The sequence below is a fragment of the Nesoenas mayeri genome (assembly GCF_963082525.1).
Source record: "Nesoenas mayeri genome assembly, chromosome: 35".
Lineage (NCBI taxonomy): Eukaryota > Metazoa > Chordata > Aves > Columbiformes > Columbidae > Nesoenas > Nesoenas mayeri.
The window spans coordinates 169,006-232,306 of NC_137576.1; the positions used below are offsets into that span (position 1 = coordinate 169,006).

Here is a 63,301-nt window from a genome sequence, read left to right on the forward strand (position 1 = left end):
ACGCATCAGGGACACTCTGGGGACACAGTGGGGACAAATGGGACACATAGGGGACCCATGGGGACACATTGGGGACACATCAGGGACTCACTGGGACACATGGGGACACATGGAGGACACATCGGGGACACACTGGGGACACATGGGGACACACTGGGGACACACTGGGACACATGGAGGACACATCGGGGACACATGGGGACACACTGGGGACACACTGGGGACACATTGGGGACACATTGGGGACACATTGGGGGCACATTGGGGACACACTGGGGACACATTGGGGACACATTGGGACACATGGGGACACACTGGGGACACATTGGGACACATGGAGGACACATCGGGGACACATGGGGACACATTGGGGACACATTATTGGGGACACACTGGGGGCACATTGGGGACACATTGGGGACACACTGGGGGCACATTGGGACACATGGAGGACACATCGGGGACACATGGAGGACACACTGGGGACACATTGGGGACACATTGGGACACACTGGGGACACACTGGGGACACATTGGGGACACATGGGGACACACTGGGGACACACTGGGGACACATTGGGACACATGGAGGACACATCGGGGACACATGGGGACACATGGGGACACACTGGGGACACACTGGGGACACACTGGGGGCACATTGGGGACACATTGGGGACACACTGGGGCCAGCGGGGGACGCACCAGTACGGGCGGCGCTGGTCGGGCCGGAGGCTGCGCCAAAGCTGCGCCAGCTCCCGCGTGGCCGCCGTGGACGCCAGGCCCGGGTGTGCGCTGCTCACGGTGACGGTGACATTGACAGTGACGGTGACATTGACAGTGACGGTGACATTGACAGTGATAGTGACGGTGACATTGACAGTGATGGTGACAGTGACAGTGATGGTGACATTGACAGTGACAGCGATAGTGACATTGACAGTGATGGTGACATTGACAGTGATGGTGACATTGATGGTGACAGTGACAGCAATGGTGACAGTGACATTGACAGTTACGGTGACAGTGACGGTGACATTAACAGTGACATTGACAGTGACGGTGACAGTGACATTGATGGTGACATTGACAGTGATAGTGATAGTGACATTGACAGTGATGGTGACAGTGACGGTGACGATGACATTGATGGTGACAGTGACAGCAATGGTGACAGTGACATTGACAGTGATGGTGACATTGACAGTGATAGTGACATTGACAGTGATGGTGACATTGACAGTGACGGTGATGGTGACATTAACAGTGACATTGACAGTGACGGTGACAGTGACATTGACAGTGATGGTGACATTGACAGTGATAGTGATGGTGACAGTAACATTGACAGTGATGGTGACAGTGACATTGACAGTGACAGTGACATTGACAGTAACAGTGATGGTGACAGCGACAGTGACATTGACAATGACATTGGCATTGGTGTTGACATTGTCACCACCATGTCCCCGTGTCCCCCATATCCCCCCCATGTCCCCACGTCCCCATGTCCCCATGTCCCCCCATATCCTCCCATGTCCCCCCATATCCCCCCATGTCCCCCATGTCCCCATGTCCCCATGTCCCCATGTCCCCCCATGTCCCCCCATGTCCCCCCATATCCCCTCATGTCCTCACGTCCCCACGTCCCCCATGTCCCCCATGTCCCCCATGTCCCCCCATATCCCCCCATATCCCCCCATGTCCCCCATGTCCCCACGTCCCCATGTCCCCATGTCCCCCCATATCCCCCCATGTCCCCCCATATCCCCCCATGTCCCCCATGTCCCTCATGTCCCCATGTCCCCATGTCCCCCATGTCCCCCCATGTCCCCCCATGTCCCCCCATGTCCCCCCATATCCCCCCATATCCCCCCATGTCCCCCCATGTCCCCATGTCCCCATGTCCCCCATATCCCCCCATGTCCCCCCATGTCCCCCATGTCCCCCCATGTCCCCATGTCCCCCATGTCCCCCCATGTCCCCATGTCCCCATGTCCCCCCATGTCCCCACGGTGTCCCCGGTGTCACCTGATGTAGGGTTTGCGGTTGATGCGGCAGAACATGATGAAGCCATTGACACATTTCTTCTTGGCGCGGGGGGGGTGGCCCCGCGGCCCCTCCCCCCCCGGCCCCCCCCGGCCCTTCTGGCCCCGCGGGGTCCCCAATGGTGGCCCCAATGGTGGCCCCAATGGTGGCCCCAGTGGGGGCCCCGGGACGCCCCCCCCGCGCTCGGGCGGCGCCACCGCGGGGGCCTGAGGGGACAACGGGGACAATGGGGGACACTGGGGGGACAATGGGGTGGGGGGACAATGGGGACACTGGGGGGGAGGTTGGGGTGGGGGGGACAATGGGGACACTGGGGGGACAATGGGGTGGGGGGGACAATGGGGACAATGGGGGGACGTTGGGGTGGGGGGGACAATGGGGGCACTAGGGGGGACAATGGGGACAGTGGGGGGACAATGGAGACACTGGGGGGACGTTGGGGTGGGGGGACAATAGGGACACTTGGGGGTACAATGGGGACACTGGGGGGACAATGGGGTTGGGGGACAATGGGGGCACAATGGGGACACTGGGGGGACAATGGGGTGGAGGGGACAATGGGGACACTGGAGGGGACAATGGGGACACTGGGGGAACAGTGGGGGTGACACTGGGGGGGACAATGGGGTGGGGGGGACAATAGGGACACTGGGGGGACAATGGGGACACTGGGGGGAGGTTTGGGTGGGGGGGACAATGGGGACACTGGGGGGACAATGGGGTGAGTGGGATAATGGGGTGGGGGGGACAATGGGGGGGACAATGGGGGGGACATTGGGGGGACAATGGGGGGACAATGGAGTGGGGGGACAATGGGGGGTGACAATAGGGGGGTCACATTGGGGTGGGGAGACAATGGGGGGGACAGTGGGGGGGACAGTGGGGTGAGGGGGACAATGGGGGTGACACTGGGGGGACAATGGGGGTGACATTGTGGGGGACAATGGGGGATGACAATGGGGGTGACAATGGGGGGGTGACAATAGGGGGGTGACATTGGGGTGGGGGGACAATGAGGACACTGGGGGTGACAATGGGGGGGTGACAACAGGGGGGTGACATTGGGGTGAGGGGACAATGGGGACACTGAGGTGACATTGGGGGACACTGGGGGGACACGGGGGGGCCATTCCCACCTTCAGGCTGCCGTAGATGTCAGAGAACAGATCTGGGGGGGGACACACTGGGGGTGACACCAAGTTGGGGGGGGGGGGGGCGGGGACACCCCCATTGTCACCCCCCCCATTGTCCCCAAACCCACCTCGAATGACGTCATCGGGGGGGCCCGGGGGGGGCGGCGAAGCCACCAGGGAGGGGCTGAGCCCCAGGGGCCCCACCCGCCGCGGGGGGGGCGACACCGGGACCCCCCCGGCCCGGCCCAGTTCATCCCAGTATGGACCGGGGGGGCCCAGCCAGGGGCTGGTGGCTTTGGGGGGGTCCTCGTCCTCATAGGGGACCAGCCTGGGGGGTGTGGGGGGGGGTCAGCACCCATGGGTGCCCCCCCCGTGACCCCCCCCCCCGTGTCACCTACCTCTGGGTCACCACGGGGTCACCCCCCGAGGGGTCACCGGGGTCAGCGGGGGGGCCTGTGGGGATGGGGGGGTCACTGGGGGGGGGCTAATTGAGGGGGGGGTCACTGGGGTGTCCCCAATTGGGGGGTGTCACTGGGGGGGGCCCTATTGGGGGGGGTCAGTGGGGGGCCCCCAATTGTGGGAGGGAGTAACTGGAGGGGTCTGTAATTGAGGGGGGGGTCACTGGGGTGTCCCCAATGGGGGGGGTGTCACTGGGGGGGGCCCTAATGGGGGAGGGGTCAGTGGGGGGGTCCCCAATTATGGGAGGGAGTAACTGGAGGGGTCCCTAATTGAGGGGGGGGGGTCACTGGGGTGTCCCCAATAGGGGGGGCCCTAATTGGGGAGGGTATCACTGGTTGGGGTCCCTAACGAGGGGGGGTGTCACTGGGGGGGGCCCTAATGGGGGGGGGGGGTCAGTGGGGGGGTCCCCAATTGTGGGAGGGAGTAACTGGAGGGGTCCCTAATTGAGGGGGGGGGGGGGGTCACTGGGGTGTCCCCAATGTGGGGGGTGTCAGTGGGGGGGGCCCCTAATTCGAGGGGGTATCACTGGTTGGGGTCCCTAATGAGGGGGGTGTCACTGGGGGGGTCCTAATGGGGGCGGGTGTCAGTGAGGGGTCCCCAATTTTGGGAGGGAGTAACTGGAGGGGTCCCTAATTGAGGGGGGGGGGGGTCACTGGGGTGTCCCCAATAGAGGGGAGGGGGTCAGTGGGGGGGTCTCCAATAGTTGATGATGTCACTGGGGGGGGGTCCTCAATTTTGGGTGGTGGGGGGTGTCAGTGGGTGGGTCCCCAAATATGTGTGTGTGTGTGGGGGTCACTTGGGGGTTTCACAAATTTGGGGGGGAGGGGTCACTGGGGGTGTCCCCAAGTGAGGGGGGACGTGTCGCTGAATTGGGGGGGGTCCCCATTACCTGCCCCCCCCCGCACGCTGCTCAGGGTCCTCTGCAGGAACCGGATGTAGCTCAGGACGTTTTCCAGCACCTGTCGCTGGGGGGGGGACATGGGGGGGCACACGTGGGTGGGGGTGCAGACCATGGGTGCCCCCCCCACCCCCCCAGCACCCATGGGTGTCCCCCCATACCTGGGTGCGGGGCCCCCCCGTCCCGCGGGGCCAGGGCACCATCCGGGCCAGTTCGGGCAGCAGAGAGCGCCAGTCCCGGCGGGGGGGCCTGGGGGGGGACACGGGGGGGGACATTAGGGGACACCCCGGGTTGGGGGGGGGGATATTTGGGGGGGGGGACAGTGGGGCACATGGGGGGACATTATGGAGGTGATATGGGGGGGGGACACTGGGGGGGGGGGGTGACAATGGGGGGGGTGACAATGGGGGTGACACTGGAGGTGGGGGGTGACACTGGGGGGACAATAGGGGGGGTCACTGGGGGTGACAATGGGGGTGACAATGGGGGGTGAAACTGGGGATGGGGGGTGGCGCCGGAGGGGGGACATGGGGGGGGGGGTGGAACATTGGGGAGGTGATATGGGGGGGACACACTGAAGGGGGGGGACATGGGGGACCCGCCCCCCCCTTCTCCCCCCATCTCACCGGCGGCTTCGGGGCTTTGGGCCCCGGGTGCTGCCCCCCGGCTGCCGCATCTGGGGGGGGGAACACAGGCCGGGAGGGGGGTCACAGGGGCCCCCAGGACCCGGGGGAGGGTCCCCAAACCCCGGGGTGGGGGGGGGACACGGGGGGGCGGGGCCTCGTCCCGCGTTTCCCGCGCTCACACCTCTCCTGGGCGGCGCCGCCGCGAAACGCCTCGGGGCGCGGCCTCCGGGGGTGGGCGTGGCTTGGGAGAAGGGGCGGAGCCCTACGCTGTCGCCTGCACCGGTTGGACAGCGGCTCAGCGCGGGGGCGTGGTCTCCGCTGGGGAGGCGCGGCCTTCGTCGGGCGGGCGTGGCTTGAGGAAGGGGCGGAGCCCCGCGGTGTCTCGTCCTCCGGTTGGACGACGCCTCAGGGAAGGGGCGTGGCCTACACGAAGCCACCGGGGCGGTGCTCCCTGGGGGCGTGTCCAACATAAGCCCCGCCCCCTCCGCGCTTATAAACCGTTTTCCCGCGCCCGGGCCGGTCGTAATTCGGCCCCTGGGGGGACAATTTGATTCCTGGGGGGGCAATTTATCCTCTGGGGGGGAATTCGGCCCCTGGGGGGGCAATTCAGCCCTTGGGGGGGGAAATTCAGCCCTTGCCGGGGAAACAGCCCCTGGGGGGGAGAAATTCGACCCCTGGGCGGGGCAGATTATTGGGCTGGGGGGGGCACAGATTAACACCAGGTCTTAACAAACCATCTTTATTACTCCAGGCGGGGGGGGCGAGCACACCCCACCCCAGTTCCACCCCCCCAGGTGATATTTTGGGTGGATTCCAGGTGGAAAAACCCCACCAAAACATCCCCTTTGTACCACAACCCCCGCCATGGGCAGGTAAAGGGGGAACACAGCGCATTGGGGGGGGTGTAGGGCGCATTTTGGGGTCCCCCCCTCACTTCCCGGCGATGAGGGGGTTGCGCAGCACCACGATGACGGAGTCGCCGCGCAGGAACATTTTGGAGATGTACCGGTCCTTGTTCACCGGCTTCGACTTCTTCTTCCCCTTCCCGCTCTTGGGCACCTCGGTCCACATCTCCTTGACGTTCTCCAGCACCATGTTGCAGTGCCTACAAGTGGGGGGACATGGGGGGGTCATTTGGGGTGACCCCCCCCCTCACCACCCCAAATCACCCAGGTAATGGGGGGAGGGTTGTGGGGATAAAGGGGGGGAGGGTTGTGGGGATAAAGGGGGTTTGGGGGGACGCTGAGGGAGAGTGGGGGATATCTGGGGGGTCCTGGGGGGATTTGGGGTCCCAGTGGCACTGGAGGGATATGGGGTGGGGGAATTTGGGGACCCCTCCCAGGGACTCAAAGGGAGTTTGTGGGGGGATGTGGGGGGATAAGGGGGCACTGGGGTGATACTTGGGGACTGTGGGGTCACCCTGGGGTGACATTGGGGACTGTGGGGGGACTCTGGGGACCCTGGGGACACTGGGGGACACTGGAGACTGTGGGGGGACTCTGGGGACACTGGGGGACACTGGAGATTGTGGGGGGACTCTGGGAAGACGCTGGTAGCCTTGGGGTGGCACTGGGGGACACTGGGGACTGTGGGGGGACACTGGGGTGGCACTGGTAGCCTTGGGGTGACACTGGGGGACACTGGGGACTGTGGGGGACACTGGGGACTGTGGGGGACACTAGGGTGACACTGGAGCCTTGGGGTGACACTAGGGGACAATGGAGACTGTGGGGGACCCTGGGGTGACAATGGGGACCCTGGGGTGACAATGGGGACCCTGGGGTGACACTTGGGGACCCTTGGGGACAACACCATGACCTTTTGAAGGCCTTGATATGGCCCAGCAGCTTCTTGTTGTTGCGGCAGTTGATGAGTTGGGGATGGTGGGGGACCCTGAGGTGACACTGGGGGACCATGAGGTGACCCTGGGGACACTTCGGGACCCTTGGGGACAATGGGGGACAATGCCATGACCTGTCGATGGCCTTGACGTGGCCCAGCAGCTTCTTGTTGTTGTGGCAGTTGATGAGTTGGGGATGGTGGGAGACCCTGAGGTGACACTGGGGGGACCCTGGGGACCATGAGGTGACAGTGGGGACACTGGGGACCCTTGGGGACAATGGGGGACAACACCCCGACCTGTCGAAGGCCTTGACGCGGCCCAGCAGCTTCTTGTTGTTGCGGCAGTTGATGAGGACCTGGGTGTTGTTCTTGACCGACTGGGTGAGCACGGAGAGCGGCCCCGTGGTGAACTCCTCCTCCTCGCGCCGCTGCAGCTCCTCGGGCGTCATCTCGCTCTTGGGCTTGTTCAGGAGGCTCCTGGGGACATTGGGGACATGAGGGGGACATCGTGGGGACAGCACGGCCAGGGAGTTGGGGGGACATGGGGACAATGGGGGGAGAATGGGGGGAGAACATGGGGACATCTTGTTCTTGGGCTTGTCCAGGAGGCTCCTGGGGACATGCGGACACCAGGGGGACAGCATGGGGACAGCACGGCCAGGGGGGGGGGGGACATGGGGACAATGTGGGGAGAATGGGGGGAGAACATGGGGAGAATGTGGGGACATCTCACTCTTGGGCTTGTTGAGGAGGCTCCTGGGGACATTGGGGACATGAGGGGGACATCGTGGGGACAGCACGGCCAGGGAGGGGGGGGACATGGGGACAATGGGGGGAGAACATGGGGACATCTTGTTCTTGGGCTTGTCCAGGAGGCTCTTGGGGACATCGTGGGGACACCATGGGGACAGCACGGCCAGGGAGGGGGGGGGACATGGGGACAATGGGGGGAGAATGTGGGGAGAACATGGGGACATCTCGCTCTTGGGCTTGTTCAGGAGGCTTCTGGGGACATTGGGGACATCGTGGGGACACCATGGGGACAGTACGGCCAGGGAGGGGGGGGACATGGGGACAATGTGGGGAGAATGTGGGGAGAACATGGGGACAATGAGGGGAGAATGTGGGGACAGTGTGGGGACATCTCGCTCTTGGGCTTGTTCAGGAGGCTCCTGGGGACATGGGGACATCGTGGGGACACCGGGGGGACAGCACGGCCAGGGAGGGGGGGGGGACAATGTGGGGAGAATGGGGGGAGAACATGGGGAGAATGTGGGGACATCTCGCTCTTGGGCTTGTTCAGGAGGCTCCTGGGGACATTGGGGACATGAGGGGGACATCGTGGGGACAGCACGGCCAGGGAGGGGGGGCACATGGGGACAATGGGGGGAGAACATGGGGACATCTTGTTCTTGGGCTTGTCCAGGAGGCTCCTGGGGACATTGGGGACACCAGGGGGACAGCATGGGGACAGCACGGCCAGGGAGGGGGGGGGACATGGGGACAATGGGGGGAGAATGTGGGGAGAACATGGGGACATCTCGCTCTTGGGCTTGTCCAGGAGGCTTCTGGGGACATTGGGGACATCGTGGGGACACCATGGGGACAGTACGGCCAGGGAGGGGGGGGGACATGGGGACAATGGGGGGAGAATGTGGGGAGAACATGGGGACATCTCGCTCTTCGGCTTGTTCAGGAGGCTCCTGGGGACATTGGGGACACCAGGGGGACAGTGGGGGGATATCAGAGGGACACGATGGGGACACAGATATTGGGGGGACATGGGGGGGGCACACGATAGGGACACAGGGACATTGGGGGGACATCAGGGGGGCCCAATGGGGACACAGGGACATCATGGGGATACTGGGGGGACACCATGTGGACATCGGGGGGGCACGATGAGGACACAGGGACATTGGGGGGACATCAGAGGGGCACGATGGGGACACAGGGACATCATGGGGATACTGGGGGGACACCATGGGGACATCGGGGGGCACGATGGGGACACAGGGACATTGGGGGGACATCGGGGGGCACGATGGGGACACAGGGACATTGGGGGGACATCGGGGGGGACATCACGGCGACATTGGGGACACATCCTGGGGACAGTGGGGGGAACGGGAGGAGAAGATGGGGACAGTGCGGGGACGGGGGGGGTGACGGCGGACAGCGAGTGGGGCGGGGGGGGCGCTGTGGCGGGAACGGGGCCGGCGGGGACACCCCCGGAGCCTCCGTGCGGCGACCGGGGCCACGGGACAACGCGGGGGCGGCGGGATCGGGCCCCCCCGGCCTCGCCCCGCCCCCCCCGGTGTTTCCGGCCCCCTCCCGGTCCTTTCCCCCCCCCCCCCGGTCCGGTTTCCCCCTCACATGGTGCTGCCGCTCCCGCGTCTCCGCTCTGCTTCCGGTCAACGGAGCCACTTCCGGCAGGCGGGTAGCGGCCAACGCGCATGCGCGGGAGACGCGGGGGCGGGTGGAAAGGGGCGGGGCAACAAAAGGGGCGTGGTAACTAAAGAGGCGTGGCGATGAAAAGGGGCGGGGTCAAAGCGCAGCCACGGCGGCAGGAGGGGGGGGGCCTGGAAACAGCTGGAGGGGGTGGGAATGGGGGGCCTGGAAACGGGCGTGGGGAGAAGGGTTAAAATGGTCGGGGGGGGGGGGGTCCGGGGGCGGTGGGAGGAGCCTGAGGGGCCCTGGGGGGGCTGATTGGTTGGGGTGGGGGTTCGGGGACCCCGCGGTTGTGGTGAGGAGGGGGGCGGGGGAGGGGGTGGGGGGGGTGCAGCGGTGCCCCCCCCAACCCGCTGAGAAAGGGGAGGGGCCCAATGTGTTGGAGGCGTGGTCTGGCCCGGAGCCCAAGGAGGCGTGGCTTAGTGTGGAGGCGGAGCCTCCTGGCGAGAGGGCGGGGCTGAGTGGTGGGCGGGTCTCCGAGCTGGACGGAGGGGAGGCGATTGGCCGCGGGCCAGGAGGGGGGTGGGGCCAAAGGGGTGGAGAGGGGGCGGGGTCAGGCCGGCGGCCAATGGGTGTGTTCGAGGGGGCGGGGTCAGGCCGGGGGGCTCTTGGCCGGCGGCCAATGGGTGTGTGCGGGGGGCGTGGCTCGGGCGGGGGGGCGTGCCCGGGGAAGGGGCTCGGCGCGGTGGGTGCGGTGGCGGCGGCGGCGGCGGCGGCGCCATGGACGGGAGAACCGGGGCGAGGTACGGGCGGGGGGCCCGGGGGGGACACCGGGGGGGACACCGGGGACCGGGGGTGGGGCAGGAGCCGCCCCCCGGGCTGGGGGTCCCAGGACCCCGGGGGGGGACACACGGGATTGGGCCCCCTGGGGCCGGTGGGGGGGCAGGAGCCGCCCCCCCCGGGTGGGTGGGGGTCGGTTAGGACCCTTTGCGGGGGTCCCGGGACCTTCGAGGTGTTGAGGGGGGGGGACAGGGGAACAAGGGTCCTGGGACAAGGAGCCTGGGGGTGCCAGGATCGGGCCCCGGGCGGGGGGGGGGTGTGTCCCGGGACAGGGACCCCGTTTTGGGGATGGGGGGAGGTCCCGGGGCTAAAGTTGGCTCTGGGTCCTGGGGGGGTGGGGGGGGGGTTTGAGGGGGTGTGGCAGGATCAGGCCCCCACAGGGGTGTCCCAGGGACTGGGCGGGGGGGGGGCACAGGAGTTGGTCACTGGGGGGGTCCCTGATTGAGGGGAGGGGGCGACATGAGGGGTCCCTGTGGAGCCTCGTGCAAGCACCTCGTGCACCCTCGTGTGTCCTTGTGCATCCTCGTGCACCCTCGTGCAAGCGCCTCGTGTGTCCTCGTGCGAGTGTCGCGTGCACCCTCATACCCCCTCCTGTGTCCTTGTGCATTCTCATGTGAGTTCTGTGCACCCTCGTGCACCCTCGTGCAAGAGTCTCGTGCATTCTCGTGCGACCTCTGTGCCTCCTCGTGCACCCTCGTGCAAGCGTCTTGTGCCCCCCTCGTGCATTCTCGTGCAAGCTATGTGCCTCCTCGTGCACCCTCGTGCAAGCACCTCGTGCACCCTTGTGCATTCTCATGCGAGTTCTGTGCACCCTCGTGCGTTCTTGTGCAAGCTCTGTGTGTCCTCGTGCACCCTCGTGCACCCTCGTGCAAGCTCCGTGTGTCCTCGTGCACCCTCGTGCGTTCTTGTGCCTCCTCGTGCACCCTCGTGCGAGCGTCGCGTCGCGTGCGCCACGTGCGGGGGGGGCGTGTTTGTCACGTGTGGCCTTGGCGTGACGTGGCCGGGGCGTCACGCGTGTGTGTGTATGTGTGTGTGTGTATGTGTGTCTGTTCCCCCCCTCCCACCACCAGCGCCCGGACGCCTGGGTCCCCTGCCCAGCACCCCTTGTGGGGGGGCACCCGGATGCCTGGGTCCTCAATGGGTCCCCAAAGCCCCCAAGGGGACTGGGGAAGGGACCCAGGAGTCCGAGACCTCCCACCCCCCCATTAGTGTTTGTTACTGGTCCCAGTTGGTGGTTGTTACTGGTCCTGGTTAGTGCTCATTACTGGTCCCAGTTGGTGGTTGTTACTGGTCCCAGTTGGTGCTGGTTCTGGTCCCAGTCGGTGGTTGTTACTGGTCCCAGTGGGTGGTTGTTACTGGTCCCAGTTGGTGCTGGTTCTGGTCCCAGTTGGTGTTTGTTACTGGTCCCAGTTGGTGCTGGTTCTGGTCCCAGTCGGTGGTTGTTACTGGTCCCAGTTGGTGCTGGTTCTGGTCCCAGTGGGTGGTCGTTACTGGTCCCAGTTGGTGCTCGTTACTGGTCCCAGTCGGTGTTTGTTACTGGTCCCAGTTGATGCTCGTTACTGGTCCCAGTTGGTGGTCGTTACTGGTCCCAGTTGGTGCTCGTTACTGGTCCCAGTCGGTGTTTGTTACTGGTCCCAGTTGATGCTCGTTACTGGTCCCAGTTGGTGGTCGTTACTGGTCCCAGTCGGTGCTCGTTACTGGTCCCAGTCGGTGTTTGTTACTGGTCCCAGTCGGTGCTCGTTACTGGTCCCAGTCGGTGTTTGTTACTGGTCCCAGTCGGTGCTCGTTACTGGTCCCAGTCGGTGTTTGTTACTGGTCCCAGTTGGTGCTGGTTCTGGTCCCAGTGGGTGGTCGTTACTGGTCCCAGTTGGTGCTCGTTACTGGTCCCAGTCGGTGTTTGTTACTGGTCCCAGTTGGTGCTCGTTACTGGTCCCAGTTCAGGCTGTTTCTGGTCCCGTTTTCCCGCGGGCGGGGGGGCAGCGGTGGCTCATTTACATACATTTGCATGGCCCCGCCCCCGCCCCCTGTTCCCCCCCCCCCTCGTTCCCGAGCGGGCCCCCCGGGCCGGGAGCCAAGAACAGGAACAGGAACAGCCCGTCCCGACAGACAGACACACGGAGCACGTACACACGGACACACGGACACACAGACACAGGGACGGGCACACGGACACAGGGACGGACACACGGACGGGACGGGCACACGGACACAGGGACAGACACACGGACACACGGACGGACACACGGACGGGACAGGCACACGGACACAGGGACGGACACACGGACACACGGACGGGACAGGCACACGGACACAGGGACAGACACACGGACACAGGGACAGGACAGGCACACGGACACAGGGACGGGACAGACACATGGACACAGGGACAGACACACGGACACACGGACACAGGGACGGGACAGACACACAGACACAGGGACAGGACAGACACACGGACACAGGGACGGACACAGGGATGGGACAGACAGACAGACAGACGGGCACATGGACACAGGGACGGGACAGACACACAGACACTGGGATAGGCACACGGCCACAGGGAAGGACACACGGACACACAGACACAGCCCATCCTGGGGACAGAGAGCACGGACACACGGACACACACACGGACAGGGATGGACACACGGACACACACACGGACAGACTGACACACTGACACACTGACACAGACACAGCCCGTCCTGGGAACGGAGACACGGACACATGGACACACCCCCGGACACATGGACAGACACACGGACACACCCCCGGACACACCTGTGGTGCTGTGGGTGCTGTATGGATCCCGTGGGTGCTCTGTGTCCCCCATGGGTGCTGTGGGTGCTGTATGGATCCCGTGGGTACTGTGTGTCCCCCATGGGTGCTGTGGGTGCTGTATGGATCCCATGGGTACTGTGTGTCCCCCATGGGTGCTATGGGTGCAGGTGCCCGCCGGACGTGCGCAAGGAGCGCTCCCGGGACGCGGCGCGGTGCAGGGGTGCAGTATGGGTGCTGTGGGTGCTATATGGGTGCTGTGTCTCCCATGGGTGCTGTGGGTGCTGTGGGTGCAGTATGGATGCTGTATGTCTCTCACGGTGCAAGTGCCCGCCAAACATGCGCAAGGAGCACTCCCGCGATGCAGCACAGTGCAGGGTGCAGTGTGGGTGTTGTGGGTGCTGTATGGGTGCTGTGGGTGCTGTATGGGTGCTGTGGGTGCAGTATGGATGCTGTATGTCTCCCATGGTGCAGGTGCCCGCCGGACGTGCGCAAGGAGCGCTCCCAGGACGCCGCGCGGTGCAGGGGTGCAGTGTGGGTGCTATGGGTGCAGTGTGGGTGCTATGGGTGCAGTGTGGGTGCTGTGGGTGCTATGGGTGCTGTGTCCATGGTGCAGGTGCCCGCCGGATGTGCGCAAGGAGCGCTCCCGGGACACGGTGCGGTGCAGGGGTGCAGTGTGGGTGCTGTGGGTGCTATGGGTGCAGTATGGGTGCTATGGGTGCTGTGGGTGCTATAGGTGCTGTGTCCATGGTGCAGGTGCCCGCCGGATGTGCGCAAGGAGCGCTCCCGGGACGCGGCGCGGTGCAGGGGTGCAGTATGGGTGCTATGGGTGCAGTATGGGTGCTATGGGTGCTGTATGGGTGCTATGGGTACTGTATGTCTCCCGTGGTGCAGGTGCCCGCCGAACGTGCGCAAGGAGCGCTCCCGGGACGCCGCGCGGTGCAGGGGTGCAGTATGGATGCTGTGGGTGCTGTATGGATGCTGTGGGTGCTGTATGGGTGCTGTGGGTGCTGTATGGGTGCTGTATCTATCTCTCACGGTGCAGGTGCCCGCCGGACGTGCGCAAGGAGCGCTCCCGGGACGCGGCGCGGTGCAGGGGTGCAGTGTGGGTGCTGTGGGTGCTATGGGTGCTGTATGTCTCCCATGGGTGCAGGTGCCCGCCGGACGTGCGCAAGGAGCGCTCCCGGGACGCGGCGCGGTGCAGGGGTGCAGTGTGGGTGCTGTGGGTGCAGTGTGGGTGCTGTGTCCATGGTGCAGGTGCCCGCCGGACGTGCGCAAGGAGCGCTCCCGGGACGCGGCGCGGTGCCGGCGCAGCCGCGAGGCCGAGGTGTTCGCGCAGCTGGCGCGCACGCTGCCCTTCGCCCGCGGGGTCTGCGCCCACCTGGACAAGGCCACGGTCATGCGGCTCACGCTGAGCTACCTGCGCCTGCACCGCCTGCTGCACCACGGTGAGAGCACCCCAAACTGCACCCCAAACTGCACCCCAAAACTGCACCCCAAACTGCACCCCAAACCTGCACCCCCATCCTCACGGTCATGCGGCTCACGCTGAGCTACCTGCGCCTGCACCGCCTGCTGCACCACGGTGAGAGCACCCCAAAAACCTGCACCCCAAACTGCACCCTGCACCCCCAAACTGCACCCCAAACCCTGCACCCTGCACCCCAAACCTGCACCCCCATCCTCACGGTCATGCAGCTCACGCTGAGCTACCTGCGCCTGCACCGCCTGCTGCACCACGGTGAGAGCACCCCAAAAACCTGCACCCCAAACTGCACCCCAAAACTGCACCCCAAACTGCACCCCAAACCTGCACCCCCATCCCCACGGTCATGCGGCTCACGCTGAGCTACCTGCGCCTGCACCACCTGCTGCACCACGGTGAGAGCACCCCAAAAACCTGCACCCCAAAAACCTGCACCCCAAAACTGCACCCCAAACTGCACCCCAAACCTGCACCCCCATCCTCACGGTCATGCGGCTCACGCTGAGCTACCTGCGCCTGCACCGCCTGCTGCACCACGGTGAGAGCACCCCAAAACTGCACCCCAAACTGCACCCCAAAACTGCACCCTGCACCCCCAAACTGCACCCTGAACCTGCACCCTGCACCCCAAACCTGCACCCCCATCCCCACGGTCATGCAGCTCACGCTGAGCTACCTGCGCCTGCACCGCCTGCTGCACCACGGTGAGAGCACCCCAAAACTGCACCCCAAACTGCACCCCAAAACTGCACCCTGCACCCCAAACCTGCACCCCAAACCTGCACCCCCACCCCCACGGTCATGAGTTACCTGTGGCTGCACCACCTGCTGCACGATGGTGAATGACCCCCATTGATACCCACCCATTGACACCCCCCGTTGACACCCTCCATTGACACCCCCTCCCATTGACACGCCCACCCATTGACACCCCCTCCCATTGACACCCCCTCCCATTGACACGCCCACCCATTGACACCCCCTCCCATTGACACCTCCCATTGATCCTCCCTCTCATTGACACCCCCACCCATTGACACCCACCCATTGACACCCACCCATTGACACCCCCACCCATTGACACCTCCACCCATTGACACCTCCACCCATTGACACCCCCACCCATTGACACCCCCTCCCATTGACCCCCTCCCATTGATACCCCCTCCCATTGACACCTTCCCATTGATCCTCCCTCTCATTGATCTTCCCCCATTGACCCCCCCTCCCATTGACACCCCCACCCATTGACACCCCCACCCATTGACACCCCCACCCATTGACACCCCACCCATTGACACCCCCACCCGTTGACACCCCCTCCCATTGACACCCCCTCCCATTGACATCCCCACCCATTGACACCCCACCCATTGACACCCCCACCCATTGACACCCCCATCCATTGACACCCCCTCCCATTGACACCCACCCATTGACACCTCCACCCATTGACACCTCCACCCATTGACACCCCCACCCATTGACACCCCACCCATTGACACCCCCACCCATTGACACCCCATCCCATTGACACCCCCAATTGATCCTCCCTCTCATTGACACGCCCACCCATTGACACCCCCCCCCATTGACACCCTCCCATTGATCCTCCCTCTCATTGATCTTCCCCCATTGACACCCCCTCCCATTGACACCTTCCCATTGACACCCCCCCCATTGACACCCTCCCATTGATCCTCCCTCTCATTGATCTTCCCCCATTGACACCCCCTCCCATTGACACCTTCCCATTGACACCCCCCCCATTGACACCCTCCCATTGATCCTCCCTCTCATTGATCTTCCCCCATTGACACCCCCACCCATTGACACCCCGTCTCATAGACACCCCTCCCATTGACACCCTTCCATTGACACTCTCCCATTGACACTCTCCCATTGACACCCCCCCATTGACACCTTCCCATTGATCCTTCCTCTTATTGATCTTCTCCCATTGACACCCCCCCCCCATTGACCCTCCCATTGACCCCCCCACTGACCCCCCCCCTTGACGCCCCGTTTCTGCGGGCAGGCCCGCTGCCCCCCCCGGCCGAGGGGGTGGACGGGTGTTACCTGCAGGCGCTGGGCGGCTTCGTGATGGTGCTGAGCGAGGCGGGGGACATGATCTTCCTGTCCGAGAACGTGCAGCGCCTGCTGGGGCTCAGCCAGGTGGGGACCCCAAAACAGGGGAGGGACACCCCGAAAATGGGGGGGACACCCCGAAAATGGGGGGGGACACCCCGAAAATGGGGGGGACCCCGAATCCATGGGACATGATCTTCCTGTCCGAGAACGTGCAGCGGCCTGCTGGGGCTCAGCCAGGTGGGGACCCCAAAACAGGGGGGGGACACCCCGAAAATGGGGGGGACACCCCGAAAATGGGGGGGACCCCGAATCCATGGGACATGATCTTCCTGTCCGAGAACGTGCAGCGCCTGCTGGGGCTCAGCCAGGTGGGGACCCCAAAACAGGGGGGGGACACCCCGAAAATGGGGGGGACACCCCCGAAAATGGGGGGGACCCCGAATCCATGGGACATGATCTTCCTGTCCGAGAACGTGCAGCGCCTGCTGGGGCTCAGCCAGGTGGGGACCCCAAAATGGGAGGGGGACCCCAAAGTGGGGAGGGGACCCCCGAAAATGGGGGGGGACACCCCAAAAATGGGGGGGACCCCGAATCCATGGGACGTGATCTTCCTGTCCGAGAACGTGCAGCGCCTGCTGGGGCTCAGCCAGGTGGGGGGACCCCGAAGTGGGGGGGGGACCCCGAAGTGGGGGGGGGGACCCCGAAGTGGGGGGGACCCCAAGGCTGACGGGCCCCCCGCCCCCCAGCTGGAGCTGATCGGTCACAGCGTCTTCGACTTCGTGCACCCCTGTGACCACGAGGAGCTGCAGGACGTGCTGAGCCCCCGGCACGGTGGGACCCCAAAACCCCCGAGACCCCCAAACCCCCTGGGACCCCCCCGAGCCCCCCAGACCCCCCTGACACCCCTAAACCCCCTTTCCCAGGGACCCCCTGACCCCTCTGATCCCCTCGGACCCCCTGACCCCATTGATCCCCTTTCCCAGGGCCCCTGGGACCCCCCCTGACCCCCCCAGCCCCTGTGACCCCCATGACCCCCAGAGCCCCCCAGGTCCTGTGACCCCCATGACCCCCCCAGCCCCTATGACCCCCCTTGCCCCCCAGCCCCCCATGACCCCCAGACCCCCCCAGGGCCCTGTGACCCCCCCTGCCCCCCAGGCCCCCCATGACCCCACTGACTCCCCAACCCATGTGACCCCCCTGGCCCCCCTGCCCCCCATGACCCCACTGACCCCCCAGCCCCTCATGACCCCCAGACCCCCCCGGCCCTGTGACCCCCATGACCCCCCCAGCCCCTGTGACCCTCATGACCCCCCTTGCCCCCCATGACCCCCTGACTCCCCAGCCCCCCATGACCCCCCTGACCCCCCCCAGCCCCCTGTGACCCACCAGCCCCTGTGACCCCCCAGTCCCCCATGACCCCCTGACCCCCCCAGTCCCTGTGACCCCCCCTGACCCCCCCAGTCTCTGTGACCCCCCCCAGTCCCCCATGACCCCCTGACCCCCCCAGTCCCTGTGACCCCCCATGACCCCCCTGACCCCCCCCAGCCCCTGTGACCCCCCCAGCCCCCCATGACCCCCCTGACCCCCCAGTCCCTGTGACCCCCCCTGACCCCCCCAGTCTCTGTGACGCCCCCAGCCCCCCATGACCTCCCTGACCTCCCCAGCCCCCCATGACCCCCCTGACCCCCCAGTCCCTGTGACCCCCCCCATGACCCCCGGCCCCCCGTGACCCCGTGACCGCTGCCCCCAGGGCCCCCCCGGCGGCGGGGGGAGCGCTCGGGCCGCAGCTTCTCGCTGCGCATGAAGAGCACCCTGAGCGGCAGGGGGCGCTGCCTCAACCTCAAGGCGGCCTCGTGGAAGGTGCGACACGGGGGACATGGGGGGGACACGGCGGGGACATGGGGACATGGAGGGATATGGGGGACATGGGGACATGGGGACATGGGGGGGACATGGGGACGGGGTGGGACAGGGGGACATGGGGGGGACATGGGGACAGGGGGACATGGCGGGACATGGGGGGGACATGGGGGGACATGGGGACATTGCGGGGACAGGGGGATGGGGGGGACATGGGGGGATATGGAGGACATGGGGACATGGGGGATATGGGGGACATGGGGACATTGGGGGGACAAGGGGATGGGGGGGACATGGGGGGATATGGGGACATGGGGGGAATATGGGGGACATGGGGGGATATGGAGGACATGGGGACATGGCGGGGACATGGGGGGACATGGGGACATTAGGGGGACAGGGGGATGAGGGGGACATGGGGGGATATGGGGGGAATATGGGGGATATGGGGACATCGGGGGATATGGGGGACATGGGGACATGGGGGGGACATGGGGACATGGGGGGGATATGGGGACAGGGGGACATGGGGACGGGGTGGACAGGGGGATGGGGAGTACAGGGGGACATGGGGGGACACAGGGACATGGGGACACATGGGGACATGGGGGGGACAGGGGGATGGGGGGGACATCGGGACATGGGGGATATGGGGGACATGGGGACAGGGGAACATGGGGGGACATGGTGGGACATGGGGATATAGGGGGATATGGGGAACATGGGGGGACATGAGGGCATATAGGGGACATGGGGGGAAGTTGAGGGGGACATGGGGGGATATAGGGGACATGGGGGGGACATGTGCAGGGACATGGGGACATTGGGGGACATAGGGATGGGGGGGACAGGGGGGTCACAGGGAGTCTGGGTGGGGAGGTTGGGGTCACAACAGTCATTTTTGGGGGGACCCAGGTCCTGCACTGCGGGTCTGGGGGTCACAGGGTTCCTGGGGGGGTTCCTGGGGGGGTTCCTGGGGGGGTTCCTGGGGTGACGTTTCGGGGCCCCCCCAGGTCCTGCACTGCGCGGGTCACATGCGCTCGTACGCGGGGGCCGGGGGGGGCGCCCCCCCCCTGCGCTGCCTCGTGCTGATCTGCGAGCCCATCCCCCACCCGGGGGCCATCGACGCCCCCCTGGGCTCGGGCACCGTCCTGACGCGCCACAGCATGGACATGCGCTTCACCTACTGCGACGAGAGGTGGCACCCCAAAACCTGACCCCCCCGAACCCCCCCGAGACCCCCCCGAACCCCCAAACCACCCACCGACCCCACAGCATGGACATGCGCTTCACCTACTGCGACGAGAGGTGGCACCCCAAAACCTGACCCCCCCGAACCGCCCTGACCCCCCCACACCATCCCTGAGACCCCCCAAACCACCCCCCGACCCCACAGCATGGACATGCGCTTCACCTACTGCGACGAGAGGTGGCACCCCAAAACCCCCCCTGAGCCCCCCAAATCACCCATCCCCCCCCGAGACCCCCCTGAACCCCCCACACCACCCACCGACCCCCCAAACCACCCACCAACCCCACAGCATGGACATGCGCTTCACATACTGCAACGAGAGGTGGCACCCCAAAACCTGACCCCCCCGAACCCCCCCGAGACCCCCCCGAACCCCTAAACCACCCACCGACCCCCCCAACCCCACAGCATGGACATGCGCTTCACCTACTGCGACGAGAGGTGGCACCCCAAAACCCCCCCTGACCCCCCCACTCCACCCACCGACCCCCCTGAACCTGGGGTGCTGGATTTTGGGGTGCCCTGTATTGGGGTGCAGGATCGGGGAGGTTTTGGGGTGCCCTGTTTGGGGGTTCAGCGGTTCTGGGGTACCCTGTTTGGGGTGCAGGATTGGGGAGGTTTTGGGGTTCAGCAGTTTTGGGGTTCAGCGGATCTGGGGTGCCCGTTTGGGGTGCAGGATCGGGGAGGTTTTGGGGTGCCCTGTGTTGGGGTTCAGCGGATCTGGGTGCTCTGTTTGGGGTACAGGATCGGGGAGGTTTTGGGGTGCCCTGTTTTGGGGTTCAGCGGTTCTGGGGCACTCGTTTCGGGTGCAGGATCGGGGAGGTTTTGGGGTGCCCTGTTTGGGGTTCAGCGGTTCCGGGGTACCCTGTTTGGGGTGCAGGATTGGGGAGGTTTTGGGGTTCAGCAGTTTTGGGGTTCAGCGGATCTGGGGTGCCCGTTTGGGGTGCAGGATCGGGGAGGTTCTGGGGTTCAGCAGTTTTGGGGTTCAGGGGATCTGGGGTGCCCGTTTGGGGTGCAGGATCGGGGAGGTTTTGGGGTTCAGCAGTTTTGGGGTTCAGGGGATCTGGGGTGCCCGTTTGGGGTGCAGGATCGGGGAGGTTTTGGGGTGCCCTGTTTTGGGGTTCAGTGGTTCTGGGGTGCTCGTTTCGGGTGCAGGATCGGGGAGGTTCTGGGGTTCAGTGGTTCTGGGGTGCTCGTTTCGGGGTGCAGGATCGGGGAGGTTCTGGGGTGCCCTGTTTTGGGGTTCAGGGGATCTGGGGTGCCCGTTTGGGGTGCAGGATCGGGGAGTTTTTGGGGTGCCCTGTTTTGGGGTTCAGGGGATCTGGGGTGCTCGTTTCGGGTGCAGGATCGGGGAGGTTCTGGGGTTCAGTGGTTCTGGGGTGCTCGTTTCGGGGTGCAGGATCGGGGAGGTTCTGGGGTTCAGCAGTTTTGGGGTTCAGTGGATCTGGGGTGCTCGTTTCGGGGTGCAGGATCGGGGAGGTTCTGGGATTCAGCAGTTTTGGGGTTCAGTGGTTCTGGGGTGCCCGTTTGGGGTGCAGGATCGGGGAGGTTCTGGGGTTCAGTGGATCTGGGGTGCTCGTTTCGGGGTGCAGGATCGGGGAGGTTCTGGGGTTCAGCAGTTTTGGGGTTCAGTGGATCTGGGGTGCTCGTTTCGGGGTGCAGGATCGGGGAGGTTTTGGGGTGCCCTGTTTTGGGGTTCAGTGGTTCTGGGGTGCCCGTTTGGGGTGCAGGATCGGGGAGGTTCTGGGGTTCAGCAGTTTTGGGGTTCAGTGGATCTGGGGTGCTCATTTCGGGTGCAGGATCGGGGAGGTTTTGGGGTTCAATGGATCTGGGGTGCTCGTTTGGGGTGCAGGATCGGGGAGGTTCTGGGGTTCAGTGGTTCTGGGGTGCTCGTTTCGGGGTGCAGGATCGGGGAGGTTCTGGGGTTCAGCAGTTTTGGGGTTCAGTGGATCTGGGGTGCTCGTTTCGGGGTGCAGGATCGGGGAGGTTTTGGGGTTCGCCCCCGACGAGCTGCTCGGCTGCTCCCTGTTCGAGTACGTGCACGCGCTCGACTCCGACACCCTCAGCAGGAGCGTCCACACGCGTGAGTCACCCCAACCTGCACCCCAAAACCTGCACCCCGAACCTGCACCCCAAACCTGCACCCCCACACCCTGCACCCCAAAACCTGCACCCCAAACCTGCACCCCAACACCCCGCACCCCAACCCCCAACACCCTGCACCCCAACACCCCCTGCACCCCGCAACCCTGCACCCCAAAATTGTCCTGGGAACCCCAAAATCCTCCTGAGTCCCCCTGGACTCCTGTCCCCGTTGTCCCCATTGGCCCCAATGTCCCCATTGCCCCCAACACCCCAATTACCCCCATTGCCCCCAATGCCCCCAATGTCCCCATTGTCCCTGTTGTCCCCATTGTCCCCATTGTCCCCATTGCCCCCAGCACCCCCATTGTCCCCATTGCCCCCAGCACCCCCATTGTCCCCAGCACCCCCATTGCCCCCATTGCCCCCATTGCCCCCATTGCCCCCAGCACCCCCATTGTCCCCAGCACCCCCATTGCCCCCATTGCCCCCATTGCCCCCATTGTCCCCATTGCCCCCATTGCCCTCATTGCCCCATTGTCCCCATTGTCCCCATTGCCCCCATTGTCCCCAATGTCCCCATTGTCCCCATTGTCCCCATTGCCCCCATTGCCCCCAACGCCCTCGTTGCCCCCATTGCCCCCATTGCCCCCATTGCCCCCAGCACCCCCGTTGCCCCCAGCACCCCCGTTGCCCTGGTGTCCCCAGCGCCCCCGTTGCCCCCATTGCCCCCATTGTCCCCATTGTCCCCATTGCCCCCAGTGCCCCCAACGCCCTCGTTGCCCCCATTGCCCCCAACGTCTCCATTGCCCCCATTGTCCCCATTGCCCCCATTGTCCCCATTGCCCCCATTGCCCCCAGCACCCCCAATGCCCCCATTGCCCCCATTGCCCCCAGCACCCCCAATGCCCCCATTGCCCCCAACACCCCATTGCCCCCATTGCCCCCATTGCCCCCAGCACCCCCAACACCCCATTGCCCCCAGCACCCCCGTTGCCCCCAGCACCCCCGTTGCCCCCAGCACCCCCGGTGTCCCCAGCGCCCCGTGTGCCCGCAGTGCTGAGCAAGGGCCAGGCGGTGACGCGGCCGTACCGGCTGCTGGCGCGGCCCGGGGGGTTCCTGTGGGCGCAGACCCAGGCCACGGTGATGGGCAGCGGGCGCGGGGCCCCCCCCGAGGGCGTCGTCTGCGTCACCTTCGTGCTCAGGTGGGACACATGGGGACATGGGGGGACATGGGGGGCATGGGGGACATGGGGATATGGGGGACATGGGGACACAGGGGCACGGGGGCATGGGGGGATATGGGGACATGGGGGGCATGGGGACATGGGGATATGGGGACACAGGGGACATGGGGGATATGGGGGCATGGGGATTTGGGGACATGGGGGGACATGGGGATATGGGGGGACATGGGGACGTGGGGGGCATGGGGACATGGGGACACGAGGACACATGGGGGGACATGGGGGGACATGGGGGGATATGAGGGCATGGGGACAGGGGGATATGGGGGCATGGGGATTTGGGGACATGGGGGGACATGGGGATATGGGGGACATTGGGACTGGGGGGACATGGGGGGACATGGGGACATGGGACGTGGGGGATATGGGGGCATGGGGACATGGGGACATGGGGATATGGGGGATGTGGGGGATATGGGGGACATGGGGGGACATGGGGACATGGGAGACATGGGGGGCGTGGGGGCATGGGGGGCATGGGGACGTGGGGAACACAGGGACATGGGGACATGGGGGACATGGGGACACTGTGTGTTTGTGAGGGCACTGGGGGTGACATGGGGAGTCTGGGGACACCAGATTGTCCCCCAATGTCCCCATGTGCCCCCAGCCATGTGGAGCAGGGGGGGGTTCATGGGGACCCTGGGGTGACCCAGAGGGGTCATGGGGACCCCCCATTGTCCCCAATGTCCCCGTGTCCCCGTGTCCCCATGTCCCCAATGTCCCCCTGTCCCCCAGCCGTGTGGAGCAGGGGGGGGTTCATGGGGACCCTGGGGGTTCATGGGGACATTGGGGTGACTCAGGGGGGTCATGGGGACCCCACATTGTCCCCATTGTCCCCAATGTCCCCCAGCCGTGTGGAGCAGGGGGGGGTTCATGGGGACCCTGGGGGTTCATGGGGACCCTGGGGTGACCCAGGGGGGTCACGGGGACCCCACACTGTCCCCAATGTCCCCGTGTCCCCAATGTCCCCGTGTCCCCAATGTCCCCAATGTCCCCGTGTCCCCCAGCCGCGTGGAGCAGGGGGGGGTGGTGCTGTCGCTGGAGCAGACCCCCCGGCGGGGGGAGGGGCGGCGGCTGCCCCGCCCCGGGCCCGATCCCCAGGAGCCCGTGCTGAGCCTCGGCCTGGGTGAGGGGGACGGGGGAGATTTGGGGGTCCCTGGGGGTGTTGGGGGGTGTGGGGTGGGGTTGGGGGGGGGTCTATGGGGTCTGGGGGGTTTTGGGGGGTCTGGGGAGTTTTTGGGGTCTCCCCCGGCCGCTCCGCAGGGGTGGGGGTGCTGGGGGGGGTTTGGGGGTGCTGGGGGGTTCTGGGGGGGTCTATGGGTACTGGGGGTGGGATTGGGGATGTTGGGGGTCTGGGGGGGTTTTGGGAGGGATTTTGGGTGTCTGGAGAGTGTTGGGGGTTCTGGGGGCGTTTGGGGTCCCTGGCCCCCCCCCCCCCTCCCCGCAGGGTTGAGGGTGATGGGTGTCCCTGGGGGGGTTTAGGGGGGTCCCTGGCCCCCCAACAGGGGTGGGGGTGCTGGGGGGGGTGTTGGGGTGCCAGGGGGGTTTTGGGGGTGCTGGGGGGGGTTTGGGGGGTCCCTGAGCCCCCCACAGGGGTGGGGGTGCTAGGGGGGGTTTGGGGGTGCTGAGGGGGGTTTGGGGGTCCCTGCCTCCCCCGCAGGGGTGTGGGTGCTGGGGAGGGTGTTGGGGGTGCCGGGGGGGGTCTGGGGGGTCCCTGACCCCCCCGCAGGGGTGGGGGTGCTGGGGGAGGAGTTGGGGGTGCCGGGGGGGTTTGGGGGGTCCCTGACCCCCCCGCAGGGGTGGGGGTGCTGGGGGGGGTTTGGGGGGTCCCTGACCCCCCCGCAGGGGTGGGGATGCTGGGGGAGGGGTTGGGGGTGCCGGGGGGTTTTGGGGGGTCCCTGACCCCCCCGCAGGGGTGGGGGTGCTGGGGGGGGTTTGGGGGGTCCCTGACCCCCCCGCAGGGGTGGGGGTGCTGGGGGGGGTTTAGGGGGGTCCCTGACCCCCCCGCAGGGGTGAGGATGCTGGGGGAGGGGTTGGGGGTGCCAGGGGGGTTTAGGGGGGTCCCTGACCCCCCCGCAGGGGTGGGGGTGCTGGCGTTCGTGCGCCCCCCGCAGGTGCCCGAGGCCGCTCTGCAGCGCGACCCCCGCCGCTTCTGCTCCCCCCCCCTGGCGCGGCTGCTCAGCCCCATCTTCGACCCCCCCCCGGGCGGCGGGACCCCCCCCCGGCGGCGCCGCAGCCCCTCCCCGGTCAGCGGGGGAGCCCAGGGGGGCTGCGGGAGCTTGGGGGGGGCTGGGGGGTCTTTGGGGCATTGGAGGGGGCTGGGGTCTCTGGGGGTCCCATGGGAATATGGGGGGGCTGGGGGGTCCCAAGGGGGGACCCGGGGAATTGAGGGAGCCCTGGGGGTCCCATTGGAATATAGGGGGTCCCAGGGGAATATGGAGGGTCTAGGGGATCCTGGGGGGGGGCTGGGGAATTGGGGGGGGGGGCACAGACTCTGAGGGTCCCTTGGGAATATGGGGGGGGGTCCCTGGGGGGTCCCATGGGAATATGGGGGGGAACTGGGGAGTCTCTGGGGAATATGGGGGGGCTCGGGGGTCCCAGAGGAATATGTGGGGGTTGGGGGGCTCTGGGGGTCCCAGGGGGCTTGGGGGGGTGTGGGGGTGTCAGGTGGGCGGTCAGGTTGTTTTTGGGGGGGGTCCATGGTCGTGTCCCCCCCCCAGCCCCCCGGGGACGAGCTGCTGTTCGAGGTGCAGAAGCTGTTTGGGGGGAGCCCCGGGGGCGGCACCGCCCTGCAGGTACGGGGGGTCCTGCGGCCCCATGTCCCCATGTCACCCCCGAGTCCCCATGTCACCCCAGTGTCCACATGTCACCCCCAGTGTCCCCATTGTCCCCATGTCACCCCGGTGTCCCCTCGAGTCCCCATGTCACCCCCAGTGTCCACATGTCACCCCCAGTGTCCCTATTGTCCCCATGTCACCCCAGTGTCCCCCCGAGTCCCATGTCACCCCCAATGTCCCCATGTCACCCCAGTGTCCCCCCAAGTCCCCATGTCACCTCCATTGTCCCCATGTCACCCCAGTGTCCCCCTGAGTCCCATGTCACCCCCAATGTCCCCATGTCACCCCCAGTGTCCCCCTGAGTCCCAAGTCACCCCAGTGTCCACATGTCACCCCCCGAGTCCCCATGTCACCCCCAGTGTCCACATGTCACCCCCAGTGTCCCCATTGTCCCCATGTCACCCCAGTGTCCCCCCAAGTCCCCATGTCACCCCAGTGTCCACATGTCACCCCCCGAGTCCCCATGTCACCCCCAGTGTCCCCACTGTCCCCATGTCACCCCAGTGTCCCCCCGAGTCCCCATGTCACCCCCATTGTCCCCGCTGTCCCCAGGTGTCCCCCCTGGACCTGGCCATGCTGGCCCCCTACATCCCCATGGACGGCGACTTCCAGCTGGGCGGGGCCGAGGCGCCCAGGGGGCGTGTCCCGCGGGGCCCTCCAGGCTCCGCCCCCTCGGCCGCGGCCCCGCCCCCCCGGCCGCGCGCCCGCAGCTTCCCCGGCCGAGGCTCCGCCCCCTCCCGCCCTGGCCCCGCCCTCCCGCGCTGGGGCAGCGACCCCGCCCTCGGCCCCGCCCCCAAGCCCCGCCCCGCCAGGAAAAGGTGGGCGGGGCTACGCGGGGGTGGGGGGGGGCCTGGGGAGGGGTGTGGTTATGGTGGGCGTGGATTGGGAGGGGCTTGGGGATGGGGCGTGGTGGAGGGCGGGGCTATCGCGTGGGTGGGGCTTCTGCGTGGGCGGGACTTGGACAGCGGGCGTGGTCGTGGAGGCGGTGGGCGGGGCTACCGCGGGGGCGTGAGGATGGGCGGGGCTGGGAGGAGGAGCGGTGGGCAGGGCTACAGAGGGGGCGGGGCTGGGAGGAGGGGCGGTGGGAGGGGCTACAGAGGGGGCGGGGCTACAGAGGGGGCGGAGCGGGGGGGCGTGGCTCGGTGGGCGTGTCCTGACGCTGCCGCAGGGCGCGGGAACCGGGCGGGGAGGACGCGGGGGCCCCGCTGAAGAGACCGGAGCTGGAGAGACCCCCCCCGGGACCCCGCGGGCTGGTGCGGGACGGGGGGGGACATCCGGGGATGGGGGGGGTCGGGGGGACACGGGGGGGGGACATCCGGGGATGGAGGGGGCTCGGGCGGACATGGGGGGGGGACATCCGGGGATGTGGGGGGCTCGGGGGGACATGAGGGGGATATGGGGGCACATTTGGGGATAAAGGGGACACGGGGGGACATCTGCGGATATGGGGGAGTACGGGGGGGACATTTGTGGACATGGGGAGAACACGGGGGAGACATTTGGGGACAGGGGACATGGGGGGGGACATTTGGGGGGACATTTGGGGACATGGGGGGACTCATGGGGGACATGTGGGGGCACAGGGGAGACAAGGGGGGACACATTTGGGGGGACACATTTGGGGATGTGGGGGGAACACGGGGGGGCATGGGGAGGATACAGGGGGGACATGGGAGGGGACACGGGGGGAACATTTGGGGTCACAGGGGAGACATGGGGGGCACATTTGGAGGGACATTTGGGGACACAGGGGGGTGTGTGTCCCCCCCTCGTGTCCCCATGTCCCCCCCTGTCCCCCCCCACCAGGGGCTGCTGCTGAGCGGGGAGGAGCCCCCCGGGCTGAGCCCCCCCCTGGGGGGGGCACCCTGAGATCAGGGGGGTCCCCAAAACCTGGGGGGCGACCCCCCCACCTCCCTCCCCGGGACCCACCCGTGGAAGCCCCCCCCGGCTCACCCCACCCCCCGATTTGTGACCCTCCCTCATAGGGGACCCCCCCACTTTTGGGACCCCCCCCTCCCTCAATTCCTCCTACCTCACCCCGCCCCCCCCCGGGGGGGGCCCATCCCCCCACTTGGTGCTGGGCTGAAAACGCCCCTTTGGGGGGGACCCCGGGGACCCCCCCACCCCCCCCCCCTAAAATCCGGGACCACCGGAGCCGCTGGGACCCACACGCACACCCCTCCCCCCCCGCCCCGCAAATGTCGCTTTGGGGGGGCCCTGTACCGCCCCCCCCCCCCCGCTGTGTCACCCACCCCCCAATAAACTGGCTCTGAACCCCCAAAGGATCTGGAGACGTGGGGGACATTGGGGGGGTGATGGGGACATGGGGGGGACATGTGGGATATGGAGGGACATGGGGACATGGGGGGGACATGTGGGACTGGGGGACATGGGGGACATTGGGAGGTTGATGGGGACATGGGGGACATGGGGATATGGGGGGACATGGGGATATGGGGGGACATGGGGATATGGGGGGACATGGGACATATGAGGACATGGGGATATGGGGGGACATGCGGGACATATGAGGACATGGGGATATGGGGGGACAGGGGGGACACTGCGGGACATGGGGGGTTATGGGGACTTGGGGGGACACGGGGCGATGGGGACACGGGGGGTGATGTGACAGCGACGGGGACACGAGGCACCGCGGGAGGACTCAGAGGGAACCGACTCGGCCTAGCGCGGCCCCCGTGCTAACCCTTCGGCCCCTCCTCTCTATGGTTCCGCCCTCCCCCGCCGCGCGGCGCGCTTTACGACACCCCCCCTCCCCTTTCCCCCCGCCTCTTCCCCCGGTCCCGCCGCCTTTTGCGACAGCGGCGGCGGTGCTTGGCGGCGCGGCGGGGCCGCGCTGCCGGCGGTTGCCAGGGGCGCTTTACGGCCCGGCGATGGCGGAGGGAGAGCGGGCGGACAGCGGCGCCCCCGGCGGGCCCGGAGCGCCCGGAGCGCCCGGAGACCCCGCGGCCCCCGCGGCCCCCAGCGCGGCCGACGCGGAGCGCGCCGAGGCGCTCAAGGCGCGGGCCAACGAGCTCTTCAAAGGTACCGGGCACGGGGGAACCGGGGGACGGGGGGGACGGGAACCGGGGAGACGGGGGGACCAGGGGGGACGGGGAACCGGAGGGGACGGGAACCGGGGGGACGGGGAACCGGGGGGACGGGGGGGACGGGGAACGGGGGAACCGGGGGGACAGGGAACCGGGGGGACGGAGGGACGGGGAATGGGGGGACGGGGGAATAGGGGAACCGGGGGGACGGGGGAATGGGGGAACTGGGGGGACGGGGAACCGGGGGGGACGGGGAACGGGGGAACAGGGGGGACCAGGGGGGACGGGGGAACCGGGGGGACAGGGAACCGGGGGGGACGGGAACCGGGGGGGACGGGGGAACCGGGGGGACAGGGAACCGGGGGGGACGGGGGGACGGGGAACTGGGGGACGGGGGGGACGGGGGAACCGGGGGGACCAGGGGGGACGGGGAACCGGGGGGGGCGAGGTACCGGGGGGGACGGGGGGACCAGGGGGGACAGGGAACCGAGAGGGACGGGGAACCGGGGGGACGGGGAACCGGGGGAGTGGGGGCTGACAGACAGGAAGCCATGGGGGGCAATGGGGCTGCTGGATAGGGAGCTATGGGGGGTGAGTGGGGGGCTGCCAGATGGGGGGCAGTGGAGGGCAATGGGGCTGCCAGATGGGGAGCCATGGGGGGCAATGGGGCTGCCAGATGGGGGGCAATGGGGCTGCTGGATGGGGAGCCGTGGGGGGCAATGGGGCTGCTGGATGGGGAGCCATGGGGCTGCTGGATAGGGAGCTGTGGAGGGGGCCAGTGTGGGTCTGAGGCCCCTGTCCCCCCATAGCCAAGGACTACGAGCAGGCGGTGAAGCTCTATAGATGGGGGGGTGTCATATAGTGACCCATGGGGTGCACTGTGGGTCCCATCCCTGTGTCCCCCGTAGCCAAGGACTACAAGCAGGCGGTGAAGCTCTATAGATGGGGGTGCCAGATAGGGATCTATGGGGTGCACTGTGGGTCTGAGGCCCCTGTCCCCCCCCATAGCCAAGGACTACGAGCAGGCGGTGAAGTTCTATATATGGGGGTGTCAGGGATCTATGGGGGTCACTGTGGGTCCCATCTCTGTCCCCCCGTAGCCAAGGACTACGAGCAGGCGGTGAAGCTCTATAGATGGGGGTGCCAGATAGGGATCTATGGGGTGCAATGTGGGTCCCATCCCTGTGTCCCGCCCCCATAGCCAAGGACTACGAGCAGGCGGTGAAGCTCTACAGATGGGGGTGCCACATAGGGATCTATGGGGTCACTGTGGGTCCCATCCCTGTGTCCCCCCCCGTAGCCAAGGACTACGAGCAGGCGGTGAAGCTCTATAGATGGGGGTGCCAGGTAGGGATCTATAGGGTGCACTGTGGGTCTGAGGCCCCTGTCCCCCCCCATAGCCAAGGACTACGAGCAGGCGGTGAAGTTCTACAGCGCGGCCATCGAGCTGAACCCTGGCAACGCCATCTACTTTGGGAACCGCAGCCTGGCGCACCTGCGCACCGAGGCGTACGGCTACGCGCTGGCGGACGCCACGCGCGCGCTGCAGCTCGACCGCGCCTACCTCAAGGGCTACTACCGCCGCGCCGCCAGCTACATGGCCCTGGGCAAGTTCAAGGCCGCCCTGCGCGACTACGAGACGGTGAGGGGGGGCTTGGGGACACCCCCAGGGCTTGGGGACAATGTGTCACTTCCTGGGGCTTGGGGACACCCCTGGGCTTGGGGACACCCCCCAAAGCTTGGGGACGCCCCTGGACTTGGGGACACTCCTGGGCATGGGGGACACTCCTGGGCATGGGGGACACTCCTGGGCATGGGGGACACTCCTGGGCATGGGGGACACCCCCCAGGGCCTGGGGACACCCTCGGGGCTTGGGGACAGTGTGTCGCTTCCTGGGGCTTGGGGACACCCCCTGAGGCTTGGGGACACCTCTGGGGCCTGGGGACAATGTGACATCCCCTGGGGCCTGGGGACACCCCCTGGAGCTTGGGGACACCCCCCGGGGCTTGGGGACACCCCCCGGGGCTTGGGGACACCCCCGGGGCTTGGGGATGCACTTGGGGACAATGTGTCACCCTCTGGGGCCTGGGGATACCCCTGGGGCTTGGGGACAGTGTGTCACCCCCAAAGGCTTGGGGACACCCCCCAGAAGGCTTGGGGACACCCCTGGGGCTTGGGAACTATGTGTCACCCCCTGGGACTTGGAGACACCCCAAGACCCCAAGGGACAGCATGTTATTTCCCCGGAGCTTGGGGACATCTTTGTCACCCTCGCGGTGCCATTATGTCCCCGTCCCCTGAGGGGTGTCCCTGTCCCCTAATAGTTCCCGTCCCTGGGTGTCCCCTGGTTGTCCCCATCCCTGGTTGTCCCCGTTCCCCCGGGTGTCCCCTGCGTGTCCCCCGGGTGTCCCCTGGGTGTCCCTTGAGTGTCCCCCGGGTGTCCCCTGGGTGTCCCTTGAGTGTCCCCCGGTTGTCCCCGGTTGTCCCCGGTGTCCCCGTGTGTGGCGCCGCAGCGTCCGTCTGTCCCAGGTGGTGAAGGTCCGTCCCAACGACAAGGACGCGAAGCTCAAGTACCAGGAGTGTCACAAGATCGTCAAGCAGAAGGCGTTCGAGCGCGCCATCGCCAGCGACCCGCGCCGGCGCTCCGTGGTGGACACGCTGGACATCGAGAGCATGAGTGAGCCAAAATCCCTCGATTTCACCCCAAAACCGGCCCCAAGTCACCCGAACCAACACACCCCGAGATCACCCCGAAATCACCCCAAAATCACCCCAAAACCCCCGGCGCTCCGTGGTGGACACGCTGGACATCGAGAGCATGAGTGAGCCAAAATCCCTCGATTTCACCCCAAAACCGGCCCCAAGTCACCCGAACCAACACACCCCGAGATCACCCCGAAATCACCCCAAAATCACCCCAAAACCCCCGGCGCTCCGTGGTGGACACGCTGGACATCGAGAGCATGAGTGAGCCAAAAACCCGCCCATTCACCCCAAAACCGGCCCCGAGTCACCCGAACCAACACACCCCGAGATCACCCAAAAATCACCCCAAAATCACCCAAAAATCACCCCGAAATCACCCCGAAACCCCCGGCGCTCCGTGGTGGACACGCTGGACATCGAGAGCATGAGTGAGCCAAAACCCCCGCGTTTCACCCCAAAAACAGCCCCGAGTCACCTGAACCAACACACCCCGAGATCACCCTGACATCACCCCGAAATCACCCAAAAATCACCCCAAAACGCCCCAAAACCCCCGGCGCTCCGTGGTGGACACGCTGGACATCGAGAGCATGAGTGAGCCAAAAACCCGCCAATTCACCCCAAAACCGGCCCCGAGTCACCTGAACCAACACACCCAAAAATCACCCCAAAATCACCCCAAAATCACCCCCAAATCACCCCAAAACGCCCCAAAACCCCCGGCGCTCCGTGGTGGACACGCTGGACATCGAGAGCATGAGTGAGCCAAAAACCCGCCAATTCACCCCAAAAACAGCCCCGAGTCACCTGAACCAACACACCTCGAGATCACCCTGAAATCACCCAAAAATCACCCCAAAATCACCCCCAAATCACCCCGAAACACCCCAAAACCCCCGGCGCTCCGTGGTGGACACGCTGGACATCGAGAGCATGAGTGAGCCAAAATCCCTCGATTTCACCCCAAAACCGGCCCCAAGTCACCCGAACCAACACACCCCGAGATCACCCCGAAATCACCCCAAAATCACCCCAAAACCCCCGGCGCTCCGTGGTGGACACGCTGGACATCGAGAGCATGAGTGAGCCAAAATCCCTCGATTTCACCCCAAAACCGGCCCCAAGTCACCCGAACCAACACACCCCGAGATCACCCCGAAATCACCCCAAAATCACCCCAAAACCCCCGGCGCTCCGTGGTGGACACGCTGGACATCGAGAGCATGAGTGAGCCAAAAACCCGCCAATTCACCCCAAAACCGGCCCCGAGTCACCTGAACCAACATACCCAAAAATCACCCCAAAATCACCCCCAAATCACCCCAAAACGCCCCAAAACCCCCGGCGCTCCGTGGTGGACACGCTGGACATCGAGAGCATGAGTGAGCCAAAAACCCGCCAATTCACCCCAAAAACAGCCCCGAGTCACCTGAACCAACACACCTCGAGATCACCCTGAAATCACCCCAAAAATCACCCCAAAATCACCCCCAAATCACCCCGAAACACCCCAAAACCCCCGGCGCTCCGTGGTGGACACGCTGGACATCGAGAGCATGAGTGAGCCAAAATCCCTCGATTTCACCCCAAAACCGGCCCCAAGTCACCCGAACCAACACACCCCGAGATCACCCCGAAATCACCCCAAAATCACCCCAAAACCCCCGGCGCTCCGTGGTGGACACGCTGGACATCGAGAGCACGAGTGAGCCAAAAACCTCCAAATTCACCCCTAAAACAGCCCCGAGTCACCCCGAATCACCCCAAAACAAACGTACTCCAAAATCCCCCCCAAATACCCTGAATTCACCCCAAAAATCACCCCCAAATCCCACCAAATGGTCACATGGGCCCCTCCGGTTCCTGGTGTCCCCGTAAGGGTCCTGGGGTCTTGGTGTCCCCATGAGGGTCCCCACAAGGTTCCTGGTGTCCCCGTGAGGTTCCTGGGGTTCCCATGAGGTTCCCGGGGTCCCCACAAGGGACTTGATGTCCCCATGAGGTTCCTGGGGTCCCCCTGAGGGTCCCCATGAGGTTCCTGGGGTCCCCACAGGGTCCTGGTTCCTCCATGAGGTTCCTTGCGTCCCCACAAGGGTCCCCATGAGGTTCCTGGGGTCCCCACAAGGGTCTTGATGTCTCCATGAGGTTCTTGGGGTCCCCACGAAGGTCCCCATGAGGTTCCTGGTGTCTTGGTGTCCCCATGAGGGTCCCCACAAGGTTCCTGGTGTCCCCACAAGGGACTTGATGTGTCCATGAGGTTCCTGGTGTCCCCGTTGAGGTTCCTGGTGTCCCCACAAACGTCCCCCCGCTGTGACACCCAGACCCCCATGTCCCTCCAGGGCTGGCCAGAACCCCCGTCCCCACTGTCCCCTCTGTCCCCACGTGTCCCCACGCGTCCCCCTGTCCCCGCAGCCATCGAGGACGAGTACAGCGGCCCCAAGCTGGAGGACGGCAAGGTGACCTTGACCTTCATGACGGAGCTGATGCAGTGGTACCGCCAGCAGAAGAAGCTGCACCGCAAGTGCGCCTACCAGGTGCCCCAGCGCCCCCCGGCACCCCCCAGCGCCCCCCAGCGCCCCCCAGCGCCCCCCAGCGCCCCCCAGCGCCCCCGCGGTGCCACCTGTCCCCTGGTGTCCCCGCAGATCCTGGTGCAGGTCAAGGAGGTTCTGGCCAAGCTGCCCACGTTGGTGGAGACGACGTTGAAGGAGGTGGGTGGGTGACAACGGGGGGCGCGCGACGTCCCCACGGGTGGGGTCACCTGGGGGTGTCCCCATGGGGGATGTACCCACGGGGTGGTGTCACCAAGGGGGTGTCCCCTTGGGGGATGTACCCACGGGGTGGTGTCACCAGGGGGTGTCCCCATGGGGGATGTACCCACGGGGTGGTGTCACCAAGGGGGTGTCCCCAAGGGGTGATGTACCCACGGGGTGGTGTCCCCATGGGTGATGTACCCACGGCGTGGTGTCCCCATGGGGGATGTACCCACGGGGTGGTGTCACCAAGGGGGTGTCCCCTTGGGTGATGTATCCACAGGGTGGTGTCACCTGGGGGTGTCCCCATGGGTCATGTACCCACGGGGTGGTGTCCCCAGGGGGTGTCCCCATGGGTGATGTATCCACGGGGTGGTGTCACAAGGGGGGATGTACCCACGGGGTGGTGTCACCAGGGTGATGTCCCCAAGGGGTGATGTACCCACGGGGTGGTGTCCCCATGGGGGATGTACCCACGGGGTGATGTCCCCAAGGGGTGATGTACCCACGGGGTGGTGTCCCCATGGGTGATGTATCCACGGGGTGGTGTCCCCATGGGTGGTGTCCCCATGGGTGATGTATCCACGGGGTGGTGTCCCCATGGGGGATGTACCCACGGGGTGGTGTCCCCAAGGGGTGATATATCCATGGGGTGGTGTCCCCATGGGTGATGTCCCCATGGGTGGTGTCCCCATGGGTGATGTACCCACGGGGTAATGTCCCCAAGGGGTGATATATCCACGGGGTGGTGTCACCAGGGGCGCTGTATCCACGGGGTGGTGTCACCAGGGGGTGTCCCCACGGGGGATGTATCCACGGGGTGGTGTCCCCATGGGGGTGTCCCCAAGGGGTCATGTACCCACGGGGTGGTGTCACCTGGAGGTGTCCCCATGGGGGATGTATCCACGGGGTGGTGTCCCCAGGGGTGATGTACCCACGGGGTGGTGTCCCCAGGGGGTGTCCCCACGGGTGATGTACCCACGGGGTGGTGTCACCAGGGGGTGGTGTCCCCATGGGTCATGTACCCACGGGGTGGTGTCACCAGGGGTGATGTCCCCAAGGGGTCATGTACCCACGGGGTGGTGTCACCAGGGGGTGTCCCCATGGGGGATGTACCCACGGGGTGGTGTCCCCAAGGGGTGATATATCCATGGGGTGGTGTCCCCAGGGGGTGTCACCAGGGGCACTGTACCCACGGGGTGGTGTCACCAGGGGGTGTCCCCATGCGTCATGTACCCAAGGGGTGGTGTCACCAAGGGGTGATATATCCACGGGGTGGTGTCCCCAGGGGGTGATGTACCCACGGGGTGGTGTCACCAGGGGGTGTCCCCATGGGTCATGTACCCACGGGGTGGTGTCACCAGGGGGTGATGTACCCACGGGGTGGTGTCACCAGGGGTGTTGTCCCGGGGGTGTTGTCCCGGGGGTGTTGTCCCGGGGCTGTTGTCCCCAGGGGGTGTCCCCAGGGGGTGACGCCCCCGCGCCGTGTCCCCGCGGCAGACGGAGAAGGTGACGGTTTGCGGTGACACCCACGGCCAGTTCTACGACCTGCTCAACATCTTCGAGCTCAACGGGCTCCCGTCCGAGTCCAACCCCTACGTATCCACTGCGGGACGGTGACACCGCGTCACCGCGTCACCCGTCACCGCGTCACCCGTCACCCGCCCTGCGTGGGGGGCCTGAGCTTGGCCCCGTGTCCCCAACCCCGTCCCATGTACCCAACTCCACCCGCTGGCCCAGGGCGTCAACGGGAGGGTCCTGCTGAGGGACACCAGTGTCACCATGTCCCCAGTGTCCCCAGCCCAGCCCCGGGGTGTCCCCAACCCAGCCCTGGGGGGTCCCCAAACCTGTCCTATGTCCCCAATCTGTCCCCATGTCCCCAGCCCTGGGCCAGGGTGTCCCCCAGTCTGTCCCCATGTCCCCATTCTGTCCCCATGTCACCAACCCAGCCCTGGGGTGTCCCCAAATCCCTCCTATGTCCCTAATCCGTCCCCATGTCCCCAACCCAGCCCTGGGGTGTCCCTAAGCCTGTCCTATGTCCCCAGTGTGTCCCCATGTCCCCAGCCCTGGGCCACGGTGTCCCCAATCCTGCCCTATGTCCCCAGTCTGTCCCCATGTCCCCAACCCAGCCCTGGGGTGTCCCCAAATCCCTCCTGTGTCCCCAGTCTGTCCCCATGTCCCCATCCCACCCCCGGCTGTCCCCTCCCAGGCCATCAGTGGGGGGTCCCGGCGAGGGGCCGCCGCTGTCCCCGGTGTCCCCCCGTCCCCCTGTCCCGCTGTCCCCACGTCCCGTGTCCCCGTGTCCCGTGTCCCCGTGCTGCGGGGAGGGGCCGTTGTTTTCCTGAGCGGTGACAGATCTTCAACGGGGACTTCGTGGACCGCGGCTCCTTCTCGGTCGAGGTCATCCTGACGCTCTTCGGCTTCAAGCTGCTGTACCCCGAGCATTTCCACCTGCTGCGAGGTGACCGCGCGGGACACGCTGCCACCCCCCGGCGGGGACACGGACCCGGGGGGGACACCGACCTGGGGGGGACACCGACCTGGGGGGGACACGGACCCGGGGGGGGACACGGACCCGGGGGGGACATGGACCCAGGGGGGGACACCGACCTGGGGGGGACACGGACCTGGGAGGGACACGGACCCGGGGGGGGACACGGACCCAGGGGGGGACACGGACCCGGGGGGGACACGGACCCGGGGGGGACACCGACCCGGGGGGGACACGGACCTGGGGGGGACACGGACCCGGGGGGGGACACCGGCCCGGGGGGGACACGGACCTGGGAGGGACACGGACCCGGGGGGGGACACGGACCCAGGGGGAACACCGGCCCAGGGGGGACACGGCTGTCACCCCCCGGGATGGGGACACGGACCCGGGGGGGACACCGACCTGGGGGGGGACACGGACCCGGGGGGGGACACGGACCCGGGGGGGACACCGGCCTGGGGGGGGACACGGACCCAGGGGGGACACCGGCCCGAGGGGGACACAGCTGTCACCCCCCGGGATGGGGACACGGACCTGGGGGGACACGGACCCGGGGGGGGACACGGCTGTCACCCCCCTGGGATGGGGACACGGACCCGAGGGGGGACACTGGCCCCGGGGTGGGGACACCGGACCCAGGATGGGGACATGGATGTGGGGGGGACATGGCCCTGGGGGGGGACACCGGCCCTGGGGTGGGGACACATTGGTCATGGGGTGGGGACACGGCCCCAGGTGGGACATCAATCTCGTGATGGGGACACCAGCCCCGGGATGGGGACATTGACCCCGGGATGGGGACATTGACCCCGGGATGGGGGCATTGACCCCCAGCCCTGGCCCCGGGCGCTGGGGCTCGGTGGGGACACATCGCTCATGGGGTGGGGGTTGGGTCACCTCCCGTGTCCCCTTTGTCCCCCGGGTTTGGGGACGTGTCCCATGTCCCCTGTAGGGCCCTGGCCCGGATGTGTCCCCAGGTTTGGGGTTCATCCCCTCGCCCCCAGCCCTGGTGTCCCCATGATGTCCCTGTGATGTCCCCACAATGTCCCCACTGTCCCCGCGCTGTCCCCGCAGGGAACCACGAGACCGACACCATGAACCAGATCTACGGGTTCGAGGGCGAGGTCAAGGCCAAGTACACGGCCCAGATGTTCGCGCTGTTCAGCGAGGTCTTCGAGTGGCTCCCGCTGGCCCAGTGCATCAACGGGAGGGTCCTGGTGAGGGGACACCCCTGGCACCCGTCCCCAGCTGTCCCCAGCTGTCCCCCAACCCCACCAGTGTCCCCTGGGTGTCACCAGCCCAGCCCTGTGTCCCCAAACCCCATCCTGTGTCCCCAAAACTGATCCTGTGTCTGCAAGCCAGCCCTGGGGTGTCCCCAACCAGGTCCAGTGTATCAACGGGAGGGTCCTGGTGAGGGGACACCCCAGTAACCTGTCCCCAACCTGTCCCCAACCCCGCCAGTGTCCCCGGGGTGTCCTGAACCTGTCCCAGTGTCCCCAAACCTGATCCTGTGTCCCCAACCCCGCCCTGTGTTCCCAACTGTGTCCTGTGTCCCCAACCCACCCCTGGGCTGGGTCCCCAGTGTCCCCAGGGGGTTGGGGTGACCCTGTCCCCTCCAGGGGGGTCCCTGATGTTCCCGGGGGGTCGGGGTGACCCTGTCCCCTCCAGAGGGGTCCCCCATGTCCCCAGTGTCCCCAGGGGGTCGAGGTGACCTTGTCCCCTCCAGGGGGGTCCCCGATGTCCCCGGGGGGTCGGGGTGACCCTGTCCCCTCCAGAGGGGTCCCCAATGTCCCCAGGGGGTCGGGGTGACCCCTGTCCCCAGTGGGGGGTCCCTGATGTCCCCAGTGTCCCCAGGGGGTCGGGGTGACCCTGTCCCCTCCAGGGGGATCCCCAGTGTCCCCAGGGGGTCGGGGGTGACCCTGTCCCCTCCAGGGGGGTCCCCCATGTCCCCAGTGTCCCCGGGGGGTTGGGGTGACCCTGTCCCCTCCAGGGGGATCCCCAGTGTCCCCAGGGGGTCAGGGTGACCCTGTCCCCTCCAGGGGGGTCCCCCATGTCCCCAGTGTCCCCAGGGGGTCGGGGTGACCCTGTCCCCGCCGGGGGTCCCCGCTGTCCCCGCAGATCATGCATGGGGGGCTGTTCAGCGAGGACGGCGTCACCCTGGACGACATCCGCAAGATCGAGCGCAACCGCCAGCCCCCGGACTCGGGTGGGTGACGGGGTGACGGTCCCGCTGGCCCCCGGTCCCCCGGGGTGGCCCTGGCACCCCCCCGGGACAAACCCCCCCGACTTGTCCCCACACAGGGCCCATGTGTGACCTGCTCTGGTCCGACCCGCAGCCACAGGTGAGTCCCCAACACCTCCATTGCCCCCATCGCCCCCAATGCCCCCAATGCCCCCAACGTCCCCATTGCCACCAACGCCCCCAACGCCCCCCAACGCCCCCAACGCCCCCAACGCCCCCATTGCCCCCATTGCCCCCATTGCCCCCAACATCCCCATTGCCCCCAACGCCCCCAACGCCCCCATTGCCCCCGACGCCCCCATTGCCCCCGACGCCCCCATTGCCCCCATTGCCCCCGACGCCCCCATTGCCCCCGACGCCCCCATTGCCCCCATTGCCCCCATTGTCCCCAACGCCCCCATTGCCCCCATTGTCCCCAACGCCCCCACTGCCCCCATTGCCCCCAACGTCCCCATTGCCCCCAACGTCCCCATTGCCCCCATTGCCCCCATTGTCCCCAACGCCCCCATTGCCCCCATTGCCTCCAACGCCCCCATTGCCCCCATTGCCCCCAACGCCCCCATTGCCCCCAACGCCCCCATTGCCCCCAACGCCCCCAACGTCCCCATTGCCCCCAACGTCCCCATTGTCCCCAACGTCCCCATTGTCCCCAACGTCCCCATTGCCCCCAACGTCCCCATTGCCCCCAATTGCCCCCATTGCCCTCATTGCCCCCAACGTCCCCATTGCCCCCAACGTCCCCATTGCCCCCAACGTCCCCATTGCCCCCATTGCCCCCATTGCCCCCATTGCCCCCATTGCCCCCAACGTCCCCATTGTCCCCAACGTCCCCATTGTCCCCAACGCCTCCCATTGTCCCCGACGTCCCCATTGTCCCCGACGTCCCCATTGTCCCCGACGTCCCCATTGCCCCCGACGTCCCCATTGCCCCCAATTGCCCCCATTGCCCCCATTGTCCCCAACGTCCCCATTGTCCCCAACGTCCCCATTGCCCCCAACGCCCCCATTGCCCCCAACGTCCCCATTGCCCCCAACGTCCCCATTGCCCCCAAGGTCCCCATTGCCCCCAACGTCCCCATTGCCCCCATTGCCCCCATTGCCCCCATTGCCCCCAACGTCCCCATTGTCCCCAACGTCCCCATTGTCCCCATTGTCCCCAACGTCCCCATTGCCCCCATCGCCCCCAATTGCCCCCATCGCCCCCAATTGCCCCCATTGCCCCCATTGCCCCCAACGTCCCCATTGCCCCCAACGTCCCCATTGCCCCCAACGTCCCCATTGCCCCCAATGCCCCCATTCCTCCCAACGTCCCCATTCCTCCCATTGACCCCAACGTCCCCATTCCTCCCATTGCCCTCGATGTCCCCATTGCCCCCATCGCCCCCAATGCCCCCATTCCTCCCAACGTCCCCATTCCTCCCATTGACCCCAATGTCCTCATTCCTCCCATCGCCCCCAACGTCCCCATCGCCCCCAACGTCCCCATCGCCCCCAACGTCCCCATCGCCCCCAATGCTCCCATTGCCCCCAACACCCCCATTGCCCTCCCTGCCGTGTGTCCCCAGAAGGGCCGCTCGGTCAGCAAGCGCGGCGTGAGCTGCCAGTTCGGCCCCGACGTCACCGAGCGGTTCCTGGCGCGGAACCGGCTGGATTACATCATCCGCAGCCACGAGGTCAAGGCCGAGGGCTACGAGGTCACGCACGGCGGCAAGTGCGTCACCGTCTTCTCCGCGCCCAACTACTGGTGAGTGACATGGGGACATGGGGACACAGGGGACACAGGGGACACATGGGGACACATGGGGCCAGTGCGTCACCGTCTTCTCCGCGCCCAACTACTGGTGAGTGATGGGGACATGGGGACACATGGGGACAGGGGACACATGGGACACGGGACAGGGGACACATGGGGACACAGGGGACAGGGGACACATGGGGAGACAAGGGGACACATGGGGACACAGGGGACAGGGGACACATGGGACACAGGACAGGGGACACGTGGGGACACATGGGACTGGGGACACATGGGGAGACAAGGGGACACATGGGGACACATGGGGACACAGGGGACACAGGGGACACATGGGGACACATGGGGCCAGTGCGTCACCGTCTTCTCCGCGCCCAACTACTGGTGAGTCACACAGGGGACATGGGGACACATGGGGACACAGGGGACACATGGGGACACAGGGGACACAGGGGACACATGGGGACACATGGGGCCAGTGCATCACCGTCTTCTCCGCGCCCAACTACTGGTGAGTCACACAGGGGACATGGGGACACATGGGGACATGGGGACAGAGGGTCACGGGGGCAAGTGAGTGACACGGGGACAGTGGCACCAGGTGGGGAGTGGGAGCCGCAGTGTCACCTCCTGTATGTCCCCAAGTGTCCCCAATGTCCCCATTGACCTCATGGTCCTCATTGGCCCCCTTGCCCCCAATGTCCCCATGTCCCCATTGTCCCCGTGTCCCCGCAGTGACCAGATGGGGAACAAGGGCTCCTACATCCACCTGCGCGGCAGCGACTTGCGCCCCGACTTCCACCAGTTCACGGCAGTGGTGGGTACTGGGGACACTGGGAGCCCCCCGGGCAACTGGGGACACTGGGAGCCCCCCTGGGCAACTGGGGACACTGGGAACCCCCCCCGGGCAACTGGGGACACTGGGAACCCCCCTGAGCCCAACTGGGGACACTGGGAGCCCCCAAAACCAACTGGAGACACTGGGAACCCCCCCTGGGCAACTGGGGACACTGGGAACCCCCCTGAGCCCAACTGGGGACACTGGGAGCCCCCAAAACCAACTGGAGACACTGGGAACCCCCCCGGGCAACTGGGGACACGGGGAGCCCCCAAAACCAACTGGGGACACTGGGGACATTGGGAGCCCCCTGGGCAACTGGGGACACTGGGAGCCCCTCGAGCAACTGGGGACACTGGGAACCCCCCCGAGCCCAACTGGGGACACTGGGACCCCCCCCCCTCCCGGGCAACTGGGGACACTGGAACCCCCCTGAGCCCAACTGGGGACACTGGGAGCCCCCCTGGGCAACTGGGAACCCCCAAAACCAACTGGGGACCCTGGGGAACCCCCTCCCCGCCCCGGGGATACTGGGAACCCCAATACCCAGCGGGGGAGACTGGGAACGCCCCCCGGGGATACTGGGAGCCCCAAACCCAACAGGGGACACTGGGACCCCCCCAAACTGAACTGGGGACACCGGGACACCCCCTCGTTGTCTCTTGGGGTGTCCTGGGTCTATTTGGGGTGCTGGGGGGGGAGGGGCCGGGATGGGGGGATGGGTGGGGGGTGGGGGAGGGGCAGCCTTGCCCCCGCCCCCGCTGACCCCCCCTCCCCCCGCAGCCTCACCCCAACGTCAAGCCCATGATTTACGCCAACACGCTGCTGCAACTGGGCATGATGTGACCCCCCCGCCCCCCCACCCATGGGTGCCCCCCACCCACGGGCACCCCCCCACCCCGGGGGGGGCGGGGATTTTAATCTATTGGAAGATTGTATTTATTCCCCTCCCCCCCTTCCCAGTGCGCCCAGTTTGGGGTGGGAACTAGGGGGGGGGTCTGGAATCGTCCCCCCCCCAACCAGGGGGGGCAGGGGTGGGAGGGGCCGCCCCTCCCCCAACAAGCAATAGGTGCGCGGAGATGGGGGAGGGGAGAGGGGGAGGGGTGTTTTTGGGGCGGTGCTCAGGGTTTGCCCCACCCCCCCCGCCCCCACCCCTCAGGACGTGCCCCTCCCCCCACCCCCCGCCGGGCGATTTTACCGTCTGTAATTAATGATGTTAAAATAAAGTAATTATTGTAAACTGGGCGGGGAGCCAGGTGTCCGGGGGGTCCCAGGCGTCCCAGGGGGACCCAGGCGTCCGGGAGGAACCCAGGTGTCCGAGAGGGACCCAGGCGTTCGGAGGGGGGACCCAGGGGTCTGTGGGGGGACCCCAGGGGTCTGTGGGGGGACCCAGGCGTCCGGGAGGGACCCAGGCGTTCGGGAGGGACTCAGGGGTCTGTGGGGAGGACCCAGGTTATGGGAGGGACCCAGGCGTCCGGGAGGGACCCAGGCGTTCGGGAGGGACTCAGGGGTCTGTGGGGAGGACCCAGGTTACGGGAGGGACCCAGGCGTCCGGGAGGGAACCGAGGCGTCCGGGGCACAGGGACAGTTGTTTATTGGGGACAGTTTGGTTGCTGGGGACGCAGTTGGGTTGGGGACACGGGGGCCATGGGGACACGGGGACCATGGGGACACAGGGCCATGAGGACACGGGGACACGGGGTCCCTAGAGCTTGGCGAAGGGCACGTCCTCGAGTCCCTTCTTGTCCAGAGTGGCCTGAACCGACTTGGCGATGTCGTCGGTCTGCAGCATCGCCATGTTCCACGTGGCCTGCGGGACACGCGCCGTGGGGACGGGGACACAGTTGGGGACACAGACAGGGATATGGGGACAGGGACACGGGGACACCCCTGGGATGGGGACATGGGGACGGGGACGTGGGGACACCCCTGGGATGGGGACATGGGGACACCCCTGGGATGGGGACAGGGACCAAATGGGGACAGGGATAGGGACACGGGGACACCCTGGAGTTGGGGACACAGACAGGGATATGGGGACAGGGACATGGGGACACCCCTGGGATGGTGACACAGGGACATGGGGACACCCCAGGGCCGGGGACAGGGACATAGGGACATGGGGACAGGGACACGGGGCCATGGGGACACAGGTCCATGGGGACATAGGGCCATGGGGACATGGGGCCATGGGGACACAGGGACACGGGGCCATGGGGACACAGGTCCATGGGGACATGGGGACATGGGGCCATGGGGACACAGGGACACGGGGCCATGGGGACACAGGGACATGGGGCCATGGGGACACAGGGACACGGGGCCATGGGGACACAGGGACATGGGGACATGGGGCCATGGGGACACAGGGACACGGGGCCATGGGGACACAGGGACATGGGGCCATGGGGACATGGGGCCATGGGGACACAGGGACACGGGGCCATGGGGACACAGGGCCAAGGACCCGGGTTGGTGCCGCTCACCATGTAGCGCAGCCCCTCGGGCACCGAGTGGTCCCTGGAGAAGAGCAGGTTGACCTTGGTGCCCTGCACGGCCACCGGGCTGCGCGCCGCGATGGCCACGGCCACCTCCAGCGCACCCGCCAGCAGCGCCTCCTTGTCCGCGAACACACGGCTGCGGGGACACAGGACATGGGACATGGGACAGGGGACAGGGGACACAGGACATGGGGACATGGGACATGGGGACTCAGGGACACTGGGGCCACCTCCAGCGCCCCCGCCAGCAGCGCCGCCTTGTCTGCGAACACACGGCTGCGGGGACACAGGACATGGGACATGGGACAGGGGACAGGGGACACAGGACATGGGGACATGGGACATGGGACATGGGGACACTGGGGACATGGGGACACGGGGACACTGGGGCCACCTCCAGCGCCCCCGCCAGCAGCGCCGCCTTGTCCGCGAACACACGGCTGCGGGGACACAGGACATGGGGACATGGGACAGGGGACAGGGGACACAGGACATGGGGACATGGGACATGGGGACTCAGGGACACTGGGGCCACCTCCAGCGCCCCCGCCAGCAGCGCCGCCTTGTCCGCGAACACGCGGCTGCGGGGACACAGGACATGGGGACATGGGACAGGGGACACGGGACATGGGGACATGGGGACATGGGGACACGGGGACACTGGGGCCACCTCCAGCGCCCCCGCCAGCAGCGCCTCCTTGTCCGCGAACACGCGGCTGCGGGGACACGGGACATGGGACATGAGACATGGGGACATGGGGACACTGGGGACATGGGGACACTGGGGATCCCCTGGTGATGTTGGGGACACCCCATTGCCCTGGGGACACCCCCTGCAACTGGGGACTACCTGGTGGCATTGGGGACCCCCCCAGTGCCACTGGGGACCCCCCGGTGCCATTGGGGAGCCCCCAGTGCTGTTGGAGACCCCCTGGTGACATTGGGGACCCCCTGGCGACATTGGGGACACCCTGGTGATGTTGGGGACCCCCTGGTGCCATTGGGGACCCCCTGATGGCATTGGAGTCCCCCTGGTGCCATTGGGGACCACCCCGCCACCCCGGTGCCATTGGGGACACCCTGGTGACAGTGGGGACCCCTGGTGCCGTTGGGGCCCCCGGTGCCATTGGGGACCCCCCCTTGTGTCATTGGGATCCTACTGGTGCTGTTGGGGACCCCCCTGTGTCATTGGGGTCCTACTGGTGCCATTGGGGACCCCCCCCAGTGCTGTTGGGGACCCCCCTGTGTCGTTGGGGACCCCTTAGTGCCATTGAGGACCCCCTGGTGATGTTGGGGACCCCCTGGTGCCATTGGGACCCCCCGGTGCCATTGGGGCCCCCCCAGTGCCGTTGGGGACCCCCAGTGCTGTTGGGGACCCCTGGTGATGTTGGGGACCCCCCAGTGCCATTGGGACCCTCCGGTGCCATTGGGACCCCCCGGTGCCATTGGGGACCCCCCTGGTGCCGTTGGGGACCCCCTGATGGCATTGGGGTCCCCCTGGTGGTATTGGTGACGACGCCCCCACTCCCCTGGTGCCATTGGGGACCCCGGTGCCATTGGGACCCCCGGTGCCGTTGGGACCCCCGGTGCCGTTGGGCCCCCCCGGCGGCGCCGGTACCTGACGAGGCCGCAGCTGTGCGCCTCGGGCGCCATCATCCTGCGCGCGGTGAGGGCCAGCTCGTTCACCAGGCTGCGCGACACGGGACACGGGGTGACGCGGGGGGACACGGGGGGACATGGGGGGACTCGGGGGGACTCGGGGTCCCCTCCGCTGCCACCGCCCCCCGGCCCCCAGTGTCACCTCTGGCTGCCCACGATCTTGGGGAGACGCTGCAGGGTCCCCACGTCGGCCGCCAGCCCGATGTCAACCTCCTGGTGGGGACGTGGGGACATGGGGACACGGACATGGCGGGGTATGGGGGGGACATGAGGGGATATGGGGGACAGGGGGGGAATATGAGGGGACATGGGGGATATGGGGATATGGGGGTATATAGGGGGACATGGGGACATGGGGGACATGGGGGGACATGGGGGGATATAGGGGGACATGGGGATATAGGGGGACATGGGGGGAATATGGGGGGATATGGGGGACACGGGGATATGGGGGGACATGGGGACGTGGGGGGACATGGGGGGATATGGGGGACATGGTGGGGGGTCTTGGGGACACCTGAGGGGTGGTCTTGGGAGCTGTGTGGGGTTTGGGGACACCTGGGGGTCTCGGGGACAGCCGGGGGTTTTGGGGTCCCCCCGTGTCCCCATGTGGTACCTTGACCTGGAACCAGGCGTCCTGCGAGCAGAACCGGATGTCACAGGCGGAGATCAGGTCAACACCTGGGGACACGGGGGACATTGGGGACACGGGGGACATTGGGGACACGGGGGACATTGGGGACATGGGGGACATTGGGGACAGTGGGGACATGGGGGACATGGGGGGACATGGGGGACACGGGGGACAGTGGGGACATAGGGGGACATTGGGGACATGGGTGACACTGGGGACACTGGGGACACGGGGGACATGGGGGGACATTGGGGACACGGGGGGACATTGGGGACATGGGGGACATGGGGGGACATTGGGGACACGGGGGGACATTGGGGACATGGGGGGACATTGGGGATACTGGGGACACGGGGGACATGGGGGGACACTGGGGACATGGGGGGACATTGGGGACACGGGGGGACATTGGGGATACTGGGGACATGGGGGACACTGGGGACATTGGGGACACGGGGACATTGGGGACACGGGGGGCATTGGGGGGGACATTGGGGACATAGGGAGGTTGGGGACATGGGGGACATTGGGGACACAGGGGACATGGGGGGACATGGGGGACACGGGGGACACTGGGGGGGTTGGGGACATTGGGAGTGGGGCCACCCGCACTCACCTGCCCCCACGCAGGCCCCGTGAATGGCGGCGATGACGGGTTTGGGACACTGGGGACAATGGGGGGGGGACAATGGCACCGGGGGCACCGCAAGGGGGCACCCCCAGCTGGCGCCCCCCAGTGCCCCCCGTGCCCCCCAGTGACCCCCAGTGACCCCCAGTGTCCCCCAGTCCATCCCAGTGCCCCCCAGTCCATCCCAGTGCCCCCCAGTGCCCCCAGTGCCCCCCAGTGCCCCCACTGCCCCCAAGTCCATCCCAGTGCCCCCAGTGCCCCCAGTGCCCCCAGTGCCCCCAGTCCATCCCTGTGCCCCCCAGTGCCCCCACTGCCCCCAAGTCCATCCCAGTGCCCCCAGTGCCCCCCAGTGCCCCCAGTGCCCCCAGTCCATCCCAGTCCATCCCAGTGCCCCCCAGTGCCCCCACTGCCCCCAGTCCATCCCAGTGCCCCCCAGTGCCCCCCAGTGCCCCCAGTGCCCCCAGTCCATCCCAGTCCATTCCAGTGCCCCTCAGTGCCCCCAGTGCCCCCAGTCCATCCCAGTGCCCCCCAGTGCCCCCAGTCCATCCCAGTCCATCCCAGTGCCCCCCAGTGCCCCCACTGCCCCCAGTCCATCCCAGTGCCCCCCAGTGCCCCCAGTCCATTCCAGTGCCCCCCAGTGCCCCCAGTGCTCCCAGTCCATGCCAATGCCCCCTAGTCCACCCCAGTGCCCCCAGCACCTTCTCCAGTGCGCTGAAGGTCTCCTGGAACTGGGACCCTTGTCCCTCTGTCTGTCTGTCCGTCTGTCTGTCCCCCCGTCCCCTGTCTGTCTGTCTGTCCCCTGTCTGTCCGTCCGTCCGTCTGTCTGTCCCGCTCACCTTCTCCATGGCGGTGAAGCTCTCCTGGAACTGGGACCCTTGTCTCCCTGTCTGTCCCCCTGTCCCCTGTCTGTCTGTCTGTCCATCTGTCCCGTCTGTCTGTCTGTCTGTCCCGCTCACCTTCTCCATGGCGGTGAAGCTCTCCTGGAAGTCGCGGATCTTCCTGCGCAGGTTCCAGCTCCTCCGCGCCGCGTCGTCGCCCGGCAGCGCCATCACCTCGGCGCCCAGCGACGCCAGGTCGATGCCTGCGCCGCGCCGGTGCCACCAACGGTGTCACCCGGTGGCACCCGGTGGCACCCCAGTGTCACCCCATTGTCACCCGGTGTCACCCACAGCAGCACCAGTGGCACCCAGTGTCACTCCATTGTCACCCCATTGTCACCCAGTGTCACCCACAGTGCCACCAGTGGCACCCAGTGTCACCCCATTGTCACCCATTGTCACCCAGTGTCACCCACAGCGGCACCGGTGGCACCAACAGTGTCACCTGGCGTCACCTACAGCAGCACCGGTGGCACCCCAGATGTCACCCACAGCAGCACCGGTGTCACCCGGCGTCACCCACAGCAGCACCAGTGGCACCCAGTGTCACCCCATTGTCACCCGGTGTCACCCACAGCAGCACCGGTGGCACCCAGTGTCACCCCATTGTCACCCGGTGTCACCCACAGCAGCACCGGTGGCACCCAGTGTCACCCCAGTGTCACCCAGTGTCACCCACAGCAGCACCGGTGGCACCCAGTGTCACCCCATTGTCACCCAGTGTCACCCACAGCAGCACTGGTGGCACCCAGTGTCACCCCATTGTCACCCAGTGTCACCCACAGCAGCACCAGTGGCACCCAGTGTCACCCCATTGTCACCCCATTGTCACTCAGTGTCACCCACAGTGCCACCAGTGGCACCCAGTGTCACCCCATTGTCACCCATTGTCACCCAGTGTCACCCACAGTGGCACCGGTGGCACCAACAGTGTCACCTGGCGTCACCTACAGCAGCACCGGTGGCACCACAGATGTCACCCACAGCAGCACCGGTGTCACCCGGCGTCACCCACAGCAGCACCAGTGGCACCCAGTGTCACCCCATTGTCACCCGGTGTCACCCACAGCAGCACCAGTGGCACCCAGTGTCACCCCATTGTCACCCGGTGTCACCCACAGCAGCACCAGTGGCACCCAGTGTCACCCCAGTGTCACCCAGTGTCACCCAGTGTCACCCAGTGTCACCCACAGCGGCACCAGTGGCACCCGGTGTCACCAACAGCATCACCCAGTGTCACCCAGTGTCACTCAGTATCACCCCAGTGTCACCCAGTGTCACCAACAGTGTCACCCGGTGTCACCCAGTATAACCCGGTGTCACCAACAGTGTCACCCAGTGGCACCCAGTGGCACCAACAGCATCACCCAATGTCACCCAGCGTCATCCGGTGTCACCAACAGTGTCACCCAGTATTACCTGGTGTCACTAACACTGTCACCCAGTGTCATCCGGTGTCACCAACAGCATCACCCAGTGGCACCCAGTGTCACCAACAGTGTCACCCAGTGTCACCCGGTGTCACCAACAGTGTCACCCCAGTGTCACCGTCACCCAGGGACAGGGCTCAAAATGACCCCAAATCGCCTCAAAAATGACCAAAATCGCCCCAAATCCCCCAGAGTGGCCCAAACCCCCTGAAATACCCCAAACCGGCCCAAACCGCCCCAAACTGCCCCAAACCAGCCCAAACCAGCCCTGACCGGAGCTGAAGACGGCCCCGGCGCCCGAGATGATGACGGCGCGACACGACGAGTCCTGAGCGATGGCCCCGAAGCACAAAACCATCTCCCTGCAGAACGGGGGACAAGGGGGACAATGGGGACAGTGGGGATGCTGTGGGCAATGGGGACATTGGGGGCAATGGGGACAATGGGGGGAATGGGGGCAATAGGCACAATGGGGGCAATGGGCACAATGGGGGCAATGGGGACAATGGGGACACTGGGGACAATGGGGGCAATGGGGACAATGGGGGCAATGGGGAGAATGGGGACATTGGGGGCAATGGGGACATTGGGGACAATGGGGGCAGTGGGGACATTGGGGGCAATGGGGGTGATGTGGACATTGGGGGCACTGGGGGCAATGGGGGCAATGGGGACATTGGGGACATTGGGGGCAATGGGGGCATTGGGGGCAATGGGGACATTGGGGACATTGGGGGCAATGGGGGCATTGGGGGCAATGGGGACATTGGGGGCAATGGGGGCATTGGGGGCAATGAGGGTGTTGGGGACATGGGGGGCACTGGGGGCAATGGGGGCATTGGGGGCAATGGGGACATTGGGGGCAATGGGGACAGTGGGGGCAATGGGGGTGATGGGGGCATTGGGGACATTGGGGCCATTGGGGACAATGGGGGCAGTGGGGACAATGGGTGACTGGTGGCCACTGGCCCCCACTGGCCCACACTGGTCCCTGCTGGTCCCTACTGGCCCCCCCTGGCCCCCACTGGCCCATAGTGGTCCACAGCGGTGTGCAGTGCCCCCCCTGGCCCATAGTGGTCCGCAGCGGTGTGCAGTGCCCCCCCTGGCCCATAGTGGTCCACAGCGGTGTGCAGTGCCCCCCCTGGCCCATAGTGGTCCACAGCGGTGTGCAGTGCCCCCCCTGGCCCATAGTGGTCCACAGCGGTGTGCAGTGCCCCCCCTGGCCCATAGTGGTCCACAGCGGTGTGCAGTGCCCCCCTGGCCCATAGTGGTCCACAGCGGTGTGCAGTGCCCCCCCTGGCCCATAGTGGTCCGCAGTGGTGTGCAGTGCCCCCCCTGGCCCATAGTGGCCCGCAGCGGTATGCAGTGCCCCCCCCGGCCCATAGTGGCCCGCAGCGGTATGCAGTGCCCCCCCTGGCCCCTGGGGGCCCATAGTGGCCCGCAGCGGTGTGCAGTGCCCCCCCTGGCCCATAGTGGTCCGCAGCGGTGTGCAGTGCCCCCCCTGGCCTGCACTGGCCCATAGTGGTCCGCAGCGGTGTGCAGTGGCCCGCACTGGCCCGCACTGGCCCATAGTGGTCCGCAGCGGTGTGCAGTGCCCCTCCTGGCCCATAGTGGTCCGCAGCGGTGTGCAGTGCCCCCCCTGGCCCATAGTGGTCCGCAGCGGTGTGCAGTGCCCCTCCTGGCCCATAGTGGTCCGCAGCGGTGTGCAGTGCCCCCCTGGCCCATAGTGGTCCGCAGCGGTGTGCAGTGCCCCCCCTGGCCCATAGTGGTCCGCAGCGGTGTGCAGTGGCCCGCACTGGCCCGCACTGGCCCATAGTGGTCCGCAGCGGTGTGCAGTGGCCCCCCTGGCCCATAGTGGTCCGCAGCGGTGTGCAGTGCCCCCCCTGGCCTGCACTGGCCCATAGTGGTCCGCAGCAGTGTGCAGTGGCCCGCACTGGCCCGCACTGGCCCATAGTGGTCCGCAGCGGTGTGCAGTGGCCCGCACTGGCCCGCACTGGCCCATAGTGGCCCGCAGCGGCGCGGTGTCCCGGCGGTACCTCCAGAAGGCGCTGTCCATGGCGTTGCGCTTGTGCGGGCGGTTGAGCTCCACGTGCAGCACGTGCTCCCGCGGGCGCGTCACCTGCAGTGACGCCAGCGACGCCAGCGCCGGATCCAGCGCCGGCTCCAGCGACGACATCGCGCGCACGGCCCCCAGCCCTGCGGCACGGGGGCGGGGTCAGTGGGGTCAGTGGGGACATGGCGGGGACTGGGGGTCACTGGGTCACTGGGGGAACTGGGGGGGCTGGGGCACTGGGGTCAGTGGGGGTACGGGGGGGACTGGGGTCAGTGGGGTCACTGGGGACACTGGGGGCACTGGGGACACTGGGGGGACTGGGGGTCAGTGGGGACACTGGGGGTCAGTGGGAACACAGGGGGGACTGGGGGCTCAGTGGGGGGAACTGGGGCACTGGGGGTCACTGGGGGCACTGGAGGCACTGGGGGGACTGGGGATCAGTGGGGGGGACTGGGGACACTGGGGGCACTGGGGGGTCAGTGGTGGTCACTGGGGTCACTGGGGGGACTGGGGGGTCAGTGGGGGGACTGAGAGCACTGGGGGTCACTGGGGGCACTGGGGGAACTGGGGTCACTGGAGGGACTGGGGGGTCAGTGGGGGGGACTGGGAGGCACTGGGGGTCAGTGGGGCACTGGGGGGACTGGGGGCACTGGGGGCACTGGGGGGCACTGGGGGGCACTGGGGGGCACTGGGGGTCAGTGGGGGCACTGGGAGCACCAGGAACACTGGGGGGTCAGTGGTGGTCACTGGGGTCACTGGGGGGCACTGGGGGGTCACTGGGAACATGGGGAGTCACTGGGGGGCATTGGGGGATCAGTGTGGGTTAGTGGGGTAACTGGAAGAACTGGGAGCACTGGGGGCACTGGGGGGTCAGTGGGGGGACTGGGAACCCTCGGAGAGGAACTGGGACGAACTGGGACCCACTGGGATGAACTGGGACCCACTGGGAGGGACTGGGGGGGTCACTGGGGGGTCAGTGAGGTCACTGGGGGGGTCAGTGGGGGGACTGGGGGTGTCACTGGAGGGGTCACTGGGGGGCACTGGGGGGACTGGAACCCACTGGGAGCCACTGCGGGGACTGGGGGGCACTGGGAACACCGGGGGTCACTGCGGGGTCACTGGGGGGTCACTGCGGGGTCAGTGGTGTCACTGGGGGGTCAGTGGGGTCAGTGGGGGGTCAGTGGGGTCACTGGGAGGTCACTGGGGGTCCTGGGGGGGTCCGGGGGACACGTGGCGCCAAGTGGGTCAAAGGTCAAGGTGAGTCTGGACGTCACGTGGGGGCTCAGCCCGGGGGTGACGGGGGCGGGGGGGGGAGGGGGGGGCTCAGGCCAGCCCGGGGGTCAGAGGTCAGGGGGTCGCCGCCACTCACGTGCCCCCCGCAGCGCGCGCAGCCCCGCGCCCAGCAGCGACATCGGTCCAGCGGTCCTCTCCGGGCGGGGCCCTTTCCCTCACGTGACACGGCTCCGGAGGGCGGTCACTTCCGCTCCACCTCTCCGGCGGGGCGGAAGTCCTCCGCTCCTCCCTACCGAGGCGGAAGTCCTCTCCACTACCGAAGCGGAAGTCCTCCGCTCCTCCCTACCGAGGCGGAAGTCCTCTCCACTACGGAGGCGGAAGTCCCCTGCTCCTCCCTGCCGAGGCGGAAGTCGCCTGCTCCGCCCTACCGAGGCGGAAGTCCCCTGCCCTACCGAGGCGGAAGTTTCCCCCTCCCACCGAGGCGGAAGTTTCCCCTTCCCGCAGTGGGGGGACCACACAAACCCCCCCCGCCATCCCCTCCACCAAACCTCAATATCCCCCAAACCCCCCCAAAACGCTGCGTGTTTTCCAAACGAGTTTATTGAGAGGCGGGAAGGGGGTGGGGGGGGGCGGGTCCAACCATTTTCCTTAAAAATGGGGGGGGTGGGAGCGGGGGGGCCCGCGGAGCCCGACCGTTAAAACGGGGGGGGGGCGCGTTAGGAGGCGTGTTGGGCCGTGGAGAAGCAGAGCTTGAGCGTGTAGGGGTACGGCCCGTCTGCGGAGAGAAGGGGGTCAGCGGGTCGGGGGGGTCAGCGGGTCGGGGGGGTCAGCGGGTCGGGGGGGTCGGGGGGGGGTCTGGGGGGGGCGGCACTTACTGGGGTTCTTCATCTGGTAGTGGTTGAGGAAGCCGAGCGTCTCCAGCGCGTCGCTCTTGGAGTCCCACTCCAGCAGCCCCGAGGAGCTGCGCTCGCCTGGGGGGCGCAACCGCTAGGGACCCCCCCGAAACGACACCCCCTGGGGGGCTGGGACCCCCCCAACCGACACCCCCTGGGGGGCCAGGACCCCCCCCGGGACCGACACCCCCACAGGGACCCCCCAACCGACACCCCCTGGGGGGCTGGGACCCCCCCAACCGACACCCCCTGGAGGGCCAGGACCCCCCCCGGGACCGACACCCCCACAGGGACCCCCCAACCGACACCCCCTGGGGGGCTGGGACCCCCCCAACCGACACCCCCTGGGGGGCCAGGACCCCCCCCCGGGGACCGACACCCCCACAGGGACCCCCCAACCGACACCCCCTGGGGGGCCAGGACCCCCCCCCGGGACCGACACCCCCACAGGGACCCCCCAACCGACACCCCCTGGGGGGCCAGGACCCCCCCCAACCGACACCCCCCGCTAGGGACCCCCCATCCGACACCCCCTGGGGGGCCGGGACCCCCCCAACCGACACCCCCGCAAGGACCCCCCCCGAACCGACACCCCCTGAGGGGCTGGGACCCCCCTCGGGACTGACACCCCCGCTAGGGACCCCCCCCCAACCGACACCCCCTGGGGGGGCTGGGACCCCCCCCCCGGGGACACCCCCCAGAACCAACACCCCCACGGGGACCCCCCGGAACTGACATCCCCGCTATGGACACCCCCTGAGGGGCAGGGACCCCCCCCCGGGACCAGCACCCCCGCGGGGACCCCCCCTGGAACCAGCACTCCCACAGGGACACCCCCCCCAGAACCGACACTCCCGCTAGGGACACCCCCTGGGGGGCTGGGACCCCCCCACGTAACCGACACCCTCAGCAGGGACACCCCCTGGGGGGCTGGGACCCCCCACGTAACCGACACCCCCAGCAGGGACACCCCCTCTGGGGCTGGGACCCCCACTCCCCCAGAAACAACAACCCCCCACAGAGACACCCTGGGGGGGCCCCAGGTCACCCCTGGGGAGCAGGGACCCCCCCCACCAGGAACTGACAACCTCGGGGGGGCTGGGGACCCCCCCAGCACTGACGCCCCCACAGGGACACCCCGGGGGACCCAGGTCACCCCTGCTAAGGACACTCCCCTGGGGACCGGGACCCCCCAGCAGGGACCCCCCCTGGCAGGAACCCCTGGGGGGCTGGGACCCCCCCCGGCAGGGACACCCCAGGGGGCTGGGAGCACCCCCCCAGAACTGACACCCCTACAGGGACTGCTGGGGGGCTGGGACCCCCCCCCTGGCAGGGACCACCCCCCCCACACAGGGACGCCCAGGGGCTGCGATTTCCCCACAGGGACCCCCCCAACAGGGACACCCCCCCACTTCCAGGGTCAACTGGGGGGCTGGGACCCCTGGCATGGCCCCCCCGCAGGGACCCCCCCAGGACCCCCCCGGCTCTTACTCTTCCCCGAAAACACTTTGACGGACGTCGGGGCGCTTCACCCCCAGCTCATCACAGATCTGCAACAGGACGTGGGGTCAAGGGTCATGGGGTCACAGGGTCAGGGGGCACGGGGTCAGAGGGTCACGGGGTCATGGGGGCAGGGGGACACGGGGTCAGGGGGTCATGGGGTCAGGGGGTGGGGGAGGAAGAGGAGGGGAAATGGGGAGGAAGGGGCAGGGGAGGGGAAGGAGCCGCGAGGAGGAAACACCAGGGACGGGGAGGAGGAGGAAGAAAGGGAGGAGAGAGGAGGAAGAGAAGGGGAAATGGGGACAGGGAAGAGGAGGAGGATGAGGAGGATGGGGATGGGGAGGATGAAGATGGGGATGGTGATGAGGAGGATGAGGATGATGAGGAGGAGGATGAGGATGATGAGGAGGATGAGGGTGAGGAGGGGAGGAGGATGAGGAGGATGATGAGGAAGGGAGGAGGATGCTGACGATGCTGAGGAGGAGGATGAGGATAATGAGAAGGAGGATGAGGATGATGAGGATGGGGATGATGATGAGGAGGATGATGAGGATGAGGAGGAGAGGAGGATGAGGATGATGATGAGGAGAAGGATGAGGATGATGATGATAAGGAGAATGAGGAGGATGATGAGGAGGAGGATGATGATGATGCTGAGGAGGAGGAGAGGAGGATGATGAGGATGGGGATGATGAGGATGAAGATGCTGAGGACGATGAGGAGGAGGATGAAGATGACGAGGAGGATGAAGGTGAGGAGGAGGAGGATGAGGGTGAGGAGGAGGATGATGATGCTGAGGAGGAGGGAGGAGGATGAGGATGCTGAGGATGGGGATGAAGAGGAGGAGGAGGATGAGGATGAAGATGAGGATGAGGATGATGGGGATGAGGATGAGGAGGAAGGGCGGCACCTCATAGAAGTGCTGGTCGCTGACGAGCGGCGCGTTGATGGGGATGATGATGAGGAGGAGGATGAAGATGATGAGGAGGATGAAGGTGAGGAGGATGAGGATGAGGATGACGAGGAGGGGAGGAGGATGAGGATGAGGAGGAGGAGAGCAGGATGAGGATGATGATGATGATGATGCTCAGCAGGATGAGGAGGAGGATGCTGAGGAGGAGGGAGGAGGATGAGGATGCTGAGGATGAGGAGGATGATGAGGATGAGGATGATGGGGATGAGGATGAGGAGGAAGGGCGGCACCTCGTAGAAGTGCTGGTCGCTGACGTCGAGCGGCGCGTTGATGGGGATGATGATGAGGAGGAGGATGAAGATGAGGAGGAGGATGAAGGTGAGGAGGATGGGGATGAGGATGAGGAGGAGGAGAGGAGGATGAGGAGGAGGAGAGGAGGATGAGGATGATGATGATGATGCTCAGCAGGATGAGGAGGAGGAGGATGCTGAGGAGGAGGGAGGAGGATGAGGATGCTGAGGATGGGGATGAAGATGAGGATGAAGATGGATGAGGATGAAGGTGAGGATGAGGAGGAAGGGCGGCACCTCGTAGAAGTGCTGGTCGCTGACGTCGAGCGGCGCGTTGAAGAAGTGCAGCACGTTGCTGGGGTGCTGGATGCGGTTCTTGGCCGCCTGCTCGGGCGTGGAGAAGCGGTTGTTGCGCGAGCCCCCGAAGTCCTTGTAGCTGCACGAGCCGTCGTCCAGCCCGTACGACTGCCCGGGCATGATGGCCTGCTGCTTCGACACGCTGTGGGGCGGGTGTGGGGCAGCTATGGGGCAGCTATGGGGCACCCCACACATCCTCCACCCCACACACTGCCCCATGGTGGCTGCTGCTTCGACACGCTCTGGGGCAGGGAGCTATGGGGCACCCCACACATCCTCCACCCCACACACTGCCCCACAATGGCTGCTGCTTCGACACGCTGTGAGGCGGGTGTGGGGCAGCTATGGGGCAGCTATGGGGCACCCCACACATCCTCCACCCCATACGCAGCTTCCACATGCTGTGGGGTGGGTTAGGGGGTCAATTTTGAGGTCGTTTGGGTCCATTTTTAGGTTGGTTTGGCATCAATTTTGAGGTGGTTTCAGGTCCATTCTTACGTTGGTTTGGGGTCAATTTTGGGGTTATTTTGGGGTCAATTTTGGGGTCAATCTTTGGGTTGTTTTGGGGTCAATTTGGGGCTGGTTTGGGTCAATTCCAGGCCATTTTGGGGCTCCCCGCTGTTTCACTCACCAGACGTTGAGCTTCTGGCCGAACATGAAGTTGTTGTTGAGGTGCGTGATGGCGCGGTCCACGCCGTACCCGTCCGCCATCTCCACCATGGCCGCGCCCGGCTTGCTCTTCATGAACTTCACCTTCAGACGGACACATGGAGGTTAATACCCCCCAGACCCCCTTCATGAACTCGACCTCCATGAACTTGACCTTAAACCAGACACACAGGGGTTAATACCCCACCCCAACCCCCCTTCACGAACTTGACCTCCATGAACTTGACCTTCAAATGGACACAGGGGGGTTAATACCCCCCAGACCCCCTTCATGAACTTGACCTCCAAATGGACATGTGGGGGTTAATACCCCCCCGACCTTCATGAACTCAACCTCCATGAACCTGACCTCCAATTGGCCAAGCGGGGGTTAATAAACCCCCAGATCCCTTTCATGAACTTGACCTCCATGAACTTGACCTTAAACCAGACACACAGGGGTTAATAACCCCCCCAGACCCTCTTCATGAACTTGACCTCCAAATGGACACGTGGGGGTTAACACTCCCCAGACCCACTTCATGACCTTGACCTCCATGACCTTGACCTCCACTGGCCCCATGGGGGTTAATACCCCCCCCAGACCTCCATGACCTTGACCTCCATGACCTTGACCTCCACTGGCCCCGCGGGGGTTAATAACCCCCCCAGACCTCCATGACCTTGACCTCCACGACTCTGCCCTCCGCTGGCCCCACAGGGGTTAATACCCCCCCCCAGACCTCCCTGACCTTGACTTCCACGACCCTGCCCCCCGCCGGCCCCGCGGGGCCCGTGCCGGCCGTACCTTCTCGACGTTGCCGTAGAGGCAGAAGATGTTGAAGACGCGGTCGCAGTTCATCTTGGCCTGGTCCAGCCCGTACACCATGAGCACGGGGCTGTCGGCGTGGGGCCCGTACTCGGGGGGCGGCGGCGGGGGTGGGGGGTGCCCGTACTGGGGGCCGTAGCGCCCGGGGCCCCCCCGGCGGTGCCCCCCGACCGGGGGGCCCATCCTGCGCCCTTCGTAGTGGGGCGGGGGGGGCCCGTAGCCCTCGTCGTGGTAGTGGCCGTGGTACCCGCCGTGGGGGCCTCCTGCGGGGGCAGAGATTGGGGACCCCCCTGTCATCACCATAACCCCCCCGGGTCATGAGAACACCCCCAAGTCGTGATAACCCCCCCACGTCTGATAACCCCTCATGTCATGATATCCCCCCCATGTTGTGATACCCCCCAAGTTGTTATAACCCTCCCATGTCTGATAACCCCCTGTGTTGAGATATCCCCCCCATGTCATGATAACCCCCTCACGTCTGATACCCCCATGTCGTGACCCCCCATGTCATGACCCCCCCGTATCGCCTCCCGTGTCATGACCTGCCATGTTGTGACCCCATGTCATGACTTCCCCATGTCGTGACCCCCCATGTCGTGACCCCCCCATGTCACAACTCCCCTGTGTTGTGCCCCCTCATGTCGTGACCCCCCATGTCGTGACCCCCCCCATGTCATGACACCCCCATGTCACAACCCCCGTGTCATGAACCCCCCAGGTCGTAACCCCCCCGATGTCGTGACCCCCGTGTCGTAACCCCCGTGTCATGACCCCCCCATGTCGTGACCCCCATGTCACACCCCCCATGTTGTGATCCCCCATGTCATGAACCCCCATGTCATGACCCTCCCGTATCGCCCCCCGTGTCATGACCCCCCATGTCGTGACCCCGTGTCATGACTCCCCCATGTTGTGACTGCCCCATGTCACCCCCCGTGTCGTGACCCCCCGTGTCATGTCGTGCCCCCACCATGTCGCACTCCTCCATGTCATGACCCCCCCCCATGTTGTGACCCCCCCGCATCACCCCATGTCATGACCCACCCATGTCGTGACCCCCCCATGTCGTCACCCCCCATATCGCGACCCCCCCATATCATGCCCCCCCCGAGCATACCGTACTCGGCGGGGTGGTCTCCCAGCAGCGGGGGCTGCCGCTGCCGTTTGTTGGGGTTCCCGCCGGGGTCTCCTGTGGGGGGGCGGGACACACCAAACCTCAACACGGGGCTCATGGGGGGGGGAACCGCTCCCCAGGGGGGGCTTGGGGACCCCCACCCCCCCCATAAATCATATGACATATACAGAAAACAACATTTCTAATTAAATTATAAACATTGAATAATAAAATTCCCCCCCCCCGCCCAAATCATAGTCACCAAATGCCCCCCCCCCCCCCCCCCCCGCCTGAATGGTTCGTCCCGCTCGCCATGGCCGTTATCCCCTTTTAGACCCATAAGCGCGGCGCGGAGCTGCCGTTTTGGGTTAGAAAGATGGAAAAAAAGGGGCTACTTACAGCGCGGGGGGGGCACAAGTTACAAAAGCGTCCGTGGGCGCTTAAAGCGGCCGGGCGGCTCTTACCGGGAGCGCGTTAGCGCGGCTGAAAGGCGGCGCGTCCGGCCAGCGCGGCGGCCCCTGCGTTACACGGTGCCACAGTCACACACGGCAACACCCAAAGCAACACCAACACCCGCCGGCGGGCTCGGCAGCAACCGCTCACGGCGCGGGATCCGCAGCGAGGACCGAGGGCGCGAAGGGTGAGGAATGGGGGGGTTTTCCTCCGCGGTTCGCCTCGGAAATGCTGCGTGGAAATGGCGGGCGGGCTCCTGAAACGGGACGGGTTGGTGTGGAAAATGGTGCCCGGCGTGTTTCGCCTCCTGCAATGGGACCTTTGCTGTGTGGACATGGCGGTCGGCCTCCTCAAATTGGATATTTTTGTGTGGAAATTGATGTTTCTCTGTGTTCCGCCTCCTGCAATGGGACCTTTGCTGTGTGGAAAATGGCGCCCAATGTGTTTCGCCTCCTGAAATGGGACATTTCTGTGTGGAAATTGGTGCTCCCCGTGTTAACATCTCCTGAAATGGGACGTTTTTGTGTGGAAAATGGTGTTTTCTGTGTTCCGCCTCCTGAAATTGAACCTTTTCTGTGTGAAAATTGGTGTTTCTCTTGTATTGGGTCTCCTGCAATGGGACCTTTGCTGTGTGCAAAATGGCGCCCACTGTGTTCCACCTCCTGAATGGGACATTTCTGTGTGGAAAATGGTGCTCCCCGTGTTAATGCCTCCTCAAATTGGACATTTTTATGCGGAAAATGGTGTTTTCTGTGTTCCGCCTCCTGAAATCGGACCTTTGCTGTGTGGAAATTGATGTTTCTCTGTGTTTCAGCTCCTGCAATGGGACCTTTGCTGTGTGCAAAATGGCGCCCAGCGTGTTTCGCCTCCTGAAATTGGACATTTCTGTGTGGAAAATGGTGTTTTCTGTGTTCTGCTTCCTGATATTGGACCTTTTCTGTGTGGAAATTGGTGTTTCTCTGTGTTCCACCTCCTGAATGGGACATTTCTGTGTGGAAATTGGTGCTCCCCATGTCAATGCCTCCTCAAACTGGACATTTCTGTGTGGAAATTCATGTTTCTCTGTGTTCCGCCTCCTGCAATGGGACCTTTGCTGTGTGGAAATTGATATTTCCCTGGGTTTCACCTCAGAAATTCTGTGTGGAAATTGGGGTTTCTCTGTGCTCAGCCTCTTGAAATTGGTCATTTTTATGTGGAAAATGGCGCCCAGCGTGTTTTAGCTCCTGAAATCGGACATTTCTGTGTGGAAACTGGTGCTCCCCATGTTAATACCTCCTGAAATTGCACATTTTTGTGTGGAAAATGGTGCCCGGCGTGTTTCACCTCCTGAAATTGGACGTTCTGTGTGGAAAATTGTGTTTCTCTGGGTTCCACCTCCTGTAATGGGACCTTTCCTGTGTGGAAATTGCTGTTTCTCTGTGTTCAGCCTCCTGAAATTGGACATTTTTATGTGGAAATTGGTGTTTCTCTGTGTTCCGCCTCCTGAATGGGACATTTCTGTGTGGAAAATGATGCTCCCCATGTTAATGCCTCCTCAAACTGGACATTTCTGTGTGGAAATTGTCGCTCCCCATGTTAATGCCTCCTGAAACAGAACATTTCTGTGTGGAAAATGGTGCTCCCCGTGTTAATACCTCCTGAACTTGGACATTTTTGTGTGGAAATTGGTGTTTTCCTGCGTTCCGCCTCCTGCAACGGGACCTTTGCCGTGTGGAAAATGGCGCCCAGTGTGTCTCACCTCCTCAAATATGACACTTTTGTGTGGAAATTGGTGTTTCTGTGTTTCACCTCCTGATATTGCACCTTTGCTGTGGGGAAACAAGTGCTCCACATGTTAATGCCTCCTCAAATTGGACATTTTTGTGTGGAAAACGGTGTTTCCATGTTCCGCCTCCTGCAATGGGACCTTTGCTGTGTGGAAAATGGTGCTCTCCATGTTAATACCTCCTGAAATTGGACATTTTTGTATGGAAGTTGCTGTTTTCTGTGTTCCGCCTCCTGAAATTGGACATTTTTGTGCGGAAATCTGTGTTTCTCTGTGTTCCGCCTCCTGCAATGGGACCTTTGCTGTGTGCGAAATGGCGCCCAGCGTGTTTCACCTCATGAAATTGGACACTTCTGTGTGGAAATTGGTGCTCCCCATGTTTCTCCTCCCAAAATTTGAATTTTTCTGTGTGGAAATTGGTGTTTCTGTGTTGGGTCTCCTGAAATTGGTCATTTTTATGTGGAAAATGGTGCCCAGCGTGTTCCACCTCCTGCAATGGGACCTTTGCTGTGTGCAAAATGGCGCTCCCCATGTTAACGCCGCCTCGAATTGGCCTTTTCTGTGTGGAAAATGAAGTTTTCTGTGTTCAGCCTTCTGAAACTGGACCTTTTCTGTGTGGAAATTGGTGTTTCTCTGTGTTCCGCCTCCTGCAATGGGACCTTTGCTCTATGGAAAATGATACTTCCCTGTGTTTCACCTCAGAAATTCTGTGTGGAAAATGGTGTTTCCTGTGTTCAGCCTCCTGAAATGCAACATTTTGATGTGCAAAATGGTGCCCAGCGTGATTCACCTCCCAAAATTTCAACTTTGCTGTGTGGAAATTCATGTTTCTCTGTGTTCCGCCTCCTGCAATGGGACCTTTGCTGTGTGCAAAATGGCGCCCAGCGTGTTCCACCTCCTGAAATGGGACATTTCTGTGTGGAAATTGGCGCTCCCCGTGTTAACATCTCCTGAAATGGGACGTTTTTGTGTGGAAAATGGTGTTTTCTGTGTTCCGCCTCCTGAAATTGAACCTTTTCTGTGTGAAAATTGGTGTTTCTCTTGTATTGGGTCTCCTGCAATGGGACCTTTGCTGTGTGCAAAATGGCGCCCACTGTGTTCCACCTCCTGAATGGGACATTTCTGTGTGGAAATTGGTGCTCCCCATGTTAATGCCTCCTCAAACTGGACATTTTTATGTGGAAAAAGGTGTTTTCTGTGTTCCGACTCCTGAAATCGGACCTTTGTTGTGTGGAAATTGGTGTTTCTCTTGTGTTCCGCCTCCTGCAATGGGACCTTTGCTGTGTGCAAAATGGCGCCCACTGTGTTCCACCTCCTGAATGAGACATTTCTGTGTGGAAAATGGTGCTCCCCACGTTAATGCCTCCTCAAACTGGACATTTTTATGTGGAAAAAGGTGTTTTCTGTGTTCCGACTCCTGAAATCGGACCTTTGTTGTGTGGAAATTGGTGTTTCTCTTGTGTTCCACCTCCTGCAATGGGACCTTTGCTGCGTGCAAAATGGCGCCCAGCGTGTCTCACCTCCTGAAACTGGCCATTTCTGTGTGAAAACTCGTGTTTTCTGTGCTCGGCCTCCTGCAATTGCACCTTTTCTGTGTGGAACTGGACCTTTTCTGTGTGGCAGTGGGACTGTAGCTGTGTTCCGCCTCCCGAGTGCTGCTCCCGAGCGTGTTCCTCTCTTCTGTGTGCGCTCCCGGCCCGCTCTGCCGCCTTGCGGCGCCATGGGAGCGTTACAGTGTCTCTGGTGCGCAGCGCCGGGCGTCCGCGGCGCCGCGCGGTGTCCGTGGTGTGGTGGCCATGGTGTGGTGTCCGCGGT

The 63,301-nt window shown here is 65.4% G+C and overlaps 5 protein-coding genes across 8 annotated transcripts; 2 read left to right on the forward strand and 3 right to left on the reverse strand.

The window, feature by feature from the left end:
• Nucleotides 1-5,946: 5,946 nt before the first annotated feature.
• SNRPD2 (small nuclear ribonucleoprotein D2 polypeptide) lies at nt 5,947-9,494 on the reverse strand. Its single transcript, XM_080361613.1, has 3 exons — nt 9,384-9,494; nt 7,305-7,484; nt 5,947-6,270 (listed from the first exon to the last, which is right to left on the reverse strand). Coding segments are annotated over exons 1-3 (357 nt in total). The 5' UTR covers nt 9,386-9,494; the 3' UTR covers nt 5,947-6,095.
• A 684-nt stretch (nt 9,495-10,178) lies between these two features.
• LOC308051264 (hypoxia-inducible factor 3-alpha-like) lies at nt 10,179-27,743 on the forward strand (the record flags this gene model as incomplete). The annotated part of the gene is made up of 20 exons (XM_080361625.1): nt 10,179-10,201; nt 13,491-13,550; nt 13,633-13,692; nt 13,911-13,979; nt 14,062-14,121; nt 14,170-14,229; nt 14,274-14,464; nt 16,541-16,677; nt 17,340-17,424; nt 18,344-18,453; nt 19,467-19,651; nt 21,682-21,788; nt 22,845-22,992; nt 24,045-24,163; nt 24,485-24,492; nt 24,999-25,325; nt 25,758-25,832; nt 26,427-26,692; nt 27,043-27,127; nt 27,681-27,743. The coding sequence occupies 20 exons, from the start codon at nt 10,179-10,181 to the stop codon at nt 27,741-27,743; spliced, it is 2,238 nt and encodes a 745-aa protein (XP_080217751.1).
• Nucleotides 27,744-28,734: 991 nt separating this feature from the next.
• On the forward strand, nt 28,735-42,945 carry LOC308051244 (serine/threonine-protein phosphatase 5-like). 3 transcript variants are annotated; one of them, XM_080361605.1, is made up of 13 exons: nt 28,735-28,919; nt 30,325-30,566; nt 31,455-31,602; nt 34,041-34,162; nt 34,271-34,336; nt 35,879-35,977; nt 36,734-36,839; nt 37,947-38,089; nt 38,991-39,078; nt 39,174-39,214; nt 40,680-40,858; nt 41,603-41,684; nt 42,489-42,945. In XM_080361605.1, the coding sequence occupies exons 1-13, from the start codon at nt 28,769-28,771 to the stop codon at nt 42,549-42,551; spliced, it is 1,530 nt and encodes a 509-aa protein (XP_080217731.1). In that variant the 5' UTR covers nt 28,735-28,768; the 3' UTR covers nt 42,552-42,945. The 3 variants fall into 3 exon arrangements, with proteins under 3 accessions (XP_080217731.1, XP_080217733.1, XP_080217732.1); XM_080361607.1 differs by having other exon boundaries at nt 42,507-42,945; XM_080361606.1 differs by having other exon boundaries at nt 40,683-40,858.
• A 337-nt stretch (nt 42,946-43,282) lies between these two features.
• Nucleotides 43,283-53,005, reverse strand: LOC308051278 (delta(3,5)-Delta(2,4)-dienoyl-CoA isomerase, mitochondrial-like). 2 transcript variants are annotated; one of them, XM_080361640.1, is made up of 11 exons: nt 52,858-53,005; nt 51,472-51,631; nt 49,709-49,797; nt 48,084-48,208; nt 47,116-47,164; nt 46,482-46,546; nt 46,008-46,078; nt 45,825-45,896; nt 44,877-44,922; nt 44,192-44,296; nt 43,283-43,515 (listed from the first exon to the last, which is right to left on the reverse strand). In XM_080361640.1, the coding sequence occupies exons 1-11, from the start codon at nt 52,898-52,900 to the stop codon at nt 43,411-43,413; spliced, it is 930 nt and encodes a 309-aa protein (XP_080217766.1). In that variant the 5' UTR covers nt 52,901-53,005; the 3' UTR covers nt 43,283-43,410. The 2 variants fall into 2 exon arrangements, with proteins under 2 accessions (XP_080217766.1, XP_080217765.1); XM_080361639.1 differs by lacking the exon at nt 44,877-44,922 and having other exon boundaries at nt 44,192-44,342.
• Nucleotides 53,006-53,340: 335 nt separating this feature from the next.
• Nucleotides 53,341-59,475, reverse strand: LOC308051250 (heterogeneous nuclear ribonucleoprotein L-like). The gene is given in 8 exon segments (XM_080361614.1): nt 53,341-53,496; nt 53,597-53,692; nt 55,106-55,136; nt 55,138-55,164; nt 56,615-56,816; nt 57,306-57,427; nt 58,131-58,414; nt 59,272-59,475. Coding segments are annotated over 8 exon segments (1,002 nt in total). The 5' UTR covers nt 59,453-59,475; the 3' UTR covers nt 53,341-53,437.
• Between the last annotated feature and the right edge of the window lie 3,826 nt (nt 59,476-63,301).

Coding starts and splice junctions, on each gene's coding strand:
- SNRPD2 (XM_080361613.1), bottom strand. Junction 6,271..7,304: donor CGCGTCAAGGCCTTCGACAG/GTCGGGGTGTTG, acceptor CCCCACTTGTAG/GCACTGCAACATGGTGCTGG.
- LOC308051278 (XM_080361639.1), bottom strand. CDS start 52,900: ATGTCGCTGCTGGGCGCGGGGCTGCGCGCGCTGCGGGGGGCAC. Junction 49,798..51,471: donor ATGGACAGCGCCTTCTGGAG/GTACCGCCGGGA, acceptor CCCGTTCTGCAG/GGAGATGGTTTTGTGCTTCG. Junction 44,343..45,824: donor CACAGCTGCGGCCTCGTCAG/GTACCGGCGCCG, acceptor GTGTCCCCGCAG/CCGTGTGTTCGCGGACAAGG.
- LOC308051244 (XM_080361605.1), top strand. CDS start 28,769: ATGGCGGAGGGAGAGCGGGCGGACAGCGGCGCCCCCGGCGGGCCCGGA. Junction 28,920..30,324: donor GGCCAACGAGCTCTTCAAAG/GTACCGGGCACG, acceptor CCCCCCCCATAG/CCAAGGACTACGAGCAGGCG. Junction 31,603..34,040: donor GCTGGACATCGAGAGCATGA/GTGAGCCAAAAT, acceptor CTGTCCCCGCAG/CCATCGAGGACGAGTACAGC.